Source organism: Neomonachus schauinslandi, chromosome 6 (assembly GCF_002201575.2).
Source record: "Neomonachus schauinslandi chromosome 6, ASM220157v2, whole genome shotgun sequence".
NCBI lineage: Eukaryota > Metazoa > Chordata > Mammalia > Carnivora > Phocidae > Neomonachus > Neomonachus schauinslandi.
Window position 1 is genome coordinate 5,114,730 of NC_058408.1, and position 71,016 is coordinate 5,185,745.

Genomic DNA, 71,016 nt, shown 5'->3' on the forward strand with positions numbered 1-71,016 from the left:
GCCAGTATTAGGGAAGGCTTCTCCCACACAGTGATGATTGAGCAGAGATCTACAAGTGAGTAGGAGCTCCTCACAGGAAAGGAGAGCTTAATCAGAGGGCAGAGCCTGTGCAAAGACTCTGGACATGGTGAGACCTGAAAGGAAGAAAGTCAGTTGTCTGGACCAGAGGAGTTGTGCTTTTAAAATTTCAGTGACTGCAGCAGGAGAAACCCATTACAGAGGGTCGAGCAAACTACTTAGATGCAAGCAAACTACTTAGAAGATGTTGGGAAGAAGAATTTCCTCTGCTCTTCAAGATCCTTCTAGCTGGACTAAGAATCAAATTGACATAAGACAGATTAACAGGAGAAAATCAGATTTAATTTTGTACAAATTAAATCCACATTCATGGAAATTCCAAAGACAGTCTGGCAAAATGGGGTATATATGTCATCTTGAAATAAGGAGAAGGGGATAGGGGCCTAGGACTTCAAAGGGAAGGAAGTCAATTCCCAGGAAGATGAAAAAGAGTAAATGGTAAAAATAAGTGTTTGCTGGGCCATACAGAAAAATGGGACATAGAGAGGAATTTTAACAGAATTTGCTAAGTTCCTCCCTGTCTGCCACCTCTAGTTCATATTATAGTATAGTTATCTATGCTTGTCTTCCTGGAGCTGGTCCTCTGTCTAAATTCTTGGGGCTGGGGCTTGTCAAAGCTTCTTCCTCCCTGAGTCTTTTGGGCCTTGACTGTTTTGAGCTCAGCATAATCGGAATGCCAAAGTGGCTGCCCGAGGGATGGCCTGACAACAGAAATTTCAAGATAAGAATTCCATTTCCTTCCTCCTCTATCAAAAGCAGAAAGAAACCACCCACCCACCCACCCACACACACACACACACACACACAAAAAACGGTATAGATCCCAAATTATTATGAAATCTGATAGTTCTTGGATCTTTAAGAAAAAATGTTCTCAACTCCCACCCATTAGTTATTCATGCATTCAAAAAATATTGAAATATCTACTATAAGCCAAGCACTCTATTGCCATCTGAATTTACGTTGTAAACTAAACAGATAGAGCTCTTGTCCTCATGGAGCTAAATATCTTGTGGGGGAGACAGAAGGTAAGCAAAAAAAAAAAAAAAAAAAACCCCAACAAATAAATATGTATTTACAAATTGTGATAATTTGACAAAATTGACTTGGATAAAATGATTATGAATAAGAGGAAAGATTTGCATAAATAAGGTGGTCAAAAGGCTGCTCCAAGGAGAAGAAATTTAAGTTCAATCTGGGCCCTCTTAGCCCATGTACTTCAATGTTAACAGAAGATGAATACATATGTTCATAATACTTAATTACCTCACAAACCTTCTTATGTTTCAAACGTACCACTTTTCTTTCTTTTTTTTTTTAAGATTTTATTTATTTATTTAACACAGAGAGAGAGCATAAGCAGGGGGAGTGGCAGGCAGAGGGAGAAGCAAGCTCCCCGCAGAGCAGGGCTCTGGGATCATGACCTGAGTTGAAGGTAGACACTTAACCAACTGAGCCACCCAGGCGCCCCACAAATGTGCAACTTTTCTTATATGAATAAGCCCTCTTTTCTTTCTGAACACTTTAAAACATGATAAAATAAAACATAAACAGGTTATTTTAAACAGAAGGTATGTAGCAGTTTCTTGGTGATTTTGAACTGTTTGCAAATGAAATAGTGCCGGAGTCCAGCTCCAGCCGGGGTGGGTCTCTCGTAGGAAAGGACGGCCTCGGCGAATGAGGAGACACAGACACAGGATCAGGTTGCAAGCATCTCCTCCTGACAGCCTCGGAGGAACTTTATTTATATGTTAGGATATTTTTGTTTCTCCATACTTTCGTAACATGCGATTATGTTTTTTTTACAATTGATTGAGATAATCTTAGATCATTTTTTGGATCACAGACATAGCCTTCTTTCATTTTTCCTTTGTAATGATTAACATGACCTTTATTGATTTCCGCTTATTGGCTTTCGCTAAAGCTAAAAAACAGTACGCAAAGAGAAAGGTGATAGACAGAGCGTGACCGTCTTGTTATTTTGTTCTAAGGAAACTAATTCTTCGTGGAATTAGTTTCATTATGATTGCTTAGATAGGCGTAACTAAGATCAGTAGTCACTTTATCATGAAACCCCAGAAATATTCCCACAATTATAAAGATTGCCATAAACAAAATGAAAGAATAGCAGGAGCCAGCTGTGGAGTCTCCTGTTTTCAGGATCGTCCCCCATACTTGGACTTTGTCAAACAGCATGAGTAGCTTGGCTCACGCCAAAATAGGTTTTATGCCTTAATAGGGATTGATGTCCCTTTCTCACCAGGAGATGTTGGCATGTGGGGCCCAGGTACAGAATTCTTCATCTCTGTGTCCCACAAGGTGACCCCTCTCACATTCCTCCTCTTGGCTTCTCCACTTGTCAAAGTCAATCTGTTCAATCTGCAAAGCTCCCAGGATCAAAAAAATAAGAAATTCTTTCTTCAAGGAGCAGGGTAGAAAGGAGGCTGAATGAAACAATGACCACAGGTTAGGAACTGGGGTAAAAGGCGGGGAAGAGAAGAAAGGGAAGACAGGCAGGCAGGGGAAGGGATTTCCAAGAAGAGAATTCAGAAGAGTGAGTGGGCTAGAGGCCCCTTAAGGAAACTGAATCTGGAGGTAGAGGTGAACTGCCCTCTGGATCCCATGGAGGGGCAGGGAGAACATTAGTGTGTGCAGCCAATTACCATGTTTCCTTGCGCCCTGTTATCCCCAGCACAGGCTGTTCCCGGAATAACTGTCAGATTCACAATTTTCATGCCTATTCCATGCTGTGTAGTGGAGATGCCGAGAAGACGAAAATGGGCTTTGGTCTCGTTCCATGGGTAAGACAGACACAGATGAAGGCCCTAATACAACATGCTCAGTACCCCCTCTAATCATTTAGTAGGCTTAGCTGCAGATTGTGACAATCGTGACTGAGCTCCCTGAGGGGTGGCAATTTATCCAGACCTCTTCTTCACTCTATCCTCAATGCCTAGAACAACACAAGGCACCTTAAAAATGCTCTGGGGGCACCTGGCTGCCTCAGTTGGTGGAACATGCAACTCTTGATCTCAGGGTTGTGGGTTCAAGTGCCACGTTGGGCATAGAGATGACTTACAAATAAAATCTTCTTTTAAAAATGCTCTGGGGGCACCTGGGTGGCTCAGTCAGTTAAGCGTCTGCCTTGAGCTCAGGTCATGATCCCAGGATCAAGCCCCACATCGGGCTCCCTGCTCAGTGGGGAGTCTCCTTCTCCCTCTCTCCCTTTCCCCCACCTGTGTGCTCTCTCTCTCTCTCTCTGACAAATAAATAAAATCTTTAAAAAAATGCTCTGTAAGGGGTGCCTGGGTGGTTCAGTCAGTTAAGCATCTGACTCTTGATTTTGGCTCAGGTCATGATCTCAGGGTCAGGGGATCAAGCCCTACACTGGGCTCCACACTGATCGTGGAGCCTGCTTAAGATTTTCTCTCCCTCTCTCTCTGCTCCTCCCACCCCCCACTTGCACACAGGCATGCGCTCTCTCTGTAAGGTTATAAAGTGCTCTTTCAAGGAATGAGATAAATAAGCTGTGGGGATGAAAAGTACAGCATAGGAAATACAGTCAATGATATTGTAATAACTATGCATGAGAGAGATGGTGACTGCACGTATCGTGGTGAGCATTTCGTGATGTATATAAATGTTGAATCACTATGTTATACACCTGGAACTAATATTATATGTTAAGCATATTTCAATTAAAATAACAATAATAATAATAAATGCTCTGTAAACAGGAGTTGCTTAAATGAATGAAGAGGGGATCACATATTTATATGCTTGATAGCAGGCAGACACCACAAGATTTTAAGCAGAAAAGTAACCCGAGCATTTCTTTCTTTCAGAACTCACCCCCTAGCAGCGTGATCAGCAGGATGATCTGGAGGGGAGAGAGTGGGATAACCGGGAGGTGTGAGCACCTGGGCAGGTAGCAGTGGAAAACGAGGGTTCTGAATGACGCCCAGCTTTCTGCCCCGGGCAACAGAAGGCCTGGGCAGGACCCCTAAGGACTGTGATACAAAAGAAGACGCCCCAGGACCCAGCAGCCCAGGACCCCGAGGAGAGCAGGCTGAGGACAACTCAAGTGAGGAGTAGCCCCTGGACTTAGCAATGAGGATGCGGCTGCTGGGGGCAGAGCAACCACACAGGGTCGAAGAGCAAGTGGTTGGTAAGGAACCAACCTTACCTTGGTTGGTTGGGAGAGGAGAGATGTTCAGAAGTTGGCAGAGAAGAGGAAAGGGACACAGTGAGTCTGGACTGAGGCAGTGTCCTGCCATGGCCTATGGAACCCGGGAGAGGCCACCCGTGACACTGGAGGGGCACAGCCTGGGATTTCTGTCTCACGGCAGCTCCAGGCTTCGCTGAGGACATGGCCAAGGATGTCTGGGATGCCTCCTCAGTGGGCTCTGCAGGACTGAGTGGGCTGAGGGACGCACTTTCCCTCGGGGAGTCCCAAGAGTAAGCCGAGCGCCCAGGCACCAAGTCTGGGGCTGACCGTCGGAAACTGGACAGCGCGGCCCTGGGAGGATGGCCCCAGAGCCCTCATTTCCTGCCCCCCAGAGACACCCCCTGCTGCAGACGATCCTGCCCTCTTTTTCTTCCACCACCCCAGAACGAGGAGGGCGGCAGGTGGGGATGCTGAGCTCCTGGACCAAGGCTGCCAGGGCGGGGGCCCACACAAGGAAGGGGTCACCTGAGCAGAGGGGCCTGGTGGGGATGGAGCTGGAGCTCTGGCTGACCGGGTTGCTGGCCGTGCAGCGATAGCTGTCGCTGACCCCCAGTCTCCAGGAGACACGGAGAGTGGTTCCCCCATGGGACATAACTGCCCCCTGGCCAAGGGGTGCCCATCTGTACTGAACATCCTCTCCGGCCTGTCGCAGGGAGCAGATCAGGGTGATGTAACAGGCCCCATCCTTCGTGATCCGGGAGCTGACAGTGATATTGGGCTCCTGCAGCTTCTCTGTGCAAGAAAGGAAAGTTCGAGCTCTGAGAAGACTCTGGTCTGACCAAGCAGGGGAGAGAGGAAAGGTCAAAGTTCAAACATGAGCCTTCCACCCCCTCCCTCACCGTAAACGCGCAGGGTGAAATCCTTGGTGATGTTGATCCGGGGACTATGCAGGCAGGGTGATCCAGGCTCTGTAGAGGCCAGAGTCCTGCAGCCTCAGGGGCCTGATCTGAAGAGAGTAGCCACGGTGGAGGGCACTCCACCATCTGCTGTATGGTGCCTGAGTCCCGGCAGCCAGGACGCGTTGGCCTCCTGGCCCCGCTCTCTCCAGAGCTCCAGGTGACCTTTTCCACTTCCTGCCCAGCCGGGACCTCCAGGGGCAGAATGGCCAAGTCCCCGAGGAGACCGGTCACTGTCTCCCCCACCGTGTCCCCTCCCAGGATTCCTGGCCCTACAGACAGACAGAAAACAACAGCTTCAGCACCAGGGTCTCCCCTACACACTCAGGGCCACGCAGGCCCCATCAAGCTCCTCCTGCCCAAACCCCTCCAGCCTCCACACTGGCTCCAGTGGGCCTCCCCCCCTCCCCTGATTGCACTGCCCCCAGCTGCCCACGCCACTCTCTCAAGGGTGTTCTCCCCGGGGCGTGAAGGGGACCCTGCCCTCCACCTCTGCCCACTTCAGAGCTGCAGTGCACGGTGCGTGCTCAGGTTCTGGGTACCTGGACACGAGGACGGCACTGAGACGGGGAGGGAGCTGCTGTTACTGACTGGGTTCTTGACCACGCAGGTGAAGGTCAGAGCCCTGTCCCTGAGCCTTGAGGAGACACTGAGGACAGACCCTCCACGGGACACAACAGTCCGGGGTCCCAGAGGTAGCCAGCTGTAGGTCACAGAGACTCCTCTGCTTTTGGCCTCACATGTCAGGATGAAGATACAGTGTCCACTCTCACCGATCCTGGAGCTCAGTGTGACACGGGGCCGGGCCAGCTGCTCTGTGGGCACAAAATGAACCAACCGAGGACTGTAGAACTGCCCTGGGCCCTCCCTTCACAGGGCAGAAGGCACAAGGCATTGGTGCCAAGACCCTGAATCATCCTGAGTACACACAAGGAGAAACAGAGGCAGAATCTGCCCACAGCTATTCGAGAGCTTCGGGCTTTACGAGGCCCTGCCGCATAGCATCATTTGATTCCCAGAACCACCCTATGAAGTAGGTAGCAGAGGTTTTGCACCTACTCTGTTTAACAGGCTCGGAGACCTTCAAGTAACTTGCCCAGAATCTCGGCTATTACATGATGATTCCATGTAAGACCCAAATCCAGTGGATCTGACCCCAAAGCCTGGGTTCCCACCCCAGCACTGACCACGTGAAGGCCGTGTATGCACACCCGCACAGAACTGTGTTGTAATTACATCTCTCTCCAGGAGGGGTCTCTGCCGTACACATCGAGCTTCCGGATGTCCGAGCTTCCAGATGCTGGACAAGGCTCCCAGAAGATTTGGCCCTTGGTCTTTGAGGGTTCTTCCACTCCCGTGTACTCCCTTCAACCTGCACCCCACCCCCACTTCCCCCAGGACCAGGAGCTCAGATGCTTCCTTAAGGTTTCCACGTTGCCATTATTTGCCCTCCTGTGTCCCCAGGCCAGAGCCAGGGGGTTGGGGAGTGGTGGGAAGAGAAGCTAAGGGAGTGGATAGTCAGGACAGGCTCAACAAAGCCACAGGGTGTGGGAGAAGACCTCTGTTATTCGGCCTCAGCCCTGGGGCCCACCTGACGGCAGCCCCAGCAGCAGCTCAACTGGGCAAAAATAGGACCCCACGGCCCAGAATGTCCCCCGGGGGGAAGGCAGGCTGGGTAACTTTCTGCTGCCTCCCCCGGTGTGGTCTTCTGGAACCCAAACCCTCCCCCATGACGCCTTCTGCAGGCCCTTTTCCCCTCAGCATCCTCTCTAGCTCAAGCCCGTAAATGCAGTGACAAACCAGACACACAGGATGTGGCATCGAGGAGCCTGAGTTCTATTCCCGGCTCTGCCACTTTCTACCTCTGTGTTACTTCTCTCTGAGACTAGTTTCGGCAGCCCAGCAAGAAAAACCCCTCTGCTTCCTGCTGCAGGGCTGTCGTGAGGCTCCAGTGACTTGGGGAACTCCCTGAGAAGGACAAAAGGCTGGCCTGTTACTTCGCTGTAGCCGCTCCACTGGAGCAGAGTGAGAGGGGCTCTCCCCGCAGCCCTGGACCACCCTAGGGAACAGTCCCACCGAGGCCCCAGAAGCCCCGGTGTGCCCTCGAGCTGTCTGCGAACAGGCCATGGCCAGGCCAGGCGTGATGTATGGCGTAGACGCTCTCTCCCCAGGAAGCAAGTCCATCTCCCCCCACTAAAAAAAAAAAAAAAAAAAAAGCCTCATCAAATAGGAATATTTCCTATAACATGACTCAAGTCTGAAAAGCTTCTCTGCTTCCCCTCCATCAGTTCGCTTCCCCGTGTTCATCCTCACGCATAACTACCGTTTTGCTTCCCAGTGTGGGGGAGCACCTCGGCCAGGCCCCTCAGGTCCCTCAGGCAAAGCCTGGAACCACGGCTGATCTGAGTCTTGGTGAAGTGTCCTGTGATCCTCCCCGAACCCAAGAGGTTGGTGGCCCGTGAGACCCTGAAACCATCTCCGCTGACCTCACTTTCTCCCCTGGGAGGCACTGGTGAGTCAGTGTCTCATGGGGAAGGAGCTTCCTGCTCCCCCTGCTCAGAGCAGAGCTGCAGACTCTGCCCCCTCACAGCAGTCTAGAGCTGCGTCTCTGGCTACAGGCTTTCCAGCACCTGCATTGTGGTCAACTGGCCCCTTTTGTCATCCTTTCTGGTGTGAGGGACCTGGGTTACTCCTTCACACTCTATATGAGTAATAAGCGGTCTGAATCTACAATCGGCTTATTGTATCTCTCCTGGCTGAATCAGCCCGCCCTCCTTGCTGCTGGGGTAGCTGCCACCAGCCTCTATGTCTCCCTTGCAGTTTTTCCTCCTGAAACAATTTTTAAGTATCTTTAAGCAATATTCCTGTACACTCCTGTACCTCTGTCCAGAGTGTCCCAACGCTCTTTCTCAGGAGTTTATTCTCCCAGATGGGAGTGTTCCTATTTTAGCATCGAGGAAGCTCAAGAGCACTCAAGTGGCACGACTGAGTTCTTGGGGCTGAAGTCCCCATTCTCTGCCCACTACACACCTGGGGGTTCTGCTGCCATTGGCCTGGGGCACGTCCTGGGCCTTGTCGTTGTTCAGGAGACTTTCCCAGGCAACTCTGCTTTACATGGTTTGTTGTGGGTTTTTTTTATAGTGAGCACATATTAGCCTTGTAATCAGAAAAAGTGTAAGTGTTACTAAACGAGATGTGGGAAAGGCTGTGAGAAAGCCTGAAAGATGGGCACCGCCCCACACCCATTGCTGCCCACCCGCAGGACACTCACCATAGACTTGCAGCTGGTACTCCCGGGTGCGGGTGATGCGGGAGCTCCTCAGGTTCATGTGGGCTCGGTAAGGCCCCGCATCCTTCCAGCTCAGGTTGCTGATCTGCAGGGAGTGGCCCGGGCCCACCACACTCACATGACCCTGTTACCTGGTCTCCGCCTCATAAAAGGTGTCTGGCCCTCCTGCTTCTGCCAAGGTTACAATGGCTATGGGCATGGAGACGGAACGGGATATCCAAGAGATGCTCTCCACCGGCTTTCCAGCCTGTAGCTGCGGGGGCAGAGTGACAGACCCCCCTAGGGTCCCAGTTACCATCACAGGGTCTGGGTCCTCTCCGGAAACACCTGTCCCTGCAGAGACACAGATCAGAAGACTCAGGGGCAGCCTGACTAAGCCAGAGGCTCACAACAGGCCTGAGAGAGTTCAGGTAAGTAATTATTATTCCCATTTTATAGATGAGAAAACAGAGACCCAAAGAAATTAGGTGGCTTGCTCCAGACCACATAGCTAGTTGGTGGTAGAACAGGAACACAAGTCAGCCCCTTTCCTTTATGCCAAAGTGGTCTTCTTCAGCATTTACATTAACTAATTCACATATAATACAATAATTAACAGATGCTGTGCTAGGGTTGCAGATGCTGAGTGGAATGGAGAGAAAGGAAAATTCTCGGGAGGTGCCTGGGGGGACAATCTCTGCTGTTACTCTGAGCCACCCTCTTGCTGATCCAGGCAATAGGATCAGAACTCACTTAGCCCAGCCCCACCGCAGCAGAAACCACCTTGTAGCATCCCCCATAATTGCTTGTTCAGACACGGCTGAACAGAAGCCAGCTCTGAGGCTCCGCCTGGGTTCTGGGAACATCTTTCTAGAAGGAAGGCTAGTGCTGGGCTGGCCAAGCAAGTTGAAGGGTAGTCAGGGGACAGTCATTCAGTACCAAGCTACTTGGGAGAAGAGCATAAGCACCAGGGCACCAGTCAGACTGCCTGAGTTCAAACCCTTGCTAGGTACCAGCTGTGTGACCTTGGGAGGTGACTTACGCTCTCTGAGTCCTGGCTTTTCTCACCTGTGAAGCAGGGAGTGCCATCTTCCAGGATTTTGTGAGGGTTAAATGAGATAATGCAAGTAAGTGCCTCACTGTTGGTGTTATTAAAGATTCTTGATGGCGCCGGGACAACTTGGTGACTGCACCTTGTTTGCATCCTCACCAAAACTAGCCAGCACCCTGGTCGAGAAATGCAGAAAGACCAGGGCTCAAGAGCGTGACCGTTGGAGTATATCAGCAACACTGACACGCCGTCCCAGGAAACAGAAAGTCTGAAACTGACCCAGGTGTGCTGCACGGCGGTTTAGAAAGAAAAGGCTGCCTGGCTCAGGGAAGGATCTGCGTCCTGATTCAGAGTGGGATGCAGAAGCGTCAGCCGCATCACAGTTTGCAGGCCAGGTGGTGAGTCTCTTTGTCAAAAGTTGACCCGAGAAGTCCTGTGACAGTAGCTGTGGGGACGAGGGGTGGGAGAGGGGTTGCTGTCCTTTGGGAGCAGGCACCCCAAGCTGGGGGCAGGCCGGCGTCCTGTGCACCCACCGCAGAATGCACTCGAGAGCCTGGCGTCCACTTCCTCTGTGGAGCTACCTTGGCTCCACCCGGAGGATCGTGCGTGCCGAAGGAAGGTGTTGACCTCAGCTGCACCCTCCTCACCCCACACTGGGCCCAGGGCCTGAAATGCAGCTGGAGGACCCCACCGCAACTGAACCGCGTGGCCCCTCCCTGCACCCTCCAACGCAGTAGCTCATCAGGCTAAATCAAGCGCTGCTCCCGCGCTGGGCTCCCTGCTCCTGGTCCAGCCAAGCCCCCACCCCACCCTGGTTTCCTCCAGCTTGTGCTTATTTGGTTTCAAGCATTTACTTCACCCCGATTCATACAGATGCTGTGTGCGTGTCTTTCCGCATGGCTCACAAGCTCACGAAGGGGAGAAGATGGAAGGGAATTAATATCTGAGTGAGGAGGGCAGGCCGGTGCGTTAGCCTCAGGGTTAGCTGCCGTGGACGTGTGTGGAACTTCGTGGTCCGAATCCTGATTCTGGATTCAAGTGAGGGGAGACACAGAGGGATCTGGTCAGGACACGAATCCCAAATGCCAGACACCGCGCCAAGTAGGGTAAACACATCATCCTGTCTAACTTCCCAGCAAACTTGTAAGGTGGGTGTTCTTCTTCCCACTTAAAAGATAAAGATCATGAGACACAAAGAGCTTAAGAAACTTGCCCAAAGTCACCAGCTCGGAAGCAGCAGAGTCCACGTGAAGATCCAAGTTCACCGGACCCCAAAGCTGGTCCTCTGTTAGCGACGCTGTGCGGCCGGCAACGGGCTTTCATCGGATTTAATTCCTCCCCGGGACCTGCTGACCCCCCTTCCCACCACACACCCAGCACATGACCTGGCACACAAGAGCCCCAGTAGATGTTTCCAGAACTGAACTGAAGAACTGTGAACATTTTTTTTTTTTAAAGATTTTATTTATTTATTATTTGACAGAGAGAGACACAGCGAGAGAGGGAACACAAGCCGGGGGAGTGGGAGAGGGAGAAGCAGGCTCCCTGCAGAGCAGGGAGCCCGATGCGGGACTCGATCCCAGGACCCTGGGATCATGACCTGAGCTGAAGGCAGTCGCTTAACAAACTGAGCCACCCAGGCGCCCGAACTGTGAACATTTTTTAAGACAGGACCTGTCTTACCCTTTATTTGGCCATATGCCCGGGAGATGCCCCTGTGGGCAGGGACCACCGAGGGCCTGGCCTGGACGCCATGGAGAGAGACAAGTTCGCAGATGAGCTTGCTCTGTGCGGGGAAGGAAAGTGGGGGTGAGGGGGACCCTGCCGGAATCTCCACACCAGTTCTGCCGCCTTGGCCGAGGACACTGTTCTCTGAGTTTCCACGGTGCCGCTGCGTTCCCACAGCCGGCCAGGCGGATTACCAGCCATGCACCAGAAGATGTCACCTAATCTCCCTGAGCCTCCGTCCATCATCCATAAAATGTGTGTAATCCTGTCTGCCTTATCTATATCACAAGTCTGATGCAGGGATCAGAGGTTTTTTGTTTTTTGTTTTTTTAACTTAAGTAAAGGTTCTTTATAAACTGTGATAGGGGCCAAGGGCAGGCCACCCCAAGATGGGCCACTTGGGCATATTGATTATTTAAATAAGTTACTTAAGAGCCAGTGAGCACAAGGACACTCAGACCCTCCTCTGTCCCCTGAAAGCAGGAAACAAATCTCCCGTGTGAAAGGCAGCCTGGCTGGACCAGGAGGTAAAGAGTATCCTGTTCACCAGAGGTGGGAAATTTAGAGCCGAGAACACTTACAAACAACCCTTGTTACCTTTTTTTTTTTAACTAATTCACTCCCCCAGCCCAAAGTCTGTTTAGAACTCCCTACTAATTGAAGCTCCCAAAGTTAAGTTTTCTTTGTCCTGTCAATTCCTCACAGATTTATTGTCTCTTTGTTTAAAAAGTACAAAAACTGCTTCCTCGGTCATTTTTTTAGGTCTCAATTTCATTATTGGGCTTCCATGCACACGCTGTAAAACTTTGGGGTTTTTTTCTCCTGTTCATCTGTGTCACATAACTTTAGTTCTTAGTTCAGGTAGGAGAACTTGAGGGTGGAGAAGAATTTTTCCTTCCCTTCACTGCCAAGTTTTAAATGTACCAAGGGATTCATCAGCAGGCTTAGGGGACCCCCAAGGGGACAGTCCTGAGGCAGGTGATCTTCGTAATCACACACGCTGGTTTTCCCCTGAAGGAGAATGAAAGCGAAAGCTTGAAACTCTGGAGAGCAAGATCAGAGCCCGGCCCCTCACGCAGATTTCTCAAACCCTTCGTTCCCCTGACTCCGGTTCCCAAGCCTGTCTCTTGCCACCGCTCAGGTCGTCGGGGACAGGAGCAAGCAGTAAGAATCTAGAGGAACAGAAACAGCTGCTAAGTGCCATCGCCTACTGAGGTCATTTATGGGACACAGGAAGCCCAATGCAGGATGAAAGATCACTCCCGGGGGCTGGCGGGAGAGGGAGGAGCGGCAGAGAGACCTTAGAGGATCATGATTGAAACGGCAAGATGCAGATGGGGCAGGTCCTCGATCTCATGCCTCCACCATCAGCCTGTGTGGGGATGCCCAGGGCTCCCTGTGACTCATTAGCAGAAGAAATGTGAGCGTGACAAGGACACAGTATGGCCCTGCATGGTCTGAGATGGTAGCACGTGCAACGCACACACGCACACGCACGCACAGGCCTGGCTCCCAGAAATGTGCAGGCAGGTAGAGGTGCCTGGGAGGTAGCAGCAGGGATAGACTTACCCGTGAAAAGACCAAGCACGAGCAAGGACGCCGGTAGAGAAAGAGCCGTAATTGTCACCCGCAGACCGACCTGCCTCAGGCCCACGGGGAATGTGTAAATGTCAGCCCACAAACATTTCCTCTTTTCAGAGTTCACCACAATAATCACATGTCGAGGGGCGCCTGGGTGGCTCAGTCGTTAAGCGTCTGCCCTTGGTTCAGGTCATGATCCCAGGGTCCTGGGATCAAGCCCTGCATCCGGCTCCCTGCTCCGCGGGAAGCCTGCTTCCCCCTCTTCCACTCCCCCTGCTAGTGTTCCCTCTCTCACTGTGTCTTTCTCTGTCAAATAAATAAATAAGATCTTTATTAAAAAAAGAATTCATATTCAATTTACAAAAAAAAAACAACAAATTAAAAACCTTGGCCAGCCTTAAGGGCAGTTCAGCTTATAAATCATATTCCATTTATAAATCTGGCAGCCCTTAACCTCCTTTTGGGTGGCTATTGGTAATATTTGACTCACTTTACAAATTTATGAATTGATTTCTTTAAGGCCTTTAAATCTCACTATTGAATGTAATATATTTAGGTTCCTTTTAATTTCTTTTTTTTCAGAGTTGAAAACAGATTTTATGATATAGCTCTTCTGCTTGTTTTTCTTTTTTTAAGACATAAATATATTTTTAGTACTATTATTTTTATTCCAGGAGAGTTAACATACAGGATTATGTTAGTTTCGGGTGCACGGTATTGTCATTCAGCACTTCATGCATCACCCTGTGCTCATCACAACAGGTGCACAGCTTCATCCCCATCACCTGTTTCCCCCACCTCCCCACTCACCTTGGATAAAGTACTTGAATCAATAAATAAGATTCCCCATATATTTAAAGAAGGCTTGTAAATCTAGTACACTAGGCTTATATGTAGGGTAATTCTTAAGTTGTCTTCAAATACTTCATATAGACTTAGATTCAACTGTAATAGTGCTGTGCGGTGACAGGTGGCCGCATGTACGGTGAACATAACGTATAGACGTGTCCGATCATGATGTTGTACGCCCAAAACTCATGTAACATTGTGTGCCAACTGTACTTCAGTAAAAATTTATTAATTAAAATAAAATAAAATCACAAATGCAAATCAATTATTCAAATACATAGTTCAAGTCAGAACCACAAACGATTACTTTAATAAGCTAGATGTCTCAAATAATACATATATGTAAACAAAAAGTACTAACTGATACCTTGAACATGCCTACTCTGAATTCCTTATCTTTCCACGACTGAAAGATTCGTAAAGGACACATTTATGTCACCTCTACTCCGCTATTTTCTGGGGCACCTGCCCCATCAACTAAGGTTGCTTAACGACTGCTTAAGGTTGCTTAATGAAACATCACTGAGACATCAACTGTTGGTACCTACCCAGGTCCCTTTACCTGCTTTGTTGATGTCCTCTAAAAGGCTGGTCTCAGGTGCCTGGGTGGCTCAGTCCGTTAAGCATCCAACTCTTGGTTTCAGCTCGGGTCATGATCTCATGGTTGTGGGATGGAGCTCCCTTGGTCTCTGCGCTCAGTAGGGAGTCTGCTTGAGATTCTCTCCCTCTGCTCCTCCCCCCCACTTGCTCGAGTGTGTGCGTGTGTGTGCAAGCGCTCTCGTTCTCTCTAATAAACAAATAAATCTTAAAACAAAAAAAAAGGCTGGTCTCATAGCCCGTGTCCCTCAATTCAACCTGCCACACTGCGATACCACCAAATTCTTTCTTCGCTTTACTGTAACTATAGCACTTGATTTGATGCTGCATTTCTTTTAGCTCTTAAGATATTTAACTATCTTTCCACTTAGGTGTAAAAAGCTTTAAGCTTGTCAAAATTCTGTATTCTTTTCATATTCTTCCAATCTGCAGGAGTATAAACACGTTAAAACCCCCACATAATATTAAAAGTGAAGTCAAAAAAATACAGTTGTGGAAAATGCAGAGTCATCTTAATTGCAAAGTTAATGAAGGGCTGGTTAGGGGCTGGTGGTGAATTTATGCAGCGGAACTTGGGACAGTAGCTGTAGGATCCAAATCAAAGCCCAGGCTGGGATCTGATGCTACCTGGGGGCAATGCCCAGTAGATGGGTGATTCTGGTGAATGTGCCGGTGCCTGGCTGGACTCCCGGGACAGCAGAAGGAATTCCAGAAATTTTCCAGTCATTTGCTCACATTTGCTGACCTGGACCAAGGACACGGAGAAACTGGAAATGCCAAACTCAATTTGCCTCCTCCCTGATTCCCAGCACGAGATGCCTTTTCATCCATGGCTCAATGACAATATTAGCCTTCACTGTGTGAAGACAAAGACTGGGTGAGTCCAGGACCCATTTGCCAACTGCATTATATCAAAATTCATATTCTTTTAGGTTTTTTACTGTACGTAAATGCTAATACTTCAATTGGATTCTATGTATCACAAGACTGTCCACCTGTGTTCACCACTACCAAGGTTATTCCAGTGACGTTTACCTTCAGTTTCTTCATCTCTAAAATGAGGGCAATAAGAGTACCAACCAAATAAGGTTGGCTTAAGGATTAAAATAAAACATATGTAAAGCGCAAAGCGTCACTCATAGTCATTACTCAATAAATGTTAGCAATGATTTTTATTATCATCGGTATCTTCGAACCATCTCCCACCTTTGTCCTCTCCTCCCACCAGAGTGTGACTGCTCTCGTGCTCTTACCTGGGCTCCTTAACACCCTCCTACCTGTCCTCTTATCACAGTCCCATTGCTTCCATGCCCTCCCCTCTGCTGCTGGAATAAGCTTCCAAACGGGTCCTTGAATAACACTGCACCCCTGCTTAAAAATACCTGCTAGATGGGAGATGGGCATTAAGGGGACACACGTGATGTGATGAGCTCTGTGTGTTATATGCAACTGATAAATTATTGAACACTACACTAATGGTGTACTATATGTTGGCTAACTGAATTTAAATTAAAAAAAAAAAAAAAAAACACCCGCTAGATGCTCTTTGCCTCTAGTCTGAAGTCTTGGTGAGTTCAGAGACTGGGCAGCTTATAAATAGCAGAACTTGACTTCTGACAGTTCTGACAGCCGCATGGAAGTCAGGGGGTCGAGGCACCAGCAGATTCAGTGTCTGAATCTGGGGGTGAGGCCCCACCTCCTGCTTCATAGCCCGTGTCTTGGCACTGTCACCTCACATGGCAAGAGGGGCGGAGGAGCACTCTGGCGTCGCTTTCATAAAGACCCTAATTCTGTTCCTGATCTACGCTCATGACCCAATCACCTCCCAAAGGCCCCACCTCCTCACACTATCCCCTTGGAGATAAGACTTCAACATATGAATTTGGGTGGTGCAGGGGCCGGTGGGGGAGACACACAAACTTTGAGTCCATGGCACCTGGGTTATAAAACCCTTTATCTGGGCTGTGGAAACTGCTCCCGGCCACGTGTCCCGCAATTCGCTCTAGACAGCCATGTTCTAGCCCCAGGGCCAGGACTAGCGGGACGCAAGAGAGGCGCCTGCCACACCAAATTTAAGGAGGTCCTCACTCTCAGGCTTGCATGGGTGCCAGGTTGTGACCAGACTCTGAAGATGACCTCTGATGGGAGATGCCTGCCACCCTCATTGTCCCCTCTCTCCCTCCTTCCTCCCAGAGGTCCTGGGCTCAAATTCTTTTTTTTTTTTTAAGATTTTATTTATTTGACAGAGAGAGACACAGAGAGAGAGGGAACACAAGCAGGGGGAGTGGGAGAGGGAGAAGCAGGCCTCCCGCGGAGCAGGGAGCCCGATGCGGGGCTCGATCCCAGGACCCTGGGATCATGACCTGAGCCAAAGGCAGACGCTTAACCATCTGAGCCACCCAGGCGCCCTATATGCTTTTATATAGTTAAATTTATCTTTTATTTTAATGCTTCTGGGTTTTGAAGCATAGTAAGATTTTTCTCGTGTTGGATGTAAAGAAATTCACCCATGTTTTCTTGTAGTACTTGGGTGGTTTTTTATTTTTTTCTTAAAATTTAATTCAGATCTTTCATTTGTTGTCCTAGTATACAAGATGAAATATTGATCTGATTTTATGTTTTTCTAAATGCATTTGGTAGTCCCAGCACTATTTTTTTTTTAAGATTATTTATTTATTTATTTGACAGAAACACAGTGAGAGAGGGAACACAAGCAGGGGGAGTGGGAGAGGGAGAAGCAGGCTTCCCGCTGAGCAGGGAGCCCGATGTAGGGCTTGATTCCAGGACCCTGGGATCATGACCTGAGCCGAAGGCAGACGCTTAACGACTGAGCCACCCAGGCGCCCTGGGCTCAAATTCTTATTTATAAAACTCAAAATAAGCCACTTAGCCTCTCTGTACCTTGGCTTCCTCATCTATAAAATGGGGGTGATAAAAATACCTATCTCATAAAGCTGTTGTGTGGACTAAATGCGTCCGTGTGTATCAGGTGTTAGGGGAGGGCCTAGCACCTGACACACACTCACTGAATATCACCCAAAATCACCCACTCCGCTTTCCTGAAGTTTTCTTTCCAAGTCCTCTCCTGCTACAGCCTAAACATATAATCTGAATCTCAAGACACCAAGTTACAGTTTAACCAGCCACTCTACATCAACTATTAAAAAAATCAGTTTCCAGGGCGCCTGGGTGGCTCAGTCGTTAAGCGTCTGCCTTCAGCTCAGGTCATGATCCCAGGGTTCTGGGATCGAGTCCCGCATCGGGCTCCCTGCTCGGCGGGAAGCCTGCTTCTCCCTCTCCCACTCCCCCTGCTTGTGTTCCTGCTCTATCTCTCTCTCTGTCAAATAAATAAAATAAAATCTTTAAAAAAAAAAAAAGTCAGTTCCTGGGGCACCTGGGTGGCTCAGTCGGTTAAGCGTGCGACACTTGATCTCAGTTCAGGTCTTGATCTCAGCGTTGTGAGTTAGAGCCCCACATTGGGCTCCACATTGGGCATGAAGCCTATTCAAAAAAAAAGTCAGTTTCCCACAACAAGATAAAGGGAATGATGCTGTCCCCCAACCGGCCAACTGCACAGCTGCCCCGGCAACATCCATCCTCAAGGCAGCTTTGACGGTGCTTCCTTCCTCCCAGTTAAAAGCCTCTTGGTTGTATGTGACATGAAGCCAGTGCAAACTGGCTTAAGCAGAACAGTGAATGCATCGGACCATGCTACTTGTAATCCATTGCTATGTAACAAATTACAGAATTTAGCAGCTTAAAATAAGCGTTTATTATCTCAGTCTCTGCGGATGAGCAGTCCAGGCACAGCATAGCTGTGTCTCTCACAAAGTGCCTGTCAAGGCGTGGGCAGGGTTGCCAACCTCCCCGGGCAGGCACTGCCAGTCTCACCGGGGGCTCTCGGCAGCCTCAAGTCCTCATCAACCGTTGACGGAGACATCAGCTCCTTGCTGGGTTTGGGCTGGCAGTCTCCCTGGCTCCTTGTCTCGAAGCCTTTAGCTCACAACACAATACCCGGCTCCTGGCAAAAGGAGCTGGGGGAGGGGGAGAGAGAGACACGGAGATGGAAGACACAAACTTTTGTCACCTAATCTCAGAAGCAGCAAGCAGCACATTCTACTCAGCAGCAGCAAGCCAGGATACCCACCCCACACTGGGAAGAGGCGACTACAGGGGCACCTGACTGGCTCAGTCAGTAGAGCAAGTGACTCTTGATCTCGGGACCCCTTCCCCAGCCTGAACAAGTGGGAGGAGTCTGTGGTGCCGGATACAAACAAGGCTCCCTGAGACGCACAGGCGCACAAGCCAAGAGTCTGTGGTAAGTGCTTCCTCATCATGGCAGGCCCAGCGCGACACCCAGATGACTGGGCTCTGCGGCCCTTCTCCAGTAAACCGCAGAAGACCAAGCCACACATACCCTCTTCCTTTCTCTGGACCCATCTCCTCTTCCTGCTCATGGGTAAGTCCCCGTTATGGCCACCACCGCTTGCTAGTGGTGTCCCTCTGGGGCTGGTCACTTTGTTTGCTGGGGTTCTTATTGGTAAAATCAGGAGACTCCTCTCCTTGTGGTAATTCTTCTGCGGGCTCCACCATAGTCCTCTGTGTGTGTGTGCATATGCACAGTCACTCACCATGAGTAGGTGACATTCTAGCCCCCGTCTCAAGTAACTCTGGGCTCAGACTATGTTCCTCTCACTCTGACATTTTCCTGCTAAGAAACGCCGAGTGATGAGCATCTCATCTTTGCTCACCATAGAAACATTACAAGCATCATGGCTCCTTATATCCATACCCAACTCTTGGGGTGCTTCCTGGTTGTGTTGGATCAACCTGAAGTTCACCAATCTAATGTCACCCAAGCTTCAGATGACCAATAAGTAAATTTCAAGGCAAAGAGGCATCTCCCTCTGTCTAACTCCACCAATTGGGGATGACCTCAAACTTCACTGTTTTTGTCTAGCAGGGAGTTTTTTTTTTTTTTTTTAAGATTTTATTTATTTATTTGAGAAAGAGAGAGAGAGAGCACAAGAGTGGGGTGGGGTCAGAGGGAGAAGCAAACTCCCCACTGAGCAGAGAGCCCAATGCGGGGCTTGATCCCAGGACTCTGGAATCATGAGCCGAAGGCTGCCGCTTAACTGACTGAGCCACCCAGGCGCCCCTAGCAGGGAGTTTCTTTGATGCTTTTGTGTCTCCAAGGAGTGGTTTCAGGAACTTAGGAGGCAGTAGGGTGAAAAGTCCTTCCACTTCAGTATGTCAAGGAGCAAGAATGTCCTGTCCCCGTTTTGGGAAGCAAGAATTCCTGTCCCCTTCAAGGTCCTTTTAGCTGGACTAAGAATCAAATTGACATAAGACAGATTAACAGGAAAAAATCAAATTTAATAGCATATATATGGGGAATCCACACAGACGTGGAAATTTCGAAGACCATCAGGCAAAATGCAGTATTTATGTCATCCAAACTAAGGAGAAGGGGGCAAGGGGTCTGGGACTTCAGAGGGAAGGAATGTAGTTCACAGGGCAATGCAGAGAAGAGCAGATGTTTGGTAGTTAGATGTTTCCCCTGCCATGCAGATGGGCCACTCAGATAAAATTCACCTCTGCTAGTAACCCTTATTCTGGGAAAGACCCCCAATTTAGATTCTTCTACGTAGTTAAGGGAGGGGCAAAAGTTTCTCTTGAGCCCACAGGGTCTCAATTGCCTTCAGCTCAGAATAATCTTCATGCCCAAGTGGCCCACCTTGGAGCAGCCTGTCCTTTGCCCCTACAAGTACCAGAAACATTTGAAATTAAATCTTTGCTCCATTATTTCCTAGCTGTGTGAGCCTCTGTTTCTTAAATGTAGAATGTGATTAGTAAGATGTATCATGCAAGACTCTCTTATAGATTAAAAACGATATCTGTAAGCAAGCACTTGGCACATAGTTGGTGGAAGCTGATTGTTATAATAATCACTAAGTGCATTATTTGGAAACTACTAAAGGCGGGGAAGCCAAATTCAGTTATCACAATCATTGAACACTCTTATTATTTGCCAAATGGCGTAGTTCAAAATAAGATGGCTGATACCTGGGACTCCTGTCACTATACTGGGAGTCATGTAGCATTGTTTACTGCAACAATAACAGGATTTGACCCATATGAACCACATACCACTCCCATTGCTGACAGTCTGTGTGCCTTTGCTTATCTTTGATGTGAGGAGAGGTGGGTGCAGTCGTAAGTGCTCAGCCAAGACTCAGGACCTTCTGGGGTCCTAGGATGGAGGGTGTCAACGCTCTTGGCCTCCACATTCTGGGGCATCATGTACATGGAATCTGGGCTCTGCAGCTGACCAACCCCATCATCTCAGCAAGTGGCTAAAACTCTCAAAATTTTAGCTCCTCGTCTGTAAACAGGAGCTAATTTTCAGGTAATTTTGAGGATTGAATGAGGTAATTTCTACAAAGTACTAATATGTCATAGCAATCACAAACAGTATCTTCCAGATGGGAAGATCTCTCTTTCAGGTAGCTTCAAACCAGCATCGCACCAACCCAGTTTCTGCTTTCTGACTACCCCCAGAATCCCCCTGAACTGACCTAGCCTAGCTTGTCCAAGGTCCCTAGCCCTGTGTCCTCCTAGCTGCCTCTCTACAAGGTCCAAGTTCTTGACGGATATGGCTAGAGAATCATCCCCCAGTCCCTGGCCCTGCACCAATCTGCACCAATCTAGGTGTCTCTTCTATGTGTCTGCATAACTCTGTACCCTCTGGGCCTTCAGAGCACACCTCAGCCTCTTTCCATCCCTCCAGGCTGTGCTTCAGCTTTTCCTCTCTCTCTAACATTTTCATTTTTTTGTAAAGATTTTATTTATTTATTTGACAGAGAGAGAGACACCGTGAGAGAGGGAACACAAATGGGGGGAGTGGGAGAGGGAGAAGCAGGCTTCCCGCGGAGCAGGGAGCCCGATGTGGGGCTCAATCCCAGGACCCTGGGATCATGACCTGAGCTGATGGCAGACGCTTCACAAACTGAGCCACCCAGGCGCCCCTCTCTAACATTTTCTACTTACTTTTCCACCCAGATTCCTGGAGTAATCTGGGTCCTGAACCCATCTGATTTGATTTGGAATTTTCAGAGGACTCTCCAGAGCCTCAGAAATCCTTGAATCTGGGAATCCAGGCAGGGGTCACCCAGCAGACACTCACAGGGCCCCTGTAAGCAAATGAGCTGCCTCGACTGATCCTGGGCCTGTGGAAGCCATGGTAACAATGTTTATCAGGGATCTTGGTCTTTCCTGAGATGAGGAAATCAGGAGCGGAATCCATGCTACTTCACTATTCCCAACCCCAAACCTTGTTCCTAAGGACAGACCAGATTTCCTTGGCCAAGGCAAAGCCAGTCTGAGATCCCCTGGACAATGAGGAAAAGGAAGACTGAGATAGAGATGAGAAATGCTCCTTTTGTGGCCGACATTTTATTATGAAAATTTTTGAACACAGAGAAAACTTGAAAGAATTTTGCACTAACACGCATGTGCTTCCCACCCTGGCTCTACCATTACTTTCACTTCACTTCCCTTCTCACACACCTCTCCATCTATCCACCCTACTAGCCATCCATCAACGCATCTCATTTTTTACAAGATGCTCCTTTTTTACTTCTTTTGTTTCTTTATGATTTACAGCAATCTATTTTTATTCAATCTCTACCATATCCCTAAAGGAAGATAGTATAGGTATGAACATTTCTGTTTTATAGATGAGTAAACTGATTCTCAGGGAAATTCAAAAATTCACCCAAAGTCACCAGGCTGATTTCCTCATTGGGACAGAAACCCAGAAAGTCTGTTTTACTGATTATTGTAGATGCGCTTATGGGATAGAGTGTTTTGTAAGTGAGGGAATGAATGAATGATTCTGCTGGGCAACAAGCCTAGAGGGAGGAGGGCAGGAATTCCATTTCATTTCTCAACCTCTGACATTTATTTCCAATATGTTTTTATTGAATGAATGAATGAATGAATGAGTGAATGAAGGCTGAGGAGTCCAGCTGCTCCTCCAAGTCCCTCTTCTGTCTCTGCAGGGCTAGGAGCCTCTGGAAAGGACCCAACCCCAACAGTGGTGCCTGGGATTCTAGGGCGTTCGGTAACTTTCCCCCTGAACATTTCAGTAGACACAGAGTTTGAGCACGTCACCTGGAATGGTCCCCGAGGTGCTCTTGCTTTAGCAACTGCAGAAGGAAAGATTTTCTTTATGGTCAAAAGCTACCAGGACCGACTAACCATCAGCTGGAACAGTTTCTCCTTGTCTCTCAGCAACCTGACTTTGGAAGATGCAGGATCCTACAAAGCCCAGATAAACCGTAAGACTTCTACATTCACCACTGACAAGGAATTTATGTTGCATGTCTATGGTGAGTTCCAGAGAGCTTCTGTGGGTTTTTATCATTTATTTATTTATTTATTTAAGATTTTATGTATTTATTTTGAGAGGAGGCAGGCAAAGGGAGAGAGAGAATCTGAAACAGACTCCACCGGGCTCAATCTTATGACCCCAGATCATGACCTGAGCTGAAATCAAGAGCTGGGTGCTCAACCGACTAAGCCACCCAGGAACACCTGACCTTTTATTTGTTTTTTAAGATTTGTTTGTTTGTTTGTTTGGGAAAGTGAGAGAGAGAGAGAGCATGAGCAGGGGAGAGGGACAGAGGGAGAGGGACAAGCAGACTCCCTACTGAGCATGAAGCTGGAAGTGGGGCTCAATCCCAGGACCCTGAGATCATGACCTGAGGCAAAGGCAGAGGCTTAACTGACTGAGCCACCCAGGTGCCCCTGATCTTTTATTTTTAAAATATTTTTTTAAAGATTTATTTATTTATTTATTTGAGACAGAATGAGAGAGAGAGAGAGCTCATGAAAGGGGGAAGGGTCAGAAGGAGAAGCAGGTTCCCCGCCGAGCAGGGAGCCCGATGCAGGACTCGATCCCGGGACTCCAGGATCATGACCCGAGCCGAAGGCAGTCGCTTAACCGACTGAGCCACCCAGGCGCCCCTGATCTTTTATTTTTAAAAGCAGATTTTTTTCTCCCTAGGTGTTTATCTCTCTAAGACAAATAGGACTACCATGTTGGTCCTTTTCCCCCAGTTCCATAAATACAGATGTCAGAGTGAAAACACAGCCAAAATATTTTTAAGAGCCATTTGTATTTCTTTTTTTTTTTTTTTAAAGATTTTATTTATCCGACAGAGAGAGACAGTGAGAGAGGGAACACAAGCAGGCAGAGTGGGAGAGGGAGAAGCAGGCTCCCCGCCGAGCAGAGAGCCCGATGCGGGGCTCGATCCCAGGACCCTGGGATCATGACCTGAGCCGAAGGCAGACACCCAACGACTGAGCCACCCAGGCGCCCCGAGCCATTTGTATTTCTTTTCTGCAACTCTTTTAATATCCTTTACCCATCTGTACTAGCTTGCTAGGGTTGCCATAACAAAATACCACAGACTGGGTGGTTTAAACCATGGAAACTTATTTTCACAGTTCTGGAGGGTGGAAGTCCAAGATCAAGCTGTCAGCAGGTTGAGTTTCTTCTGAGACCTTGCTATTAGGCTTGCAGATAGTCATCTTTTTGATATGCCCTCATATGGTCGTCCTTCTGTTTTTGTCATCTGTCTCCTAATCTCCTCTTCTTATAAGGACACCAGTCATTTTAGATTAGACCATTCTAATGACCTCATTTAACTTAATGACCTCTATCTCCAAATGTAGTCCTATATCCAAATAAAATCATGTTCTGAGGTACTGGGAATTAGGGCTTCAAGCTATGAACTTTGGGAAGACACAATACAGCCATTGGCAGCACATTTCTTTCAGATAATTTGACCTTTTTTATTGATTTGTTGAGTGCTCTGCATATGTTAAAGAAATGGAATTATATGCAGCGAATAGAAATAGAATGAATGAGCTCAATATGTACCGACATACAACAATTTCCAACATATATCGTTAACTTTTTAAAAATTCCAGCATAGTTAACATACAGTGTTATATTAGTTTCAGGTGTACAATATGGTGATTCAACCCTTCCATACATCACCTGGTGCTCATCATGAGAAGTGTACTCTTAATCCCCTTCACTTAGTTCACCCATCCCCTACCCACCCTCTGGCAACCATCAGTGTGTTCTCTGTAGTTAAGAATCTGTTTTTTGGTTTGTCTTTTTTTCCTTTGTTCATTTTGTTTCTTAAATCCCACATATGAGTGAAATCATATGGCTTTTGTCCTTCTCTGACTGACTTATTTCACTTAGCAAAATATTCTCTAGAACCATCCATGTTGTTATAAATTATAAGATTTCATTCCTTCTTATGGCTGAATCCTTCATATATATACACCATATCTTCTTTATCCATTCATCTATCAATAGACACTTGGGCTGCTTCTGTAATTTAGCTATTGTAAATAATGCTGTTATAAACACAAGGGTGCATATATCTTTTCAAATTAGTGTTTTCATATTCTTTGGGTAAATACCCCGTACTGGAATTACTGGATCATATGTTAGTTCTATTTTTAACTTTTTGAGGAACCTCCATACTGTTTCCACAGTGGCTGCACTAATTTGCATTCCCACCAACAGTGCACGAGAGTTCCTTTTTCTCCACGTCCTTGCTAACACTTGCTGTTTCTTGTGTTTTTTATTTTAGCCATTCTGACAGGTATGAGATGATATCTCACTGTGGTTTTGATTTGCATTTCCTTGATGATTAGTGATTATGAGCATCTTTTCATGCGTCTGTTGGCCATTTGGATGGCTTCTTTGGGAAAATGTTCATGTTTTCTGCCCATTTTTAATTGGATTATTTATTTTGGGGGTGTTGAGTTGTATAAGTTCTTTATATATTTTGGATACTAACCCTTTATCAAATATGTCATTTACAAATATCTTCTCCCATTCAGTAGGTTGTCTTTTAGTTTTGTTGATTGTTTCTTTTGATGTGCAGAAGCTTTTTATTTTGATGTAGTCCCAACAGTTTATTTTTGCTTTTGTTGCCCTTGCCTCAGGAGACATATCTATAAAAATGTTGCTATAGCTAAGTTAGAGAAATTACTGCCTGTGCTCTCTTCTAGGATTTTTGTGGTTTCAAGTCTCACATTTAGGTCCTTAGTCCATTTTGAGTTTATTTTTGTATATGGTGTAAGAAAGTGGTTCAATTTCTTTCTTTTGCATGTAGCTTTCCAGTTTTCTTAACACCATCTGTTGACTGTCTTTTTCCCATTGCATATTCTTGCTTCCTTTGTCAAAGATTAATTGACCATGTAATCATGGGTTTATTTTTGGGCTCTCTATTCTGTTCCATTTATCTATGTGTCCATTTTGGTGCCAAACCATACTGCTTTGATTACTTCAGTTTTGTAACATATCTTGAAATCTGGTATCAGGATAACTCCAGTTTTGTTCTTCTTTTTCAAGATTGCTTTGGCTATTCAGGTTCTTGTGTGGTTCCCTACAAATTTTAGGATTGTTTGTTCTAGTTCTGTGAAAAATGTTTTTGGTATTTTGATAGGGATTGCATTAAATCTGTAGATTGCTTTGGGTTACGTGGACATTTTAATAATATTTGTTCTTCCAATCCATGAGCGTGGAATATCTTTCCATTTATTTAGGTCATCTTCAATTTCCTTCATCAGTGTTTTACTGATCTTTCACCTCCTTGGTTAAATTTATTTCTGAGTATTTCATTATTTTTGGTGCAATTGTAAATGAGATTGTTTTCTTAATTTCTCTTTCTGCTTCTTCATTATTAGTGTATAGAAATACAATGGATTTGTATATATTGATTTTGAATCCTGCAACCTTACTGAATTCATTTATCAGTTCTAGTAGTTTTTTGGTAGAATCTTTAGGGTTTTCTATACATAGTATCATGTCATCTGCAAATAGTGAAAATTTTACTTCTTTGTTACCAATTTGGATGTCTTTTATCTCTTTTTGTTGTCTGATTGCTATGGCTAGGACACCCAGTACTATGTTGAATAAACGTGGTGAGAGTGGACATCCTTGTCTTGTTCCTGACCTTAGGCGGGAAGCTCTCAGTTATTCACCACTGAGTAAAATGTTAGCTGTGGGTTTTTTATATATGGCCTTTACTATGTTGAGGTATGTTCCCTCTAAACCTACTTTGTTGAGGATTTTTATAATGAATGGATGTTGTAGTTTGCCAAATGCTTTTTCTGTAGCTATTTAAATGATCAAATGGTTTTTATCATTCCTCTTGTTGATGTAGTGTACCATGTTGATTGATTTGTGAATATTGAACCACCTTTGCATCCCAGGAATAAATCCCAATCGATCGTGGTGAATGATTTGTTAAATGTATTGTTGGACTCAGTTTGCTAATATTTTGTTGAGGATTTTGCATCTATGTTCATCAGAAATATTGGCCTGTAGTTTTCTTTTTTCTTTTTCTTTTCTTTCTTTTTTTTTTTTGTAGTGTCTTTATCTGGTTTTGGAATCAGAGTAATGCTGGCCTCATAGAATGAATTTGCAAGCTTTCTTTCCTCTTTTATTTTTTGGAATAGTTTGAGAATAATAGGCATTAATTCTTCTTTAACTGGTAGAATTCAACTATGAAGCTGTCTGGTGCTGGACTTTTATTTTGGGAGAGTTTTTTTTATTATTGATTCTATTTCATTGCTGGTAATCAGTCTGTTCCTGTTTTCTATTTCTTTATGATTCAGTTTTGGGAGGTTATATGTTTCTAGGAATTCATCCATCTCTTCTAGATTATCCAATTTGTTTGCATATAATTTTTCATAATATTCTCTTATAATCCTTTGTATTTCTGTGGTGTGAGTTGTTATTTCTCCTCTTTTGTTTCTGATTTTATTTATTTGAGTCTCTCTACCTATATATCTCTTTCTCTCCCCCTCCCTGCCCCCCCCCCGAGACTGGCTAAAGGTTTATCAATGTTGTTGATCTTTTCTTTTTTTAAAAAAAGATTTTACTTAGTTATTTGAGAGAGAGGGAGCACAAGCAGGGGGAGCAGCAGAGGGAGAGGGAGAAGTAAGCCCCCTGCTGAGCAGGGAGCCTGATGTGGGGCTCGATCCCAGGACCCCAGGATCGGGGGCAGACACTTAACTGACTGAGCCACCAGGCACCCCTGTTGATCTTTTCAAAGAACCGGTTCCTGGTTTCATTGATCTGTTCTGTTGTTTTTTTAGCTTCTATTTCATTTATTTCTGCTCTAATATAGATTATTTCCTTCCTTCTACTGGTTTCGGGTTTTGTTTGTTCTTCTTTTAATAGCTCCTTTAGGCATAAAGTTAGGTTATGTATTTGAGATTTTTCTTGCTTCTTGAGGTAGGCCTATATTGCTCTAAACTTCCTTCTTAGACCAGCTTTTGCTGCATCCCAAAGATTTTGGACCACTGTGTTTTCATTTTCATTTGTCTCCATGTATTTTTTTATTTCTTCTTTGACTTCTTGGTTGACCCACTCATTGTTTAGTAGCATGTTATTTAACTTCCATGTATTTGTGTTCTTCCCAAATTTTTTCTTGTGATTGATTTCTAGTTTCATAGTGTTGTTGTCAGAAACGATGCATGGTACGACTTTGATCTTTTTGAACTCATTGAGACTTGTTTAGTGGCCTAGTATGTGACCTACTCTGAAGAATGTTCCATGTGCACTTTAAAAGAATGTGTATTGTACTGTTTTAGGATGAAATGTTCTGAATATATCTGTTAGATTCATCTGGTCCAATGTGTCATCCAAAGTCATTTGTTTCCTTGTTGCTTTTCTGTTTGGATTATCTATCCATTGATGCAAGTGGGGTATTGTACTATCGTATGGTGGGTTATCTACTATTGTATTACTATCAATTACTTCCTTTTCATTTGTCATTAGCTGTTTTGTGTATTTGGGTACTCCTATGTTGGGTGCATAAATATTTACAATTGTTATATCTTCTTGTTGGATTATACCCTTTATGATTATATAGTGTCCTTTTTTTGTCTCTTGTTACAGTCTTTGTTTTAAAGTCTATTTTGTCCAATACAAGTATTGCATCCCCAGCTTTCTTTTCATTTCCACTAGCATAATAAATTCTTTTCCATCCCTTCACTTTCAATCTGCATGTGTCTTTAGGTCTGAAATGAGGCTCTTGGAGGCAGCACATAGATAGGTCTTGCTTTTTTATCCATTCTGTCATCCTATGTCTTTTGATTGGAGCTTTCAGTCCATTTACATTCAAAATAATTATTGATAGGTATGTACTTATTGCTATTTTGTTACTTGTTTATGGTTATTTTTGTAGTTATTCTCCGTTTCTTTTCTTGCTCTCTTGTATCATGGTTTGTTGGCTTTCTTTAGTGATATGCTTAGATTCTGTTCCATTTATTTTTTGCATATCTATTACTAGTTTTGATTTGTGCTTGCCATTATAGGTTTCTATATAACATCTTCTCCATATAGCAGTCTATATTAAGTTGATGGTCACTTAAATTTGAACACATTTTTTACTCCTCTCCCTCCCACAGTTTAAGTATATGGTGTCATACTTTATATCCTTTTAGTGAATCCTTTGATTGATTTCTATAGATAAACTTATTTTTACTGCTTTTGTGCTTCCTACTTTTCTTACTCCCACTTCTGATCTTTCCTTTCCACTCAAAGAGGCCCCTTTAACATTTCTTATAGGGCTGGTTTAGTAGTCATGAATTCCTTTAACTTTTGTCTGGGAAACTCTTTGTCTCTCCTTCTATTCTAAATGGTAGCTCTTGCTGGATAGAATATTCTTGGTTGCAGGTTTTTTCCTTTCAGCATTTTGAATATATCATGACACACCCTTCTGGCCTACAAAGTTTCTGCTAAAAAATTAGCTCATAGCATTATGGGATCTTCCTTGTATGTAACTGTTTTCTCTTGCTGCTTTTAAAATTCTTTATCACTACTTTTTGCCATTTTAATTACTATGTGTTTTGGTGCGAACCTTCTTGGGTTGACTTTTGGGGGCTCTCTGTGCCTCCTAGATCTGGATTTCTGTCTCCTTCCTCAGATTCAGTAAGTTTTCAACTATTATTTTTTCAAATGAATTTTCTGCTCCCCTTTCTCTCTCTTCTCCTTCTGGAATCACTACATTGAGTATGTTATTACACTTGATGGTGTTACTGAATTCCCTAAGTCTATTTTCAGTTTTTATTTTTTTTTTCCTCTCTCCCATTCAGCTTGATTGCTTTCCATTACTCTGTCCTGTAGATCACTGATTCATTCACCTGCTTCTTCTAGTCTACTTTTTATTCCATCTGTGTATTTTTTTTAAGATTTATTTATTTATTTTAGAGAGAGAGAGAGAGAGAGATCATGAGTGGGAGGGGCAGAGGAAGAAGAATCTCAAGCAGACTCCATGCTGAGCATGGAGCCCAAAGTGGGGCTCACTCTCACGACCCTGAGATCACAACCTGAGCTGAAAGCAAGAGTCGGATGTTTAACTGACTGTGCCATCCAAGTATTTTTAATTTCAGTTATTGAGTTCTTCTTCTCTCCTTGGTTCTTTTTTATGTTTTCTATTTCTTTTTTAAAGGTCTCACTGAGGTCCTCCACTCTTCTCAAGTCCAGTGAGTATCTTTATGACCATTACTTGAAATTCTCCATCCGGCATATTACTTATCTCAGTTTCTTTTATCTCTGTTGCCATGAGTCTGTCCTGTTCTTTCATCTGGGACATATTCCTCTTTCTCCTCATTTTGTCTAATTCTCTGTGTCTGTTTATTTTTTTTTTATTAACATATAATGTACTATTTGTTTCAGGGGTAAGGTCTGTGATTCATCAGTCTTACATAATTCACAGTGTTCACATAGCACATACCCTCCCCAATGTCCATCACCAGCCACCCCATCCCTCCCATCTGTGTCTGTTTATATGTGGTAGGAAAGTCAGTTGTGTCTCATGCTCTTGAAAGTAGTGGCCTTATAAAGAAGAGGTCCTGGAGTGCCCTGAAGTGCAATGTTCCCATTCACCAGAAATTGGAGCTCTAGGGGTGTCTCTTATATGTGTTGTGTATGCCCTACTGGTGTGGCTGAGACAATTTTGCCTTCAGTCGAGTCATCTGCAATGACATCCTTGCTTGTTGTGGGCAGGGTTTGGTCCTTGTGTTATTAGTGGGCCAGTCTAGGGCTGCCTGGGCTTGAGTTGAGTCAGACCAGGCATTTGCCAGAGAAGCAATAGCACTGAATACAGGGTGCTTTCCTTGTTTTGTTCCCTGAGAAGCTTTCATTGGTGGGCAAGGCCTGCATTCAGACCAGATGTCTGCCCTTAGCCCATTGCTAGGGCAACGGTTGGACTCGTGTGTGTGTGTGTGTGTGTGTGTGTGTGTGTGTGTGTGATTATCTTCCCTTCTCCCTGGGACAGGAATCACTTTGGAGTGGTGCTGGCCCCTGCTGGCACTCCTTGCACGCTGCCAGGTTTGTGGCACCACTTTGGGTGGGCTTTGGCCAGGGCACATTGGAGGGGGCAGGACCACAGGAGAACTCAGGGGCAAGCTGGGCAGTGTTATCAAGGTTTGCGCCAGTGGGCTGCAGGAGAGGACCTATAGCAAATGGGACCCAGGCAAGCTGGGTTGGAGGGGGCAGATCTGCAGAAGTGGGGGGTTGGGTGGAGGGCAGGGTGTCTGGTGTTAGCAAGGTGTGTGCAGGTCTGCTGTGGGAGGGGACCTGGAATGGAGGCATGACTGTAAAGGGCATGTCTACAGGAAAATGTGGGGGTTGAGAGTGCTATTAGCAAGTTAGGTATTGAGTTGGCACTGCACTAGTTCCCACAGGTATCCATGTGTCTAGGCTGGGGAGGGGGGGCAGGGGAGGGAAATGATGTCCTTCAACTCCTTTGTTCCTGGAGAAGTCTCCCAATGATCTCTGCCCCTCCAGCACATGCTCTGAGATTAGTAAACAAATCTCCTTCCCATATATTCCAGGTGTTTTTCAAACTGCAAGAGTTTGAAAACTGCTTCTATGCTGTTTGTTGTGCTGCCTCTTTAAGGGCAGGGATTCAATTTCGTCTCCCCCTCCCAGAGCCCAGCCAGCTGAATTTTAAAGTTCCAGGTGTTAAGCCCCGCTGATTATAAGAACTCATGAAATTAGGCCCCTCTGGTTTTTCAAAACCAAATGTTATGGGGATTCATCTTCCCTGCGTGAGAGTCTGTTTCTGTCCCTCCTCTGCACCCACACCATCCCTCCCTCCCATGGACAATCCTATGGGTCCATTTAGCTCCCAGCTGCATCTCTGCCTTTCCTACCCTCTTTGATGTGACCTCTTCTATATGTTTAGCTGTGGAGCATTTGTTCTGGCAGTCTTCAGGTCATTTTCTGGGTTATTTACATTGATGTGGGTGTTATCTAGTTGTATCCATGGGACAAGTGAGCTTAGGGTTCTTCTACTCTGCCATCTTCGCCAGAAATCCAATGTATTATTAAATTTTAGAGGGTTCAGGACAGTATAAATATAGTATACTATCATGTATGTATCTATACCTAGAATATTTCTAGAAAGATCAATAAGAAATTCATAACAGTAATTCCTGGGGAGAGGAAATAGGTAGCTGGAGACAAGAAAGCTTGCTTTTTTAATTATGTACACTTTTTTGTATCTTTTCAATTTATGTATTTCCAATTCCTCCAAAAAAGCAAACTTAAACACACACACACACACACACACACACACACTGTGGTTAGAGGAAATGGAACAAAGGGAAAGGAAAGGATCAGGAAGAAGGTCTGGAAGCACAACGGTCATAAATTCAGACTAAAAGGCAAAAGCAACTCAAATTCTAGAGGCAGAGCTCCCTGTTCCACAGTGTTTGGGGCTGCCTCATTTATCTATTTATTCACCAAACACTCAAGAGAGATTTTATGGGCCATTCAGGTGTTAGATATTCAGGCACAGGCATTGGCCCTGTCCTCAAGTAGTTCATATACTGATGTGGGGAGAGAGGAGTAATCACACTAGTGTCATGTTGAGTCACGGAGATAACACCTATACAGGATTTATGGAAGTGTAGAAGAGAGGCACTCGGTCTAGGCTGCAGTGGGAAGCTAAGAGAAAACTTCCCCTGGAACAGGTATTCTGGCTTCTTCCTTCTATCCCTAGGTCTTCTATCGTCACCACCTTCTCCCAGCCCGTTCCTGCTGCAGCAAGGATCTGAGTAATCTCCTCATTGCTGTTGTCCCTACAGAGCAGGTGCCGGAGCCTCAAGTCATCATGAAGTCTGTGAACATGTCTGATAGTGGCTCCTGTAACATTACCTTGATTTGCTTTGTGGAGAGGGCAGGGACAAGTGTTCTGTACAGCTGGACCCTGAGGGACGCCCAAGCGTCTGAATCCCATGAGGGCTCCACTTTCATCATTCACTGGAGGCTGTGTGACCCAGACCTGCCATATACCTGCACAGCCAGGAACCCAGTCAGCCAGAACACCTCCAGCCCCGTCCATGCCCGGCAGTTCTGTACAGGTATGGGCTCCACTTAGGCCCTCCAGGGGATTCCAGAAATGGTCTGAGCAGCTGTGAAGTTTAAACTGCCAGGGTTCTGGCAGGACACAGGTGGAGTGGGGAAGAAGACAGGCTTGAAGAACTCTTGTTCTCTACCCTCCGGGGCCTGAAAGAGACTGGCAGGGCACTTGGGAACTCCCAGGGAACTGTGAAACTCTAAGGGTAGAGCAAGGGAAGGGAAGAGAATATGGATGAAGAGATCTAGTTTGTTCTTTGTTTGTTTGAGGTCTCCTCAGAAGGACAGGGAGGGCAAGAGAGGCCTGAGTATGCAAAAGGCAGAGCCAGGTGCATATGACACGTGTTCATGGGATGCCTCATTAGAGGAAGGGAAAGGAGGTGTGGGCAAGAGAGCCTATGGGGCTTCCATCTCCTTCAAGCAGGCTGAGGGTTAAGAGAAGAGAGCCAATGACTGAAGCCGCAATGTTTCATCTCTGACTGCAGATCCAGGAGCCTCCAGAGGAGAGTCAATGGGGGAGATGGTGGTGGGGATCCTGGGGGAGTCAGTCACCCTGCCCCTAACACTCTCGGCCAGTCACTCCGGAGAGAACGTCATCTGGATGTTTAACACATCTATTATCAGCAAAGAGCAGAAAGAAGCAGCAACAGCTGATCCATTCATTAAGTTCAGGGATCCCAACAAGAACTCTAGCCAAGACTACTCCCTGATGATTGGCCAGCTAAAGATGGAGAATGCTGGCCACTACTATGCCTATGTGTGCTCAAAGGCCTCCGGAGTCATCAGCACAAAACACATCACCCTGCTCGTCTACGGTGAGTTTCTGAGCAGAGCTCTCATCATTAGATTCCTTCCCTGAGATGTTTCTCTTCTTTGCTGCTTTCCCTGCCTCCCTCCTCCCTCGAGCCTCTCTTCCTACCAAAATGCCTCAGATCACTAGGACACCTATTGAGTCCAGACCAGTCAACTCACAGGAAGAAAAATCTTCAGCCAGCAGCTGGGCAAAATCTACCTGCCAAGGTCCCCCTTTTACTAAGTTTCCAGTTAATCTCCACCACCCAACCTTCAGTACTTGCTCCTGTCCTCCTGCATTGCTTGTCAGGTGGGTCTCAGAACTCTTCAACCCGCATTTTTATAGAATATAAGGGCACAGCTGGCTGGAGTGGACTCAGAGAAGACGGAGGAGAAAGGCTTTAGTGTCCAAAGACCCTATGACCTCCACGAGGGACGGTTGCTTGGCTCTCCCGAGTGTGAGGGACAGAACTTGCAGTCTTCTCCTCAGGCTTTGGCCTCGCAGGAGCTTGTCTTGACAGTTGGGCTTACATTTGCCAGCTCCTTCACCTGTACCATCCAGACATGGTCATCACATCCCCTGTCTGGGTTTGCTGGTGTCTAAGTATCTGTGAAGAATCACTGTGCGTGGTCCCATTAAAATATGCTGGAAGTCAGCTAGTCCACATCTATAGCATACTGTGACTCAAATATTTTAAAAAAGGCAAGAAGATTAAGTAAAAATAATAATAAACTGGGAACAATTGGAGCCAATGTTATATTTCTTTTAAAATTGCTAATATTGGGCACCTGGGTGGCTCAGTTGGTTAAGCGACTGCCTTCGGCTCAGGTCATGATCCTGGAGTCCTGGGATCGAGTCCCGCATCGGGCTCCCTGCTTGGCGGGGAGCCTGCTTCTGCCTCTGACCCTCCCCCCTCTCATGTGCTCTCTCTCTCATTCTCTCTCTCAAATAAATAAATAAAATCTTTAAAAAAAAAATAAAAAAAAAAAAAAAATAAAATTGCTAATATTTATTGAACACTAACTCTATGTCAGCACTGCACTCACCTCTTTACACTTTATCTCCTGGATAAAAAACTTAGATGATGGAACCTCAACATGTAAGTCTTCAAGAGTCTTCAAAGCACATGGGACATTGTACTTACCTGTGTCGATGGGTTTGCTAGTTCTTCACAAGGTACTGTATAGAGTGATGTGGTATCTTTTTTTCCAGTTTTCATTAACTCCTCTATTTAACATCTGAGCATCAAACACCCAAAGAGGTGAAGTGATATGTCTGAGATTTCATGACTACCAAGAGAAAGGCCAGGTGCACTCCAAAATGTCTGTGACTTCTGGAGGCACTTTCTCAGCCCTAATGCAGTGTCAACACACAACTTCATGAGTGTATTCTGGTTGAGTGAAGACGTGGTGACTGCCCAGCAGGCAGACCTCACTCTGCATTAGGTCTGTCTTTCTCCTCACACAGGGAGATTGAAGAAGCCAAAAATTACCTGGCATCCTGGGCTTGCTGAGGATGGCATCTGCAGGGTCAGCCTGACATGCTCAGTGGAGGACAGTGGACACAATGTGACATATAGATGGACCCCCATACCGAAAGGAACCTTCGAGTCCCAAGGGGGACCTCACCTCAATGTCTCTTGGACAAGTGGTGAAATTCATCCCAACTTCACATGCATCACCAGCAACCCTGTCAGCAACAGCTCCCAGCAGTTTATTTCCGGCAACATCTGTCCAGGTTACCCTTTATCTCTGCTCAGTCAGACCTCAGGGCCTTGGATGCTTGGGTCCAAGTGTTTGCATTCTGAGTGGTTCTTTATGAAGTGCAGTGAGGGAGTGTGGGCGAGAGTGCTTTAGAGTAGCATATTCCAATAGAAATATAATGGGAATCACACATGTAATTTACACTTTCTATTTTTTTTAAAGATTTTATTATTATTTATTTGACAGAGAGACACAGTGAGAGAGGGAACACAAGCTGGGGGAGTGGGAGAGGGAGAAGCAGGCTTCCCACGGAGCAGGGAGCCCGACGTGGGGCTCAATCCCAGGACCCTGGGATCATGACCTGAGCTGAAGGCAGACGCTTAATGACTGAGCCACCCAGGTGCCCCTAATTTACACTTTCGAATAGCCACATTAGATAAAGCCAAAAGAAACAAGTAAAACTAACTTTAATAATATGTTTTATTTAACCCCCTAAATCCAAAATATCACCATTTTGGATTGTATTCAATACAATATCCTTAAGATAATTTACATTTCATGTTGTACTAAGTTTTTGAATCCAGTATGTATTTTACACTAACAGCCCATCTCAATTCAGATGCCAAATTTCCATGGGAGGTACTTGATCTGTATTCAGATTTCATAAAAGTTACAGTTGAAAAAAATAGATTTACATATCCAAGTTTTTCCAAACCTACTTATCAGCTTTTCAATAAGGAATTGAATCGCCATATTTCAATTTCAATTTTAATTTTTTAAAAATCAAATAAAATAAGCAATTTAGTTCTTCAGTCATACTGGCCACATTCCAAGGACTCATACCATGGCTTATGGCTACCATACTTGGACAGCACAGTGTCAGGAGTTAGTGGAGATGAGTTGATAGAAATTGATAGGTTAAGGAGGGGCGCCTGGGTGGCTCAGTCCTTAAGCGTCTGCCTTTGGCTCAGGTCATGATCCCAGGGTCCTGGGATTGAGCCCTGCATCGGGCTCCTTACTCAGCGGGAAGCCTGCTTCTCCCTCTCCCACTCCCCCTGCTTGTGTTCCCTCTCTCACTATCTCTCTCTGTCAAAAAATAAATTTAAAAAATCTTACCAAAAAAAAAAAGAAGAGGGGCGCCTGGGTGGCTCAGTTGGTTAAGCGACTGCCTTCGGCTCAGGTCATGATCCTGGAGTCCCGGGATCGAGTCCCGAATCGGGCTCCCTGCTCGGCGGGGAGTCTGCTTCTCCCTCTCCCTCTCCCCCCTCTTGTGCTCTTTCTCTCTCTCACTCTCTCTCTCAAATAAATAAATAAAATCTTTAAAAAAAAAAAAAAAAGAAGAAATTGATAGGTGAAGGAATGCAGACCACAAAGGAACACAGACTGTGAGTGGAAGCTAGAAAGAAAGCCCTAGTGGCTCTTACTAGATGCCAGGCACTATTCTATCCTTGTGCATTTTAACACAATTAACTTCACAATAATCTTACACAGCAAATACTCTTACTATTCTCCATTGCATAAAGACACTGAGACTCAAAAAGGATAAGGGACTTGCCGAAGGTCACACAGCAGAAGCATGACTGGAACCCTGAGTTCTGTGCTCTGTTCTGCTCTAGAAGGAAGTAGAAAAAAGGAAGGTTTACCTAGGGTGACAATGCTAGGTCAGGCTGGCAGACGGATTTAGAGCCCTCTTAAGTGGAGTCTTGACTCTGTCTCGAGCCTAGAACTGCCCTTACACCATTTACAGAGAGGAGCAGTGTAGTGTGATGGATAGGGTATCCTAGGATCAGGCAGCCTGCATTCAAATCCTGTTCAGGTATTTAAAACTCTGGACACTGAGCAAGGCATAAATTTCTCTACCTCAGGACAGTGTCTGCCTTAAGTACTGCTATAACTTCTAGCCCAGAACAATGCCTGCTCAATAAATAGTTGTAGAATGAATGAATGAAAAGGCATATTTTCTGCAATAACATGAGATTTTAAGAGGCAGGTAGGATGGCCATTATGCTTTGTCCATTGTTTGTTCCAATCTCCTTGTCATTTATATTAATATCATTCATTTCCTCTTCATAGGGCCTGAGAGAAACACAGAGCTTTACATTGGGCTCTCCTTGATGGCCTCCATCCTGTGCTTTGGGATCTTCATCTGGTGCATTTGGAAGCGAAAAAGACCGTGTGGGTTTCTGAGATCATTGGCACCTGCCAGCACTAGACCATATCCCTGGGACCTCTGGAGACTTGTCTGCCCTCTCATGATCCCCTCTTACCCCCACTCTCCCAAAAGTTCATTTCTTCTCAGAGTGATGGGGGGAAGGGCTGTTAGTTGGGACTCTAAATTTAGTTACAAATCCTTGAAACCTGACTCAAACTACCTTTAAGGTAGTTTGGAGGGAGGGTGCAGGAGGTGTGATTTATTATTTTGAGACTCACATAATCAATCTGTGGGAAAGACAGGGAAGGAGCTGGCCTTAGGGACAAATGTTACCAGAGTCTCAAAAATCACCAGAGCCCTCCATCTCTCACCTTTACCTTTCTCTTTGAGCTGAGGGGCAGGGTGGGGATGGGGTGTGCCACAACCCAGCAACTGGTAGCTCCAGACTCACACCTACTAAGATATGCCACCAGGAAGAGAAAAAAGATGTTTCCCTCCAACTCGAAATATCTCTGATTGGCGCAGCCTTGGGTCATGTGGCCATTGCTTGGACCAATCTCTGTGGCCAATGGGATTAGCTATTATGATTGGCACTCCCTCAGAATTTCATATTGCAGGGGAAATGGAATAGTTCCCAGAAAGAGCATATTGGTTAGATCACATAGGATCCCTAGAACAATTCCTGCAAGACAGCAAACAAATCTGATGATTGGCTACCAGAGAGGGGACAGAGGGATGGCAGGAGGCTCCAGGGCCCTCTCCTCATTTGAAGATGACCTTAGGACTCTGGTCACCCTGTCCCATGGGTTCCTAGTCACATCAGGGTTCACCTCCTCCCTAGAGCCTTTTTCTTGTCTTTGTCCCTGGAAATCTCTCCCTGTCTCCTTTGACACTCAGAATCAGACGCCTCTGTCCTCACAGACCTATTGATAAACCTTCTGTACTTTGGTTTGTCAGGTTCAGACCCAGCCTCCAACTCCAGCCACGCTGAAACCCCAACAGACGCACCAGGTAATATCACCAATGATACAGGCTGTGGGGTCCCTGGGTCAGATGGAAGCTCCAAAGCCTGGCTATTTATTTGGTGTGATCTGCCAACCCGCAACATGAGCACCACCCAGGAGCTTGTTAGAAATGCAAATCTTGGGCACCACCCCAGATACTGAGCTCTAGCCTGCATCTTAAGGTGAATCATAAGCTTGTTAAAGTTGAAGAAGTACTGTGGTTTGGAGAAGGAAGGTGGTTTGGGGAACAGAAACCACAACCAGGAAGGACTCAGGAAAGATGGTAATCAGAGCTAGGGGAGGCAGTCTGTCCTCTGGGGTCTCTAAGGTTCCTCGGGCATTATCATCACTTAAATGTGGCCTCCGGTGAGGATGGAGTTATTTTCCTCACTCCAAGAATGGAGGAACAAAGGCCAGATAGAATGATAAAAACTGTGGTAGGAGCAAAACTAAAACCTAATTAAAATTAAAACCCATGAGACTGTCTAGGACACCTATTACCCAAGAACATCACTGAGGCAGTGGTTTTCCAACTTTTAAAAAAGCTAAGGAATAAAAAAAAAAAAGCTAAGTAATGCTTTCTTCAAACAAAATACTGTGCAACACCCCAATAGCACAAAGTGTGCAAAAGTGGAACTGTCCTGATGGGTATTGGAGCGGTGAGCTGAGATGCCTGCATCTTACCACCCCTCTTTCCCATTGCTCCGTCCTCAATTACCACCCTGAACTCTAAGCTCTGGAGTTCTAAGGAATTCCCAAACTCCACCCACTGGGACAACCCTGCTATAAAAAAACCCAGGTAACCTCTCATGGAGGAGATCCCTCAAAGAGATGGAACAGAAGGAGTGATGGGTGGGATGGGTGGGATGCCAGCGGCTCAAGTAATCCAACAGTGCAGACTTTTCGGATGGGAAAATGTAATCAAGAGAAAGGGACCAAGAAGTGGGAATGAGGCTAAGTGTGGAGCTTCCCATCAGCTCCCTCCTCATAGCTGGGGGGCAGACTCTGGTCTCCCCCAGCCTGTGCCCTTGTTCCTTGGTGCTCTGGGCACAGGAGTAAGGAAGTAGGGACACCACTGTCACCTCTGCTCTTCCTCCTTCCCCAGCACCTTTCCTCAGCTCCCAAGGTCTGCTTCTTTAACCTCCCCAGCATCTCTCCAAAGTCTCCTCTTCTCTAGATCTTCTGTCACTGCCGAGGTTCGTCATGTCACAATTCTTTTGTTTATTGAATAGGGTTTTTATATTGAAAAGCCATATATTCACATAGTATACAGTTTAATCTCCTTCCCAATCCCAATCTCCTGGTACCCCCAAAAGGCCTTCATAATTAAGATGCATTTCAAAATCCTTTAGGGGTCTTTAATGCATTTATGGGCATTAAATATATTTGAGCATGTGTGTGTGTGTGTGTGTGTGTAGGTACCTTTCCTTTAATTACACATATGGGAGCAATCTATAGCATTTTCTTGAACCTTGCTTTTTTAACTTAAGAGAATATCCTAGCAATATTAACATATGTAAGACTGACTCCCATTTATTCCATCCTACAGATGTGCCTTAATTTATTTAACTAGTCCTCATTAACAGATATTCCCATTCCTTAATTCTTCTCTAAAATAGTATACCAGTTTCCTAACTGGCCATTCCTTCCCCAGGGTTTCTCTCTTCTATCCCTTCTGCTCATCACTTTGCCAATTCAAAACTGACTGCTCTAAAACCATCAATGGCTCCTCATGGCCTTTGTCTGTTACTCAAAAGGCAGTAAAACCTAGGGCCCAAATGTATGTGTTCTGAGGTCAGATAGTCCTGTATTTGAATCTCAATTCTGCTCATTAGTGATCTTGGGCAATTCAATCTCTATGCATCAGTTTCCTTACCTTGTAAAATATGTGCGCGCAATTCTTAGAGTTGCTGTGAGTACTGAGTGGGTCAGTGCCAACAGTGTGAACTCAATAGGTGGTAATTACTGTTATATTCTCATTCAGTATTTAACCAGACCACGCTTTACCTACTTTTTTCCTATGCAAATCCCATAGGGAGCAGTTTTGAGTATTAGTTAAGAACAACAGGAAAGGGCGCCTGGGTGGCTCAGTTGGTTGGGCGACTGCCTTCGGCTCAGGTCATGATCCTGGAGTCCCAGGATCGAGTCCCGCATCGGGCTCCCTGCTCAGCGGGGAGTCTGCTTCTCCCTCTGACCCTCCTCCCTCTCATGCTCTCTGTCTCTCATTCTCTCTCTCTCAAATAAATAAAATCTTAAAAAAAAAAAATAAAGAAAAAAAGAAAAAAAAAAAAAAGAACATCAGGGACTAGGTTTCCAACATTCAAATCCCGACCCTACCACTTACTCAGGCAAATATTTACCCTTATGTGCTCCAGTTTCCTCATCTGCAAAATATATATATATATATATAGTTTTTGTTTTATGTGGTTTCATGCAGATTGAATAAGTTTATTAGTGAAAAGTGTTTAGACTGGTGTCTGATACATACTAGGCACTTGGTAAGTGTGAGCCATTATTATTCTACACACAGAATGGGCTGCTTGCTGTGTCCCCAAAGGCAGCTAGACATGTACCTAGTGTGCCAACCAATTGTTCAATACAGACACCCATTCTGATTGTCCTACACCCAGTCCATTGCATCTGTTAAATATTTTGAATACCATCTTTTCCCAAAAGAAAGGGTTTCACGGCTGCCCTTAATCATGCTGCTTCTTCAACCAAGAATAACCTGTCACTCATCAAAATCCCACCCCTCCATCAAGGCCCACCTCAATCCCACCACTTTCATGAGCTCTTCTCTGCTTCCTAACCAGAGACCATGTCCTCACATTTTCCTCACACTTTTCATGTCACCCTCGCCAGAGCTGGGCTTGCATTCATTGATTTCTGTATGGATCTGACCCCCCACTAGACAGTGTCCTCCTTCAAGAGCAGGTCTAATGACCTTTGTGTTTTCCCAGAGTATACACCATGGCACTTAGGATGGCTTAGCCAACAGAGCCAGTTTGGCTCACTGAGCGTTGCTAAGTCCATCTCATGTCACACTCCATGAATGTTTACCAAGTGGAAATGAGTGAATGCTTGAAAGGAAGGAGGAAGGGAGAGTGGAATGGAGTCCCCTGTGGGGAGACAGGAAAACAACCTCTCCTCCAGTTCTTTGGGCCTCACCTGGAGTAGAAGTCAGAGCAGGTTGGATCCTTGCACAAAACAAGAAGGAGGTGGGGGTTGGCACACTTTTTACCAAGCCCGCACGATGTGTTCAAAACTCACTGCTGACCACCCACTATGCAATATGCTCTCCCAAGGGTATCAGAAGCTGGACACTTTCCCTAAGACTGCCAAGCAAGAGCATAGCCCCACCTCCGAGAGCAGTGAAACAACGGAGAAGAACCAGGAGAGGACTGGCAGAGCCAAGGCTAGAAGACACCAGGAGCATGACTTGCTCACTCAGGAAAGCACTGGATCTGACTCATCATCTGAAGGGCAAGCAGAATATGATCTCATCACTCCGGAAAGCAAGGTGCCTGCGTCTGTGGACAACACGGTGTATACGCAAGTGTTCCTCAACTTGCAGGTGAACTCTTTGGATCAGTACACCTTCCCTCCTCCTCTACTTCTAGGACCATCCAATATCCTGGATGACTAGTCCTTCCAAACTGGGGCCAGAACCAGCAGCACATGGGCAGATAATTGTAGCTCTATCCATGTTTACCAAACCTTGGGGTCCCTTGGAATGAAAGAGCTAATCCTCAGCTCCCAAGCTTGGGCCATTGATAAGGGAGATGTAAGCAACCAGAAGCAAGATCCCCACTGCACTAAGGTAGCCACCACCCTCTGTGTGAAACCTAAACCTGGTGGGGTGTCCCCTCTCCCTATGGGCTGAAGGTGAAACTCTGGAAAGCTCTCATCTGGTGATTATGGATAGTCTGATGTTGGTCTGTTACAGGGAAAGACCCCAGTTCCTGAGCAGAAAGAAAGTTCAGCCACAATCTACAGCTGTGTACAGACATCTCAGAAGGTGAGAACAATTTTCTCTGTATCCCAAAGCTCCAAAAGCAAAGAACTATTACACAGACCATTTTAAATGAACGTCTTAGATCCCCATGGCAAAGGAGCTTAGGTTCTCTCCACTGTGCATCCCCCGGACACACTCCATGGTCAACAGAGATGCTTAAACAAATATTTCTGATTCACATCTGTTTGGCCAAAGGCTGAACATTTCTAATTGATTTAATAATGTTTTATACTGATTATTAACACTGACCAGAATGAGAAGCTGTAAACACAAATACTGTATGATCTATATATATTTCTAAATCTATTTCTAACCCTAATCTTAGTCCACCTCAATGGCAATTTCCAAAAACAATTGGAAATTAGCCAATAGTCCAATGTCAAGATTTTTTGGAAAATGTGCTATTAACTACAACATATTGGTTTTATTGTGATGTTAAAAGATCCCTTAAAGGTAGAATTTACCATTAAATAATAATAATAATAACTAACTTTCACATCAAGTTCATAAAACATTGACAAACATATTCTCATGTGATCCCTAGAACACCTCTACAAATGTATTGTCATCCACATTTTCTAGCAAAAGAAGCTGAGATTTCACAGAAGCTAATTTTGCCTAACACAGACAGTAGTTGGACTTTCAGGATTAAAAACCAGAAAGAGGGGTGCCTGGGTGGCTCAGTCGGTTAAGCGTCTGCCTTTGGCTCAGGTCATGATCCCAGGATCCTGGGATCCAGCCCCGCATCAGGCTCCCTGCTCAGCTGGGAGCCTGCTTCTCCCTCTCTCTCTGTCCCTCCCTCTACTTGTGTTCTCTCTCTCTCTCCCTGTCAAATAAATAAATAAAATCTTTTAAAAATATAAAAATACGGGGCGCCTGGGTGGCTCAGTTGGTTAAGCATCTGCCTTTGGCTCAGATCATGATCTCAGAGTCCTGGGATTGAGGCCCCCCCCCCCCCCGTCGGGATCCCTGCTCAGTGGGGAATCTTCTTCTCCCTCCCCTTCTCCCTCTGCCCCTCCTGACACAGCTCGTGCTCTCTCTCTCTCAAATAAATAAAATCTTTAAATATATATGTATGTGTGTGTGTATATATATATATATATAAAATAAGAACCACAAAGAGTTTTAAAATAATCCTGAATAATCTTAACCAATTAACCTTGACCTGATTCTAGCTGCCGGTTCTGCTTTCACTTCCCTGAAAACATTGGGTCCATATATACTTTTGTTTTCAAATCTCTCCCAGAATTCCCTCCCTGTTTTTCCTCCTTGTTTTAACATGCTCAAACAAAATATTTTCAAAGATTTATTTACTTATTTTAGAGAGGGAGGGGCAGAGGGAGAGAGAGAATCTTAAGCAGACTCCCCGCTGAGCACCGAGCCAGACGCAGAGCTCCGTTTCACCACCCTGAGATCATGACCGGAGCCGAAATCAAGAGTCAGATGCTTAACCAACTGAGCCACCCAGGCACCCCCAAACAAAATTTTAAAAAAAGAAAAACTCTCAAAGTTTTTCAGTTATGCTACTTATCTGTGACTGATGAATCAATCAATAGATACTTATTGAACATCTTTTGTTTGCCCAGAACTAGGCTGAATGCTGTGGGGTTTTAGATATATCTAAGGCATTATCCTTAATCTTGAAGACTGTGGTCTTACCTGGCTTTCAGTGGAGGAGGAGTGGAGCCAATTCAATCACCTAGAAGGGAAATGAAAACGCTCTACATACTACTTGTTAGGTGTGCAGTTCCCAAGGGTTTTCCAGATATTGGAAGTGGGAGATACCACCGCACTGAGGTAGACAGGAAAGGCTTCATGAAAAAAATAATTTGGATTGCACCTTAAAAGATGGATAGAATTTGCTCAGTAAGCTTTTGTGCAGATATGCAGCCATCAACCGTCATCTACCTCATGTCCTGTCTTGTGAAATGTCGCCTATGCTGAGCCAATAAGGTACTTCACCTGTGGCCTTGAGACCTCATCTGTACTTTTCACTATATTCCCAAAGCTGCTTTCTACTCCGACCTGGCCCTTTGTGTTTGGGCCAATACTGGTCATTCTTAAAGTCATGGACATCAGTCCCTACTCTGAGTTTCAGAATGGCTTTGAGTCACCTCTGGTCTGGTCAGTCCTGCATGGCTCCCACACCACCCCAAGGACTCCAGATCCCTGCAACCACCCTCATTCACAGTCTAAGTGGAAATGAATTGGAAATGAATGCGTTTCTTCAGCCAAGGTCTTGACAGAATTTATCCCTTGCCTTCAGAATTTTTAGGACCACGAATCTTGATTCTGGGTCCCCTGAGGCTATCATTGCCCACTTGGTCAGGAAATTCTCAAACCTACTTCAGCCTTTATTTTCTGACATGTGTCTCTGCATGATATCTCAAAGGTTTATGCTGTTCCTGAGCTATTCCTGACACCCTGCCTCCCCTCCTCTCTGCATCAGCTCACATCTCACCTGCTCCTCAGGGCCTTCTGTGAACAAGGAGTCCTCAGAACCCTGGGAACATGAAGGCCTACAAGTCTGGACCATTACTTGGATGCATAATCTCTACCACCTGGAATATCTTTCTACAGATGTTTGTCTTGCTTCCCCAGCCAGGACAGAGACTGAGCTCATTAGACAGTAGCTTCTTGAGAGCAAGGCCTTTTATTGCCATTTTTGTATTCCCTCAACCTGCTGCACTAAATCACCCTCTATCTCCCTTACAGAGAGCCTAGCCAACTTCCCAGCAGGAGGTTCTGCATAAATGCCTGCCATCAGCTTGATGGATTGTTCCATCCCTAGGCCAGTCCATATGACCTGACTACCTACAGCATGGACCAGTCTTAGCCTGGCCTGACCTCCCTCTCTCACCAGCACAGGGCCAAGGAAACCAGGGCCTCCCAGGCTTTATTAACCATATGCTTGTGTGTCTTTTGGCTCACAGGTGATGCCACCACCACAACAGGATGATCTTGAGTCTCCTGAAAGCCCTACCTATGAAAATTTCAGCTGCAGAGAAAAGCAGCTGCTGCCTCTCTCCCTGTAGTTGGAGAGTCTGCTGGACGGTGTAGGGCCTGCGCTTTTACAGACAGAAGCACTTCAGAATTGTCTTCAGTGTCTCAAAGATGCGTGGGTTTCCCCCTCCTGCTTCCTTCCACCCCTGTGACTACCCAAGCCCATTAATAGATCAGACACAGGCTCCTTCTTGGAGTCCCCAGCCTTCAAGCTGTCCCTGCTCTGTCCGTCTCCTTGTATGCTCATACAGTTTCCCCTCTCAGCTCAGATGCACCACCTCAGAGCTCAGCCAAGACTGGTCCAGTGTTGTTGAAAGGACTCTGGACCTTCACACCATCTTCTAAAGAGCTGCTAAAATGAATCCAATGGATATTCTCACACATGGACGCAAAGACCTATGTAAATCGTGTCCACTGTAGTATCTTTTTAAATAAAAGGACAGAAATAACCTAAATGTCCATTTAGTAGGAATGTGGTTAAATGTGTGATAGTGTACCCATGTGACAACAAGCCCTGCCACTTCTGTAAAGAAAGGAAAGACTAGGGGCGCCTGAGTGGCTCAGTGGTCAAGCGTCTCCCTTTGGCTTGGGTGGTGATCCCAGGGGCCTACTTCTTCCTCTCCCTCTGCCATTCCCCCTGCTTGTGCTCTCTCTCTCTGTCAAATAAATAAATTAAATCTTATGGAAGGAAGGGAGGAAGGGAGGGGGGGAGGGAGGGGGGGGAGGAAAGAAAGAAAGAGCAAGAAAGAAAGAGAGAGAGAGAAAGAAAGAAAGAAAGAAAGAAAGAAAGAAAGAAAGAAAGAAAAAGACTAGGGGCGCCTGGGTGGCTCAGTCGGTTAAGCGACTGCCTTCGGCTCAGGTCATGATCCTGGAGTCCCTGGATCGAGTCCCGCATCGGTCTCCCTGCTCGACGAGGAGCCTGCTTCTCCCTCTAACCCTCCCCCCTCTCATGTACTCTCTCTCTCTCTCATTCTCGCTCTCTCAAATAAATAAATAAATCTTTAAAAAAAAAAAAAGAAAGAAAAGACTAGTATGTGCTAATATGGAATAAGCGCTAAGAACGGAAAGAACAAAGCCCAGGACAGTGTGTATCACATGCTACCAGTTAGATAAAGAAGAAATGTATATCTATATGCTTATAACGTTATACAAAAGTTCCAAAAGAAAATATGAAATACTTATCAGTGGCTGCCTCCAGGGAGTAAACTGGGTTGTTGTTTTTGCTGCATACTTTTTTGTACTGCAGATTTCTGTTTCTAACCATATATGTGTATCATTCTTTTGATATATTTTTAAGTGCTTAAAATGCCTCTACCATATAACCTTCCCATATTTACCCCAAAGAACTTCTCTCCTCGTTGTCCGGTCTGGATGGGAAACAACCATAGTACCTCTCCTCTCCCCACAGCTGTGGCTCAGCCCTATCTCCCTGTCTGTAAGTTGCACTACTTTGACTTATATTCGTGATACTGTAGTGTACGTTTGTGTCACATGCACCTGGAAGCCCATGTATGTCCTTTAATGTTGTGCTTCTGTTGTCATACTTTCCTGCACGTGTCCTATGGAGCCAATATGTCTTCTGTGTCCTGTAATGAGTACTCCCGGGGACCAACCAGTGCTTCATACGCAGCAGAAGCTTAACTACTGCTTCTTCACTGGGTGGTCATTGCATGGATAATCATCCTCGTAAGGCATTATTACAGAAACTCAGTGAAGACATGTAATATGATAATGCTGTACATTATTACACTCTAGAATACAGCATCCCTAAAAGCATAACTGACCAGTTCAAGATCTACACAACTCAGGATGCATGAAAGCCCGGGTCAATGGTCAGTGTCTCTGGTGTTCATCTGAACTGTTCCAACCCCCATCGTTTCCTGCTCCCTCTGCTCACCAAACTCCTGACTCTGGCACTGACCTGCCAGTACGTGCCTTGGAGCCCCCAGACTCCTTTTGTATGTTTTCCTGGTTTTTACCCTTGACACCTGCTCCAAAATGTGGTCTGTCCACACTTGTCTCCAGGAGGAAACCAGCCGGCCAGCCAAACAGCCCCCACGGGAGAGGGATCAGGCAGGGCATGAGCAAGTGCAAGCTGTGGCTATCCCCCATGAGACTGAATGGCCTGGGATTGGGGATCTGGGGATCCTGGGATCATCTGCTCCAGTGTGAACAAGGCTGGGAGACCCCGATGGCTTGCAAAGAATCCAGACCCCTCTCCAGTAGGAATTAAACAGACAGGTGTTTATTGATGGACACAAGTGCCCTTTGGCAGCTATAGAGAGGAAAAGTACAGAATATGGAAGGGACACATAAATTTAACTCAGAAAAGAAACTTAGAATGCCTCTTAATAACAGCATAGTTTTATATTAAATTCATATGTTAAATACAGAATGGGGCAACTGAAGAACCAGGCTCCATGCAATAGCCACTGTTGGGGTCTCTGAGTAGGACCTCTTCTGGTTCACACTCACCCCCTTCCTGGGCTCAGCCGGAGTCTCAACTCTGGTCCCCACAGCCTCGTGGAAGAGTCTGGCCTGACGACTGAGGGGAGCCCAGCAGAGTGTCCAGTTCCCAGCTGCACAGCCGGCTGAGCCCTTCCTCCAGCATATGCCGTGGGGAGCATTTATCAGGACTCAGAACTTAAATAGAATATGGTTTTCAATTGTGAAGAATTTGTGAAGAAGCTCAAGTAGATTTCTAATAATGTGTTTTTGTAAGTCATACATCATACTGTAGGTAAAGCTGGTCTCACTGTCCAATTATCAGGACAGCAATGGGCTCAGGGTGATTTTTCCACTCAGAGATCAGCTTGCTTTGCCCCATCTACTCTCACTCCTGCCCATTCTCCCTCATGACCTAGTGGCCAGAGGTAAAGGTTTAATATGTGGTGGGGGAGTTTTTCCTCTGTATTCGAGGAAAGCCTAGACCCATCCCCCTTGGAGGAGAGGCCAGCCGCTTACAGCTACTCAGTCCTTCCTCACAGAGGGGACGCTGTTTCTCTTCCTCTGAGTCGCCATTATCTTTCCTCCCTCTTTGGAAGATGGGCCTGGGCAAGGGGAGGGTCTAGAAATGTGGTCATTCCAGATTAGAGAGGAGGAAAGATGAGTAACACATTAGAAAACCAGGGGAAGGGATCCTGATGCTAATAATAACAGCACCCTGCATTTGCATAGCACTTGATAAATTTGCTGTGTGGCTCTGGACTTGCTTTGCAGTCTTTTATGAACTACCCAACCTGTCTACCCATTCTCATCCAGTCTGTAAGTTGAGAGATATTATTTAACAGTCTTGCTCTTATTAGCAATCATTTTCAAAATAAGACATAGACTATAAACGAAGTCCCATGTCCTCTCTAGACTGTGCACCATTCTGTAGACTCAGGTGGTGTCATCTATGGAGCTGATTCCCAAAGCAATGCTGGGATATAAGAGAGAACAGCTGCAGCAGCTAGGAATATACGCAGAAGTTCTCCAGCTCCCTGTGGCTCAGTCGCGCAGGGTTCTGGGCTTTGAGTTGTCTCTTTCCAACCTGCGGGAGAAAAGAAGAACCTCAGACCCTCTCCCACTAGGAGATCCTCATAGCAACCTTGAGACATACAAATTATTACCCCCATTTTACAGATTAAGAAAATGAACCTTGAAGTGAAATAACTCAGGGCCAACAACTAGTATGAAGTAAAGGAGGAGCTTGAAGCCAATTCTTCTGGCTCCAATTCCAGTGTTTTTTTAACATGACCTAGATTGCTTTGGCCCACACAGTGTCCTCTACAACCCTGGGCTGTCCAGTTGGCTTTGATGTGGGACTACAGCTGAAGTACCAGGAATCCCAGTGGGCACCCATCCACCTTCTCCCTTGTGACCACCAGCAGCGTCTTTATTGGACCACAGGTGGAAGCTAGTGGGTGGGAGTGCCCTCCGTGCCTTAATTTCTCTGGGTATAAATGGGAAGTATAATTATACCTATCTCATGGCATTCTATGAGGATTAAATGAGATAATTCACATGAAGCCACTAGCAGGCTACCAAATACATAATACATCCCCAATAACTTTTGAGTCCCTATTTTTCATTCCCTAAATGGCCTGATGGGACTCAATTCAGCCACCAGGCTCAATGGTCACTTTACAGTGTCCATTCCAGCAGCAGCTTAAGATTACCTATGCCCCAGAATGGTTCCCAATTACTTGCTAACTTTAGAAAATCATTTAGATTTATTTATCCTCCCTTCTCTGCGCCCTCACCCCCCACACCCTTGGAAAAGAGAGATGTCCAGTGTAAAGCCCATAGCTGGGGAACTAGCTGGAGGACAGCCCTAGTTTAAAACTCAAGCTCCCCAATAAGAGTCCAACCCTAACACATGCTATGACCTTGAATTAGACCCTTGCTTTCCTTGAACCTCAGTTTCTTCGTCTCTAAAACGAAAATGTGGGTAAGAAGATCCCTCGGGGGCACCTGGGTGACTCAGTCGGTTAAGTGTCTGCCTTGGGCTCAGGTCATGAACTCAGGATCCTGGGATCGAGCCTGATGTTGGGCTCCCTGCTCAGCGGGAGGTCTGCTTCTCCCTCTGCCCCTCCCCCTGATTGTGTGCTCTCTCTCTCTCTCTCTCAAATAAATAAAATCTTTTATTTTTATTTTTTTTAAGATTTTATTTATTTATTTGAGAGAGAGAGAATGAGAGAGAACACATGAGAGGGGATAGGGTCAGAGGGCAAAGCAGATTCCCTGCCGAGCAGGGTGCCCGATGCGGGACTCGATCCCGGGACTCCAGGATCATGACCTGAGCCGAAGGCAGTCGCTTAACCAACTGAGCCACCCAGGCGCCCTAAATAAAATCTTTAAAAAAAAAAAGAAAAGAAGGACGCCTGGGTGGCTCAGTCGGTTAAGCGACTGCCTTCGGTTCAGGTCGTGATCCTGGAGTCCCAGGATCGAGTCCCGCATCGGGCTCTCTGCTCGGCAGGGAGTCTGCTTCTCCCTCTGACCCTCCTCCCTCTCATGCTCTCTGTCTCTCATTCTCTCTCTCTCAAATAAATAAAATCTTTAAAAAAAAAAAAAAAAGAAAAGAAGATCCCTAAAATCTCTACAACTCTGAGACTCTATGCATGGCTTTTTCATGAGTGTTCAATTTCAAGGCTTTTCTATGGGCACTGAACCCATTCAGAAGGAGCTCCAGAATCTTACCTCTTCGTAGATGGTATAACTGGAGGAAGAACTCTGGTTCTTCTTCTTCGATTCAGACTGGAAATTCAGAGGGTTAAGAGTGCTTAACTTCAAGTCAGGAAATGTCCCACTCTTCACTGATATGAGAGGCCCCCAAAGAGACTCAGGGCCCAAAAAAATCCCTGAACCCACAGCCAGGGGTGAATAGAATCTCCTACCCCAAGAGTAAGTAATAGGGTTTATAGTTTCCGGAGAAGGCACAATACATACTTGTGTATGACATGACATTTCTGAACCCAAGTCAGAGGTTGGTATCCCACACCACACCCACATACCTCTCAGATCCACACATACACACATTCCCAGCACACACACACACACACACACACCCCTAGTGTAAGCACTCTGGCACACACATCCCCTGACCCTGGCGAAACCCTAGAAACACTGGAATTCAGAGGCACTCTCAGTGGTAGGTAGAGTCTCCTTAGTAACAACAAGCATGTGACCATGGTGCCTGTGACCATCCATATGGCCATGCATTGCAGCATATAACTTAAATATAAATATCTCTCATGGTGGAATCTTAAGAGATTGAACGACATATTGGAAGGAGCGTGAATAAAAAGTCTGAAAATCCGTAACCTCTCCCCCATTTGATCTTGACCTGCACGTACTCAACACTTCCACAGTTCGGCATATTCCCAACTTCCCATGCTACCACGTTAAGTTTATGTCTTCGTACTGTGACTCCAGCCTTGGAAATACCATTTTTCCAACCCCTCTCCCAGCCAAGGTGAAAAAATGACCATGGGCACCAGGTCCACAAAAGAGCTGTGAGCTTAGCTTGGAGTAGGATTTGAGGGGACTGTGATGGGTTGCCTCAGCCCAGAGGCCCCCACCAGCAGATGACCGGCCAGAACCTATATTTAGTTTCCTGAAAGTCAACATTGTGTCTCTCTAGGTCTGGGCAACTCCTCTGGCTCTGGGCTATATTCCCCCACTTTGGAAACCCCTCTAGTATCTCTCGTCATAGCCTCAGCTGGCCTCCTAAAGAGGGCGTGGTCTCTCTACAAAGCACCACCTTTCTGTCTCTGATTGTCCTTGTCCCATAGAAACTCCTAGAGGCTCCTTTAATCCACTGTTCTCTTAGTCTCAGGGCTGTTCTTTTTCTCCAGACAGAACCAGAAAGGCACTTCTAGTTGGCCCATTAACATTTAAATACAGCCATTTAACCCAAGCTGCTCAGATACACACAATGGAAGTGCACACACCCTGTGCAAACTCATGTGCGCATGCAAAATCCACATCTGCATCCACAGCACCCCCTGGAGGAGGAGACTCACCTTCCATGAAGGCTGTACCAATGCATATAATGTATTTGTTTCTCGTGATGTAGGAGCAGAAGACTAATGAGAAAAGAAATAAAGTTATTTCAGAAGCATAGATCCAACAGAATCCTAGGGAGGGAGGTCATCTCTTCCACCCCTCCCCCCAACCCTGCCCAGACAGAAGCCCTAAGCATTAGTGAAAGGAACCCTGGACTCAGGTCAGACAACCTGAATGCTCGTCCCCCTCTGTCAGTGAAGATAGCATTATTCTGTACATGTATTCTCTGCAACCCTTATAATACACCTACATGAGAGGAATGATCATCATTTGCCCCATTCTACAGATGAGGTTCCAAAAGGGTAAATAGCCCAAGTCAGACAGTATATTCACAGTAGAAGCGGAATTTAAACCCCAGACTCGCCAGAGGTCTTTTCTCAACACCTCAGTGCCTCCCGTTGGCAACATGACTGCCTTCTCTGCACCTGAACTAAGTGTTCTCAAAGGCAGGTAGCCATCCTTCTTCTAAGAATCTTAGCTCCAGAGGAGGAGGCTCTTCACTCAACATCTCAGTCTGAGATGAGCTCCTTCTTGCATTTATTCAGATTCCTCATGTGGGAATCCAATGTGGCTAAAGCCAGAAAACTAGCAGGTAACAGTCACTCCTACATCTCTCTTTAAGGCTCTTGGACTTTGACCCACTATCAGTGAATCATATTATCTTGTGGGGAACAGGAGGAGACAACCCCAACTTGGGAATTCCAGAGTGGCTGTGAGGGTTGAGCACCTCCCTCCCTCCCTCTCCCCCTTCTGCCTCAACTCCTCTCTTCTTTCATTGTCCTCCCTTCCCCTCTGTCCCTCACTTTCTCCTCTTCCGCCTTCTCTTGATCTTTCTCTGAAGCCTATCACCATTCCTCTGCCCGGCAGCTTAGCCACCAAATTGAAGAGGTTACTGCTTCAGGACTTAAGTCTTTAAAAAAGAAAAAAAGAAGAAAAAATTGTCATATTTATCAGAAATTTTTCATCACTGGCCACCAAGAGGCAGTGTTTCCCTTGAGACAGATGCCCCAGCCTGGGTTATCGATAATGTCATTTTAGCTGTCAAAATTAGAGGATGCTTTTCCAGTTTATGGTAAATTTCTATAATCCCAGAACGTTAAAATCAGGGAGGGGGCAGATGGAGTGGAGGCTCAGAAGCCCTTTAGCTCAGCTCTGCGGCCTAGAGCATATTAGTTAACCTGCGTCTGTCTCCTCATCTGCGAAATGGAGGTTGTATTAGACCCACTTCATGACGCTGTTTCGTGAGATTCATTAAGAAAATAGACATAGTAAGTACTTAATAAACGTTATTGTTGGGCGCCTGGGTGGCTCAGTCAGTTAAGCATCTGCCTTCAGCTCAGGTCATGATCCTGGGGTCCTGGGATCCAGCCCCATGTCAGGCTCCCTGCTCAGTGGAGAGTCTGCTTCTCCCTCTCCCTCTGCCCCTCTCCCCTGCTTGTTCTCTCTCTATATATATCAAGTAAGTAAACTTTAAAAAATTGTTACTGTTAAAGCATTGTAAGATAAAAGAGAACAACCCAGATACATCCTTTCCTGAAAACAGATATAATAAGGAGCCGAGATTAAAACAAAACAAAACAAACAAACTATAAGGGCCCCAAGTGTTGGAAGTAGCAGGGAGAGAAAACAGAAGCTGAGTCCCCTGATGAGTTTCCTCCTCCTACCGGCTCTCTGCGCCACACCTGCTGCCAGGTATATGGAGGGAAAAAGAAGACCTACATCAGACTTTCCAGCTCTGTTCAGCTCTGCCAAGACACTCCAGAGCCACACAGATCTTTTCAAACAATTTAATGCAGCTGAGGCCACGGTTTTAGATTCTAGGAGCACCAAGCCCTTATTCTGCCATTCAAGAACTATGAGCTTCTGGAAGGCATTAGGAAGCCCCATAGATAGGCCTGGAACAGATTCGAGAAACCAGCGTAGTACCTGGGACTGGATCATGGAGTAGATGGTGCTTCCTTCTCCGGGAGGATTCTGCCTCTGCTCCTGCACAAGAAAGAGTAAAGGGGCACGTGGTCAGATGGCTGTGTCTGTCCAGATTGGGACTGGGTGGGGAGAGACACAGCAAACAGGAGGGGCTTCCAGAAGCTGGCGAAGGAGGTGGTCATTCGTCACCCCAGGATGGGGAGCCGCAGTAGAAAGAGCGACTCACACGGGAGGACTTAGTGTCACGTGCAAGAGACCACCCACGTGTGAAGGGATTGCACCGAGTGACCCTGCCCAAGGGGGCTCCGATCACTGGTTTTACTTTGGTAACTTAGAAACTTGCCTTTGCGGACTTCTCAGCCAAATTTGCCACATGACCACTAATAATGGGCTGAGCCCTGAGTGGGGCTGTGATCTGAGCCTTGAAATTCAGAGGCTTTCACTGTTTTAAAGCTCCCTCTCTAGATCAAGACTTCGTGGCCAGTTTGCCCTTGGCTTCAAGCCAGTCCCCAGGCAGCTACAGAGCTGGGGCAAGCCTTGGACCCGAGGCCAGAGGCAGAGAGGCCATACCCTTCCTGTTCCCTTCCTGCCCACAGCAGACTGGGTTGGAGGTGTTTTACCCCTGAGCTCATATTGCCAGGCTGGGCTCTGATGGGGAGCAAGAAGAGGCCAGCAGGGTTCATTAGATAAGGAAGGAGCTCAAAGGAGCAGAAAAACACTCACTATCTTTGGAGGCTAGAGAGTCACGGGCATCTGGCAAGAAACAGAAGTTTCCTGCTTTTCTTTTTTGCCCAGACCTGAGTGAAGTGTCTCCAGAAAGGTCAGAACTGGGCCCCAGAGTAAGAACACATGAACTTGAGATTTAGGCCTTCAGACGGAACCCTGGAGCTAGCAGGGAGAAGCCAGCAATGGATGAGGCCACGGAGGGAGGAGCTCCTGAGTCAGAGGCAGAGAAACAGGCCTGAATCCCCCCCACTTATACTCTGACTAGTTATTTTCCACTATCCTCCTGCATTTACCTAACCTAAAGCAATCTTCATTCTGTGGGAGGAAAGGCCATTTGTCGCGAGCATTTGGGCTTCTAGCTGTAGGTAGACGCACTTGCTCTCAGGAATTTGTCCCAGGAGCTGTTTCACATCCCGATATTCCACTAATGGGGCAAGGAAACAGGCCGGGGAAGCTGCCCCGATTCCTGGTTCCCACTGAGCCCAGACCCGAGGGAAGAGGCTTTCCTGTTCTACAAGGCCTCACAGGTGTGATAAAGCGGGAGAGCCCACCGCGCGACTGCCCGCCTCACCTCCTCAGGTGGAGCACCAGGAATGCCGGTGGGAAGAGGGCCCTTCCCACCCCTCCTGGCCTCCGCAGTTAGGCACTGCCTTTCCCCTAGGCCTGTCTCCACTTCCTGCCCTGCTGGGGTGGGGGGGACCAGAGCCATGGGGGGCGCCCTGCAGCGGCTCTGCAGGGCCCTCCCCGGCTACAGCCCTGCATGCCAGGCTGAGGCGGCCACTCCCCGCAGACGACGGCGGGAGAGGTTGTCAGCGGATTCTCGGAGGAAGCCGCTCTGGCTCCTTGATTCTGAGCTAACCCGGTTTCTCTCTCTAGCACCTCGGCCGGACTCAGGCCTCCCCGCAGAAAGCTGGGAGCGCAGACCACTGAGCTAGCGACGACACTGGATGCTTTGGCTGGTCAGGCTGGCATCCTCCGCAGCCAGGGCAACAATCAAGGGACCCACAGACGTAAACCTGGACGTGCAGGGGCTGCAGACAAAAGGTTTTTGTGGCCAGACACAAAAGACAAGAACGCTGGATTCTTCTTGGGGCTTCGTGCTGCTGGGAAGCTGGGGCAGAAACAGGGCCACTAGGGTGCCGTCTGGGGAGAGAAGAGCCACGTTCTGCCCGCTACTGTGGCTGTGCCGGGCTCCATGCTTCTCAGCAGGTTCTCCCTCGTGTCCTGCTTTTCCTCCACAGCCGGAGCTAGGAGGCTGGTGGGGAAGACAGACGGGAGGGCTGAGGATCACTTTGAGAGGACGCTTGTGTGGTACCCTTTGTCTCCCTGCTCCCAATGGCTATCCTCCCCAGAAGCTTCTTCCAGGCTAGTGGAGAGAGACCCCAGCCCCTCGTGTACCGTACTTGATTACTTCTGTTTTGCATGGTGTTGACGTCTTCGTAAACTGTCAGAGTTCCCCCTCGGCTGGTCTCTGAGGGAGAAAAGCAGCAAAGACAGAGCTGCAGAGACCTCCAGAGAGTATCCTGTCCAGGCTTCTGCTTCTCACAGTTCCACCTCCACCCCAGACGGCCAAGCCCTTGAGAAGGGTTCTAGGAAGGAGGCAGATTAGTGCTCTCCCCAGGATGCCCACAGACCACAGCAGCAGCAACCACCCGACACAGCTACTCCATCGGGCCGGGCTGTCCCCCAACAAACCAGCCACCGGCAGGCAAATCTGCACATTGGGCTGTAAACATGCCGAGGACCCCCAGAAGGTATGACCTGGGAGAAAGGGCCCAGCAGCTTTCCCTCCCCCAAACATGCACACACACATGTCCCAAGCTCCAGAGGAAAAGCAGGTGCTGTACTCCCAGGCGCATGCCGCTGGGGATGTCAGGTCGGACAACAGCACCTCCTGGGGACCCTCACTCACCTGACTGCTTCCTCTTCCTCCTCCACACAGAGAAGCAGGTGAGGGCACCCAGGAACAGCGTGATTAGAAAAATCACGATGATCATCAGAAAGTTCACAGAGGTGTATTCTAGGGACATGGAAAGCACGAGGCCTGAGCTTTCAGCCTCTCTCCCCTCCCTTCCCACCTGTCTGCTGCAGGACTTGTTTCAAACCCGCACTCCTCCCTCATGTCCCACTGATTGCACCATCAAGGCTGTCTCCCTGCAGTTGGGTGACTTGCCCAAATGAGGCTAAGAGCATGGGTACCAATATCTGACCGGCCTGGCTCTGTGCCCTTGGGCAACTTCCTTAACCTCTCTGAGCTTCCGTTTTCTCATGTATAAAAGGAAATGATGTTATCTACATAAGGGAGTGGAGCATATGATCTAATACATGTAAAGCATCCGGCACAGCAAATGTGACATCTACCCATTGTTTTGTTAACTCAGCAAAACATATCGCACCCACTCCGTGCCAGGCAGCCCTCCCCTCCCCCTCCCTTCCAGTCCTGCCCCCACTGATCTTCCTCATTGGAACGTCTACATTTACCGTCTGTGTCACACAGGTGGCCTGATGTGCGAGCCCACCAACAAGGGGGGCAGGGAAAGGAATTACCTGTTCCAGATGTTAGCTGGTGAGTCTCTTCACAAACATCACCTCATGTAATCCCACCAGCAATCCTGGGAGTTACCTATTATCATCCCCATTTTACCCAAGAGAAAAACTGAGGCTCAGAGAGGGTAAGGAATCTGCCTGAGATCACAGAGCTAGTGAATAATGAAACCACAGCTGACATGACTCAAAAGCCAGTGTCCTTGTCACTCCAAATCGCTTCAGCTTGCTGGTTTCTTTTTTGCCTAGTTTTGTTGCCCCTATTTGGCCGTAAGTTCCTTAAGGATAGGGACAGCAAGTAGGTTTTTCCCTGTGATGCCCATGCTGATGACACATTAAGTCTTTATTTATCCGATAAAAATTGGTGCAAACTTAACTCAAGATAACTCTTAGGATGACTGGGGAGGGTATGTGCTATGGTGAGCACTGTGAATTGTGTAAGACTGATGAATCACAGACCTGTACCTCTGAAACAAATAATACATTATATATTAATAAATAAAGATAGATGATAGATTAGATAGATAGATAGATAGATAACTCTTAGCATGAGCATAAGCAATAAACCAAGAAACTCTTCCAGGAACCCCTGTGATCATCCTTCCATGACCTAGGGCACTGTTGTACACCATAGTTACCTCCTGGGGAACTACATGGCTTGTGGGAGTTATCCTTCCTTGGGAGGAGGAAGCAAGTCTCCATCAGTCTCTCAGAGGAAGGAAGTGAAGATCAGCAGCCGTGGCAGGGCTTTGACCCACCAAACAGCTAAACATTCCCTACATGAAAGAAAAACTTTCATCTCCTAGGAGATTCTTGATGGGGATAAAATTCTTCCCAGACTAAGATAGGCCTGGGCTTATGGGAACTGTGTGCCAGAGACCAGGACCACCCCAGGGAGGGGCACCAAGGCACTTGAGGTGAGGAGGCAGCCAAGGGATCTTATACCCCAGTATCTCTGGCATGAGACTGATTATGGGGTCCAACACTTTCAGCCCCTATTAGTCCAAAGTGCTCCACTTACGCCTGTCAACACTCCGACAGCTCTGGGTGAAGGTGTGGTTTACCCAGCTGACTGGGTTGCTGACATTGCAGGTATATATGTCCAAGTCATTGACATCAATCTGTTCCTCCAGTTTGCTGAGATTGCTTGGTGTCTGGATCAGCTTGCTCCCTCTATACCAAACATAGCTCACATTACCACCTCTGGAGACCGAGCAGGACAGAGACACTTGGCATTTCCCTCTGTCCAGGACCTTCCTCTCCTCCACTACTTCAAGTGTTCCTACATGATCTGGAAGCAGAGATTCTGATCAGAAAGGCACTGGAAATAAAAGCCCTGCAGGAGTCAGAGAGGCAGGCTGAGCTGTCCTAGGGACTCACCAAATACAGAAACCTGGAACTGGTGATTCTTAACTCTCCCACAGTCATCAGTCACCTCCAGGAGGTAGAGGCCACTGTCATTCTGCTGAGCTGTTTTGATGAGAAGAGTTAAATTCCTTTTTATAAAATTAAATGTCTGTTTGAGATGATTCGCAGTCCAAATTTCAGACCCATTCTTCCAAATCAGTATCACGGAAAATCCTGAACTTGAGTGCCTCTGCATCTTCCATTGAGCAGAGTTTATTTGCTTTGTCTGTGTCCTGGGGGGCAGTAACGAGAGTTGATTTCCTGAGAGTCCAACCACATGTTCAGCAGAATCTAGGGATTCCAGAAAAGAGAACCCAGGTTGGAGGCGGCAGGAAGGGTGCCAGCCCTGAGCATTGCAGGCAGTTGGATGTGCCTTCCCTTGAGCTAAGAGGAAGGAGGCATGTGTGAGGAGACCAGAGCCTAAGAGAACCTGGAAGTGTACTTCCCTTTGGTCTCCCCCCTCCCCAAGCTCCATGCCCCTCCTCTGAAGGAGCCCACCAACCAATAATGATAACTAAAATCTCTTGACTTCTTTCTATGGGGCAGCAGGTTTTAAACACTTCATATAAAGTTTATAAAACACTTTATATAAAGTTCATAAAACACTTTTATATAAAGTTATATAAAAACATTTTAACCATGTTTAACTATATGTCTTAACAATTACCTTATGAGAGTTTTATCCCTATTTTACAGGTGAAAAAACTGACTGGAAAGAACTGAAAAGTAACTAGCCCAAGTTACACAGCAAGAAAGATGAGCTTGAAATCCAGTCAGTTTGGCTGTAGAGGATGAGTTCTTAACTACAATGTTATAAACACTGTATCTGACGTGACTCCCTCCACACAGGGCTGAGGCAACCACCAGTGGCCAGTGGTGACTGCTGGAAATTCTGTATGGCCAGACCCAGTAAGATGAACCCTCCAAGCTCCCTTCATAGCTCCCTCCCCTGTCCTCCCATAGAGCTAGATTCATAATCCTCTCTTGAAGCACTTAACACATCAAACGGGGGTCATTTCTCATTAATGATTGCCAAATTTTTAGTCACTAAGAAGTCTCCACAGCCATTGCTCCCTTAAGAATAATTAGAGAAAAATAAAACTACACGACCTTGATACATCCCCACATTTGTCCTCTCTAGAGATCAAGATGTGTGCTAATTAGGGCGCCTGGGTGGCTCAGTTGGTTGGGCGACTGCCTTCGGCTCAGGTCATGATCCTGGAGTCCCTGGATCGAGTCCCACATCGGGCTCCCTGCTGAGCAGGGAGTCTGTTTCTCCCTCTGACCCTCCCCCCTCTCATGTGCTCTCTCTCAAATAAATAAATAAAATCTTTAAAAAAAAAAAAAGATGTGTGCTAATTAAAATGAGGGTATGACATAGAGCTGCTAGTTTTTGCCTCCCCTAGGAAAGCCCAGTGCAGTCAGTAAAGAAAAATGGAAGTTTGAGTGGCCATTTTTGGCAGGGAAGCTATGTGGCATGGCCACATAATAAATGTAGGAAATAAAAAGGTCTGCCAGGGAGGGTCAGAAAGAATTTGGAGGATAGAATAGGAGATGGGGATTGTTACATGAACAGATCTGTTAAAATGGAGGACACTGAGAGGAGAAAAATGGAGAGGGGGATTTTTAGATATCCGGATGCATGATAAACATGCTCACTCCCAACCACACCTTCACCCTGGCATTTCCTCAGGAGCCAGAGTAAATAATTAAAGAAACTATTTGGTTGATAGATTGTGTTTCTTTGATATTGACAGTCCAAAGAATAAAACACATAGTGTTCTGGGGCACTTGGCTGGCTCAGTCAGTAGAGCACCAGATTCTTGATCTCAGGGTTGTAAGTTTGAGCCCCACTTTGGGTGTAGAGATTACTTAGGGAGAAAACCTTTAAAAACAAAACAAACAAACAAACAAAAAACACATAGGGTTCCTATTCATATTCTTATGGTCTGAACTGGCTCTGTCCATTGCCAAACCAGAAACAGAGACTGTGTCTTTTCTCCCATGGTCCTATATATGAGAACAGGCCAAGAGGTGCAATCAAGCATTGCACAAAAATCCTGAGAACAATCCCCACTGGTTATAATCACCAGTGTAACCAGGGCCCCAAAGAGTTGGGGCCTTTTTGTGTATAAGACATGGTTCCTGATGCCAGAGAATTTGTGATCTGAAAGCAGAACATACTTTTATTCCACAGTATACACTTAAGAGGTGAGATAAATAATCATCTAAAGAATTCTAATTCTGATCACGAAGACCACATTAAGACATGCTAACCAACCCTGCTACTGAGAATAACCAGGAAAAAAATGGGCAAAATATAAAAGCTTACTGCTAAAGGCATCAGGGAGCTAATAAAGCAGTGAAATATTATGGGGCTAAGATCTGGAAGAAGGAAACTCAGAGAGGTGAGACCAGCATATTTGACTCCTATTCCCTGGAGGCTTACAGTAAACTCAAGGAACTAAAAGAACACAGAGTTCAGGGATCTCATGTTAAGAAGAAGTGGGTATAATGGGACACCTGGGTGCCTTAGTTGGTTAAGCATCCAACTCTTGATTTTGGCTCAGGTCATGATCTGGTTGTGAGATGGAGCCTACATCAGGCTCCGCACTCAGCGTGAAGTCTGCTTGGGGATTCTCTCTCTCCCTCTCCCTCTGCCCCTCCCCGCCATCTCCCTCTTTCTCTCTAATAAATAAATAAAATCTTTAGGGGTGCCTGGGTGATTCAATTGGTTAAGCGTCTGCCTTGGGCTCATCATGATCCCAGGGTCCTGGGATCAAACCCTGAGTTGGGCTCCCTGCTCTGCAGAGAGTCTGCTTCTCCCTCTCCCTCTGCCCTGCCTCCTGCTTGTGTTCTCTCTCTCTGTCAAATAAATAAATACAATATTTTTTAAAAATAAAACTATAAGTTATTCTTGGAGAAAAATAACATCAACATGAGCATTAAACTATTTCTGAAATTTTCATGCATAATGTCCAAAATGAAATAAAAAAACAAACAAGCATAAGGAGAGGAAACATGTTCAAAACCTAAAAGAAAAAATAACCAATAGAATTAGGCTCAAGGGGCATCTAGATAACTCTGTAATCATGTTTCAAGGAATTAAAATTAAAATTAAATTAAATTAAATTTTTACTTAAAGTTTGAGAATTCCAGCAGAAAATCAGTGTGATAGAATGTAAAATGGGGGCGCCTGGGTGGCTCAGTAGGTTAAGCATCTGCCTTCTGCTCAGGTCATGATCCCGGGGTCCTGGGATCAAGCCCCACATTGGGCTCCCTGCTCCGCAGGAAGCCTGCTTCTCCCTCTCCCATTCCCCCTGCTTGTGTTCTCTCTCTCGCTGTGTCTCTCTCTATCAAATAAATAAAATCTTAAAAAAAAAAAAAAGGCAAAAATGGCCATGCCCCTTGCAATGTGACTTTGTAGCTCCACCCATCCTCGAGAGATGGAGCTCACTTCCCCATCTCCAGTAACTGGGCTGGCCTTCTGAATACAATGCAGCAAAAATGACCTTGTGCCAGGGGCACCTGGGTGGCTCAGTCAGTTAAACGTCTGACTTCAGCTCAGGTCATGATCTCAGGGTCCTGGGATTGAGCCCCACCTCAGGTTCTATGCTCAGCCAAGAGTCTGCTGCTCCCTCTCTCTCTCCCACTACCCCTCCCCCTGCTTGTGCTCTCTCTGTCTCTCTTTCTCTCAAATAAATAAATAAAATCTTTAAAAAGAGAGAGAGGGGGGCGCCTGGGTGGCTCAGTCATTAAGGGTCTGCCTTCAGCTCAGGTCATGATCCCAGGGTCCTGGGATCAAGCCCCACGTCAGGCTTTCTGCTCAGTGGGGAGCCTGCTTCTTCTTCTCCCTAGGCCTGCTGTTCCCCCTGCTTGTGCTAACTCTCTGTCAAATAAATAAATAAAATCTTTAAAAAAAAGAAAGAAAGAGGGCGCCTGGGTGGCTCAGTCGTTAAGCATCTGCCTTCGGCTCAGGTCATGATCCCAGGGTCCTGGGATCGAGTCCCACATCGGGCTCCCTCCTCTGCAGGAAGCCTGCTTCTCCCTCTCCCGCTCCCCCTGCTTGCATTTCCTCTCTCGCTGTGTCTCTCTCTGTCAAATAAATAAATAAAATCTTAAAAAAAAAAAAAAAAGAAAGAAAGAAAGAAAGAAAAGAATTATACAACAGAGGATCAACAAGCCATTTTTTTATTTTATAAAAAAATCAAAGTATGGTTAATGCATAGATAGATTGATCAAAAGAAATGTGAAAAGGTACAAATAAGCAATATCAGAATTTTTTAAAGATATCGCCACAGATCCCACAGATATTAAGACCTTAAGAATTATAAACTGCTTTCCATCAATAAATTTTAAAATTGAGATTAAATAGAAAATTTCTATTAAGTAAATTGAATCTATACTGAAAAACCTTCTCACAAAGTAAACTCCAGACCTAGTTAGCATCCCTGGTTAACTCTACAAAATAGTTTTAAAAATTTAACTCCAATCCTACCCAAATGCTTTCAGAGATAGAAGTAGATAATACTTCCAAACTTGTTTTATGAGGTTAACATATTTATTAGGTTGACCCCAAAATCTGCAAGGATATCACAAGAGAAGAAAATTAAAGGCTCTGAACTCAGAAACATGGGTACAAAAATCCTAAGCAAAAGACTAGCAAACGAAATAGATCAAAGTAGATAAAGAAACAAGAAAGTGCAGCCTATTTACAAGGGGGAAAAAGAAAGCAACCATGAAGAATCATAGACATTGGACTTAATAGACAAAAACTATTTTTTTTAAAGTAGTCTCCATGCCCAGCATGGAGCCCTGTATGAGACTCGAACTCATGACCCTGAGATCAAGACCTGAACTGATAGCAAGAGTCAGACCCTTAACTGACAGAGCCACCCTGGCACCTCTAGTCAAAAACTTTGTATGGACTGTCAGAAATATGCTCAAAGAGCCAAAGGAAACTATAGACAAAGAACTGAAGGAAGCCAGATGACTGATGTGTCAACAAAGAAAATATCAATAAACAGAAATTATAAGAGGGAATCAAATAGAAATTCTGGAGCTGAATAATGTCCACAATAGCCAAACTGTGGAAAGAGCCAAGATGTCCATCGACAGATGAATGGATAAAGAAGATGTGGTATATATATACAATGGAATATTATGCAGCCATCAAAAGGAATGAGATCTTGCCATTTGCAACGACATGGAGGGAACTGGAGGGTGTTATGCTGAGCGAAATAAGCCAATCAGAGAAAGACATGTATCATATGACCTCACTGATATGAGGAATTCTTAATCTCAGGAAACAAACTGAGGGTTGCTGGGGTGGTGGGGGGTGGGAGGGAGGGGGTGGCCGGGTAATAGACATGGGGGAGGGTATGTGCTATGGTGAGTGCACTGAATTGTGCAAGACTGTTGAATCACAGATCTGTACCTCTGAAAGAAATAATACAATATATGTTAAAAAAAAAAAAAAGAAGAAGAAGAAGAAGATAGCAGGAGGGGAAGGATGAAGGGGGGAAATCGGAGGGGAGACGAACCATGAGAGACGATGGACTCTGAAAAACAAAGAGGGTTCTAGAGGGGAGGGGGGTGGGAGGATGGGTTAGCCTGGTGGTGGGTATTGAGGAGGGCACATTCTGCATGGAGCACTGGGTGTTATACACAAACAATGAATCATGGAACACTGCATCAAAAACTAATGATGTAATGTATGGTGATTAACATAACAATAAAAAATTTTTTAAAAAAAGAAATTCTGGAGCTGAAAGGTATAATAACTGAAATGAAAGATTCACTGGAGAGTTTCAACAGCACAACTAGGTCAACTGAAATTATTCAGGTTGAGGAACAGAAAGAGAAAAGAATGAAGAAAAATAAACAGAGCCTAAGAGACCTGTGGGATTCCAGCAAATATACCAACATGTGTATAATGGGAGTCCCAAAAGAGAGGAAACAGACAAAGGGGCAGAAAGAATATCTGAAGAAATAATGGCCCAGAACTTCCCAAATTCAATAAAAGACGTGAATATACACATCCAAGAAACTCAGTGAACTCCAAGTAAGTTAAACACAAGAGATTCATATCAAGATACATTCTAAAATGTCAAAAGCCAGGGCGCCTGGGTGGCTCAGTTGGTTAAGTGACTGCCTTTGGCTCAGGTCATGATCCTGGAGTCCCTGGATCGAGTCCCGCATTGGGCTCCCTGCTCAGCAGGGAGTCTGCTTCTCCCTCTGACCCTCCCCCCTCTCATGTGCTTTCTCTCTCTCTCATTCTCTCTCTCTCAAATAAATAAATGAAAATCTTTAAAAATAAAATAAAATAAAATAAAATGTCAAAAGCCAAAGACAGAGAATCTTGAAAGCAACAAGCCAGAAGCAACTTGTCATGCACAAGGGATCCCCAGTAAGATTAACAACCAATTTCTCTTCGGAAACCATGAGGCTAGAAAGTGGTGAGATGACATATGTAAAGGGCTGAAAGCTTGTTAAGGCTATCAACTAAGAATTCTATATCCAACAAAATTATCTTGCAAAAAAATGAAGGACCAATGAAAACATTCCCAGATAATCAAAAGCTAGGAGTTGTTGCTAACAGATCTTTAGGCATGCCTAAAGAGATGAAGACCCCGGGCAGTAACTCAAAGCCATGTGAAGAAATAAAGAACAGTGTTAAAGGGAATTACATAGGTAACTATCACAGCCAGTATTAATTGCATTTTTGGTTTATAACTATTTTTTTATGATGTGAAAAAGACAAGTGCTTAAAACAACCATTATAAATCTATGTTAATAGGCACACAATGTATAAAGACATCATTTGTGACAACATAAAGTGGGGAAGAAAGAGTTGGTAGTCATCCAATCTAGCCCCACTCCTTATCTTCCAGAGAGGAGACTGGGGCTGGAGATAGAGTTAATAACCAGTCATGTCTATGTGAGGAAGCCTCCATAAAATCCCAATAGCACAGGTTTTGGGAATTTCTAGGAAGGTAAACACATCCCACTGGGAGGATGACACACCCCAACTCCATGGGGACAGAAGCTCCTGCACTTGGGACCCCCCCCCGCCGCCCAGACCTTGCCTTAGGTATCTCTTCATCTGTACACTTTATCATATCCCTTAATAAGCTGGTAAACATAAGTGTTTCTCTGAGTTCTGCGATCTGCTCCAGCAAATTAATCGAACCATTCTCTCTACAAGCAGTTGATTGTAGGTCATTTGATCTACAACAGTTGGTCAGAAGCACAGTTGAAAACCAGGGCTTGAGACTCATCTGAAGTGGGGAGACACAGTCTTGTAGGACTGAGTCCTGAACTTGCAGGATCTGACACTATCTCTGGGCAGACAGTGTCAGAATTGAGTTGAATTATAGGACACCCAGCTAGTGTCACAGAGAACTGCTTGCAAAAACCCCCACACGCTTGGTGGCCAGAAGTTTCAGAAGTGAGGTAATAAAGTGTGAGTAGTAAAGGAGTCACATAGGAAAGGAAGACAAGAGAGAAAAACTAGGTGGCATTGCAATACAGTTTTTTTTAATAAAGATTTTATTTATTTATTTGAGAGAGAGTGAGAAACGGCATGAGAGGGGAGAGGGTCAGAGGGAGAAGCAGGCTCCCCGCTGAGCCGGGAGTCCGACTCGATCCCAGGACTCCGAGATCATGACCTGAGCCAAAGGCAGTCACTAACCAACTGAGCCACCCAGGCGTCCTGCAATACAGTTTTTAAAATGCAAAGGAGGGGCACCTGGGTGGCTCAGTTGGTTAAGCATCTGCCTTCTGCTCGGATCACGACCCCAGGGTCCTGGTATCGAGCCCCACATTGGGCTCCCTGCTCAGCAGAGGAGCCTGCTTCTCTCTCTCCCTCTGCTGCTCCCCCTGCTTGTGTGCTCACTTGCTCACTCTCTGTCAAATAAATAAATAAAATATTTTAAAAATAAAAATAAATAAAATGCAAAGGAAATGAGCTAGGAGTGGAAAGCCAGAAGAAAGGGAGCAGTTTGAAGAAAGGTCAGAGATGTCATCAGGGACAAGCAGGTCCTGGCCAGCCTTGTGGATGAAGTAGGAAAGGACGGGCCAAGCAGAGGTGAATCAGGTTGCTTAAGGGAGTAAACGAGGTGGTTGACATTGGGGAACCCCTCTCTGGTGTCTCTGACATTAAGGAATGGTTGGCGGGTTGCTGGAACCCCTCACTGGCATCTGCTTTCTTGCAGAAGGAGTGTGTAGGTTGATGGAGCCTGTGACCATGGGACTGGCCCTCAACGAGATGGTGAAGGTCTGGAATCATCTCTCTGGGGATGGGAGGTGCTGAGGGCCAGAAACAAGAATTGTCAGGACACTGAGGGTCTGGTTGAGATTGGAGGAAGGGGAGGAGGCAGAAGGTCAGAGTGGGGCAGGGCTGGAAGGGGATAGGGGCAGGATGTTGTGGGGAAGGAATGATGGAAAAGTGAGTGGGCAAGGTACTATATGCTGGGGGCTGTGACTCATTCCCTGTCCTGGAGGGCTTATACGCCAAATGGAGAGACAAGAAACACCAGTATGAAAACATAACTTCTGATACTCTATGTGGAAAACCCAAAAGACTCCACCCCAAAACTGCTAGAACTCATACAGGAATTCAGTAAAGAGGCAGGATATAAAATCAATGCACAGAAATCAGTGGCATTCCTATACACCAACAAGACAGAAGAAAGAGAAATTAAGGAGTCGATCCCATTTACAATTGCACCCAAAACCATAAGATACCTAGGCATAAATCTAACCAAAGAGGCAAAGGATCTATACTCAGAAAACTATAAAATACTCATGAAACAAATTGAGGAAGACACAAAGAAATGGAAAAACGTTCCACGCTCATGGATTGGAAGAACAAATATTGTGAAGATGTCAATGCTACCTAGAGCAATCTACACATTCAATGCAATCCCCATCAAAATACCATCCACTTTTTTCAAAGAAATGGAACAAATAATCCTAAAATTTGTATGCAACCAGAAAGGATCCCGAATAGCCAGAGGAATGTTGAAAAAGAAAAGCAAAGCTTGTGACATCACAATTCCGGACTTCCAGCTCTATTACAAAGCTGTCATCATCAAGACAGTATGGTACTGGCACAAAAACAGACACATAGATCAATGGAACAGAATAGAGAGCCCAGAAATGGACCCTCAACTCTATGGTCAACTAATCTTTGACCAAGCAGGAAAGAATGTCCAATGGAAAAAAGACAGTCTCTTCAACAAATGGCGTTGGGAAAATTGGACCTCCACATGCAGAAGAATGAAACTGGACCATTTCCTTACACCACACACAAAAATAGACTCAAAATGGTTGAAAGATCTAAATGTGAGACAGGAGTCCATCAAAATCCTAAAGGAGAACACAGGCGGCAACCTCTTCAACCTCAGCCACAGCAACTTCTTCCTAGAAACATCGCCAAACGCAGGGGAAGCAAGGGCAAAGGTGAACTATTGGGACTTCATCAAGATAAGAAGCTTTTGCACAGAGGAAGAAACAGTCAACGAAACCAGGGGACGACCGACAGAATGGGAGAAGATATTTGCAAATGACATATCAGATAAAGGGCTAGTATCCAAAATCTATAAAGAACTTATCAGACTCAACACCCAGAGAACAAGTGATCCAGTCGGGGGATGGGCAGAAGACACAAACAGACATTTTTCCAGGGGGGACGTCCAGATGGCCAACAGACACATGAAAAAGTGCTCAACATCGCTTGGCATCAGGGAAATCCCAATCAAAACCTCAATGAGATATCACCTCATGGCTAAAATTAACAAGTCAGGAAACGACATGTTGGTGGGGATGTGGAGAAAGGGGAACCCTCCTACACTGTTGGTGGGAATGCAAGCTGGTGTAGCCACTCTGGAAAACAGTATGGAGGTTCCTCAAAAGTTGAAAATAGAACTATTCTATGATCCAGCAATTGCACTACTAGGTATCTACTGCAAAGATAAAAGTGTAGTGATCTGAAGGGGCAACTGTACCCCAATGTTTATAGCAGCAATGTCCACAATAGCCAAACTATGGAAAGAGCTCAGATGTCCATTGACAGATGAATAGATAAAGATGATGTGGCATACATACACACACACACACACACACACACACACACACACACACACATACTGGAATATTACTCAGCCATCACAAAGGATGAATACTTACCATTTACATCAAAATGGATGGAACTGGAGGGTATTTTGCTGAGCTAAATAAGTCAATCAGAGAAAGACAATTACCACATGATCTCACTAATATGTGGAATTTAAGAAACAAGGCAGAGGATCATAGGGGAAGAGAGGAAAAAATGAAACAAGAGGAAACCAGAGAGGGAGACAAAACATAAGAGACTCTTAATCATAGGAAACAAACTGAGGGTTGCTGGAGGAGAGGGGGGTGGGAGGATGGGGTAACTGGGTGATGGACGTTGTGGGGGAGGGGTATGGGGTGTAATGAGCACAGGGTATTATATAAGACTGATGAATCACAGACCTATACCCCTGAAACAATTAAAAAAATTGAAATAATTAAAAAAAAAAAAGAAAAGAAAACATACTTCCACACAAGTTAGCCTATGCTGAGTGAGAGATGGAGGAGGCTCTGACAAAGGGTACTGGCTTGTTCAGAGGGGAGAGGCCACAGCAGATTCCGGTGGTCAGGGGAGGCCCTGGGGCTGCCACCACCGCTGTTGCTACCACTCAGCAGCTTTGGGGCCCCTCTTCCGGTGGTTAAGAACAAATGGAGTAAAACAGTAACTCTGCAGAGGGAGAGCAGAAGTTAGGTGATTGACTCCACTGCCTCCTCAGGAAGAAATGGGCAGCCAGCAGGGAGGGTGGTCAAGGAGACAGTCTGGCCCGCAGGGAGTCCCGCTCAAGTGCAGGGGCTGCAGCCTCCAAAGCTGTGCAGTGTCTGCAGCCTCCAAATCTGTGCAGTGTCCACAGTCAGCTCGGCTAACTCTGACCTGGACTGCTGGTGGAGGAGGGGTGAGGGCTGAGAGCTGGGAGGGGGGTGGCGGGTGGGGGCAAGTCTCAGAGCAGTACACTTACACCAGCCAACAAAAGGATGTTGAGGTTTTTCTCAGCTCGTAGTTGTGCCATCAGGCTTGGGGGAAGGCAAAAGAGGGGCCACCCGTTGGGGACTGAGTGGATAGAGCCCAGTAAGATCCCAAACGTGCTGGGGCAGGGACAGCCCCAGTCAAGGCAAAATCATAAAGCAGATAAAGCACCCTCCAGGGCCCACATCCCACTTCATTTCCCCTCTTTCTCCACTTAACCCCACACTGGGGGCTTCACTGGCCATATTGACTCCTCTCCTCAGACAATGCAACCCCCTGACCTCTATCGACCTTTCTCAGCCCATGCCCCCCCAACTCCTTGTATCAGTTAACTGAATCAGTTCATTTGTACTATCTTTCTCCAAGCTAACAGGTGCATTTGCTTTTCATTTCCCGTCCAAACCCTGTGTTTTCCCTACTTCCATTCAGCTGTTCCCTCTACTCATATTATCTTTCTTCCTTATTCCTATCTCCTGAGCAATTCTGAATCCTTCAAGGCCACGTCCCACAGCACTCCCCCACCCCCCACCAGAAGGAATTTCCATTTTCTTAGCTCCCTTTGTGCTCTAAATGGGTCTTGCCTGTCGGTGACACTTCCCTTACAATTGTTGCTGCACATGCTCGTTTTCCTCTGTCTGATTCTTTTTTTTTTTTTTTCAGATTTTATTTATTTATTTGACAGAGAGAGAGAGTACAGGCAGGGGGAGCAGCAGTGGGAGGGTGAGAAGCAAGCTGTCCACTGAGCAGGGAGCCCGATGCAGGACTCTATCCCAGGATCCTAGGGTCATGACCTGAGTCAAAGGCAGACGCTTGCTTAACCAATCAAGCCACCCAGGTGCCCCTGTCTGAAAGATTCTTAAGGATACAATCAACATGTTTCATCTTTGTTTCATCAACAGAATCTTGCATAGTTCTTGGAACATAGTAAATGCTTAATGAAGTTAATTAATTAATTAATTAAATTCAAGAATGTGTCTCAGCTAACTCCCAGAAACAAGTATACTGTAGGAATTTTGTGCAGAATACCAGAGATGTGGCTCCCTTGGTTTTAGCCTTTGCCTTCCAGACTCCACACACCTGCACCTTCACTTGCCATTTGCAGGGCCTCAAAAAAAGCCAACAGCCCTGAAGCATCATGGGACTCCTCTCATATACTGCTTGATTCAACCACTTTGGCAAACAGCTGGCCAGCATCCGCTACAAGTCTATATACATACCTCATGATTCTACACCTAGAGATATACCCAACAGACATGCATATATGAAAAGTGTGTACAATAGGCTACTAGCACCATTATTATAATAGGGGGGAAAAAACAACCCAAAGATTCATCAATAGCAGAATGGATGAATAAACTTCTGTATA

At 46.0% G+C, this 71,016-nt stretch overlaps 3 protein-coding genes across 5 annotated transcripts; 1 reads left to right on the forward strand and 2 right to left on the reverse strand.

Moving 5' to 3' along the window:
• Positions 1–2,334: 2,334 nt before the first annotated feature.
• On the reverse strand, positions 2,335–11,450 carry LOC123325095 (SLAM family member 9-like). Its single transcript, XM_044916023.1, is given in 6 exon segments — positions 2,335–2,522; positions 4,772–5,038; positions 5,745–6,017; positions 8,474–8,824; positions 10,529–10,688; positions 11,361–11,450. Coding segments are annotated over 6 exon segments (1,329 nt in total).
• Positions 11,451–18,595: 7,145 nt separating this feature from the next.
• On the forward strand, positions 18,596–45,931 carry LY9 (lymphocyte antigen 9). Of its 3 annotated transcripts, none has more exons than XM_044916287.1 (10): positions 18,596–18,735; positions 22,340–22,669; positions 32,478–32,753; positions 33,234–33,563; positions 35,009–35,278; positions 37,318–37,419; positions 38,354–38,410; positions 41,667–41,974; positions 42,347–42,418; positions 45,349–45,931. In XM_044916287.1, the coding sequence occupies exons 1-10, from the start codon at positions 18,612–18,614 to the stop codon at positions 45,448–45,450; spliced, it is 1,971 nt and encodes a 656-aa protein (XP_044772222.1). In that variant the 5' UTR covers positions 18,596–18,611; the 3' UTR covers positions 45,451–45,931. The 3 variants fall into 3 exon arrangements, with proteins under 3 accessions (XP_044772222.1, XP_021537573.1, XP_044772223.1); XM_021681898.1 differs by having other exon boundaries at positions 38,354–38,407; positions 41,706–41,974; XM_044916288.1 differs by lacking the exon at positions 35,009–35,278.
• Positions 45,932–48,869: 2,938 nt separating this feature from the next.
• CD244 (CD244 molecule) lies at positions 48,870–58,766 on the reverse strand. The gene is made up of 8 exons (XM_021681828.2): positions 58,544–58,766; positions 58,185–58,469; positions 56,532–56,639; positions 56,023–56,090; positions 53,894–53,953; positions 51,925–51,987; positions 50,600–50,656; positions 48,870–48,950 (listed from the first exon to the last, which is right to left on the reverse strand). The coding sequence occupies exons 1-8, from the start codon at positions 58,764–58,766 to the stop codon at positions 48,870–48,872; spliced, it is 945 nt and encodes a 314-aa protein (XP_021537503.2).
• Between the last annotated feature and the right edge of the window lie 12,250 nt (positions 58,767–71,016).

Coding starts and splice junctions, on each gene's coding strand:
- LY9 (XM_044916287.1), top strand. CDS start 18,612: ATGGCAGGCCCAGCGCGACACCCAGATGACTGGGCTCTGCGGCCCTTC. Junction 22,670..32,477: donor ATTTATGTTGCATGTCTATG/GTGAGTTCCAGA, acceptor TTGTCCCTACAG/AGCAGGTGCCGGAGCCTCAA. Junction 42,419..45,348: donor GTGTACAGACATCTCAGAAG/GTGAGAACAATT, acceptor TTTGGCTCACAG/GTGATGCCACCACCACAACA.
- CD244 (XM_021681828.2), bottom strand. CDS start 58,766: ATGCAGAGGCACTCAAGTTCAGGATTTTCCGTGATACTGATTTGGAAG. Junction 53,954..56,022: donor TGCAAAACAGAAGTAATCAA/GTACGGTACACG, acceptor TTTCTTGTGCAG/GAGCAGAGGCAGAATCCTCC. Junction 51,988..53,893: donor ACTCCATGATCCAGTCCCAG/GTACTACGCTGG, acceptor TTTTCTCATTAG/TCTTCTGCTCCTACATCACG.